Genomic DNA, 60,989 nt, shown 5'->3' on the forward strand with positions numbered 1-60,989 from the left:
TAAGAGGGCCCTTTCAAAGCCCACACAGATGTTCACTCAGGTAATTCTGTTCTGTCTCTCCAAATCATGCTCTGCAGATTTAACTAATCACATTTTGTCATGGCCAATTGCGTGGTGGTGCAATATATTACTAGGGAACGCCAGAGAGGAGCTTACTTAGCAGTAATAAAGCAACTTATTTCTGTGTCTTCAGAGCCTGTAGATCTCTTTCATGTGTTATAGCTACAAAGTACCCAATGCAACAGACAGATGACCTATTGAAAAGATTCTTTTCCTTCATATAAAGTAAGAATCTTACAGAAGTCTAATTCAGCCCTGAAACTTATAGGATAATGCCCTGTGATAGTGAGTTCTGTGCTATAATCAGCCCAGAGTAATAACCTCTTTGTTAAGAGGTAATTTGTTGCTTTTTCATTTCACAGAGTAAAATTTCTTTTCTCTTGATTTACGACAAAGCATACAAGGATCAGCTGACTCTCTTCCATTCATTTTAAATAATTCATGTATCTCCACCCTAGAGAAAGCTGGGCAATTGCCTTCATCTTGTGTTTTAGATACAGACCCCAGAAACGTGCTGATGAATGTATGCAGACCCTCAGATGAGGTTCATCAGACTTTAAAATGCCTCATTTCCATCTCCCCAGAACTGTTCACTCAGCCATATGTTAAAGCATAACTTCCTGAGTGAACTTCCAATTAAATTAATTTGGGTAGAACATTCATATCCATAACTGCTTTCATAGGAGGTACATACAGACAAGTTTGTGCAATTAAGATGTGTTCTGATAGGGTTTAGTATTAGAGTTGTTTTTAATCTAATTAAACAGAAAATTATAGCTCCATGGTTACCTTCTTGGTAGCAAGCAGTTTCTACACTTTCAGTTCTACTGACAAGCACCATGGAGTCTGAATGGCTGTCACACCCTGGAAGTCTACATAGTGCTTGCTGGAACATGTGCCTTGCAATCACAGTCCAATTATACAGCAACACCATGACAGCACCTGGAAATGGTATTGGCTGAGTTAACAGGAAAGTCACAGAAGCCATGGCTTTTGGAGCTATTAAAAGGCTTCTTAACAGCAAAGAAAGAGCTCATAACTTGTTGCATTGCTCTTAGCAAGGGGAATTATTAGCGACATGTTCATTTGCAGAGTCTCACTTGGGCTGAAACGACTGAGAACAAACTGCAGGCTGCCAAGCTTCCCTGAACATTTGTAAATAACACTAGTTTCTGCATGAAGTGAAAATAATCTAAAAGCAAGTGCCAGAATAAATATGTATGGCTTCCAGGTGAGCCAAGGAACACTCACTGTGTTTGCAAAGCAGTAAGGAGCATGTGAGAAAAATGCCTGATTATCCATACCGTACTGTGGAACAGAGCAAGAATTAGGTGAGTGAATAAACTTGGGGTTCATCAATCCACTCTAGATTTTAACCTTCCAATTTAAGTAATAGCTAGATGAGAACTGAGAGTTCTGAATTTGAGATTTCACACTGAATCTTCCAGCCTGTGAATCTCATTCACTCTTGAAATATCGAGAGTAGCACCCATAAGGAAGCCATTTCTGAGCTACAAATCTGGAATATCATTAAAAGCATAATAATCACGATGATGATACCTTGAGGTAATTCATCACATACAAGGCTTCTCAGACTGGCAATCAGTTTTTCTAAAGGATTCCGGCTAGCTCTTCCAGCCTAATTCAGCTGAAGTTCTTTAAAGGCTGCCAAGAGAAAAACCAAGAGCCATAAGCTATTCCCTCACATAAAGCTTGCAACCATGTATTTAGACAGAGAGTAGGTGTGGAAGGAAGTGGATAGAGGAGGACTGGGCCCTTCCAGTTCTTCCGTTGCAGGAAGAAATGGAAGCCATTGTACTTTTTTTAATTAAAAAAACAAACAAAAAAAAAACACTGCACACACACACACCCCTTTGCTTCAAGATGTGCCTGAGCAGCAGGAGAGAAAAAAGGTTTTTCTGCTTAGGTATCAAGATTCACACTGAAAGCCAATAAGACTGCAGTGATCTCTGTACGAACATATTTAGGGTTTTTCCAGATATATTTTTCTTTCTCCTTTTCAGGGAGGGATTTATTTATTAATAGACTTTCCAGAAAGCTATTCTGATTTTGTATCAATGGCTGCAGAAAGAGGACAATCCCAAAATTAAGTCACTGTAGGTTCCAGTTGTGGCCTAAACAGTTTACTACCTCTTTGAACTTGAGCAAGTGAGGTATTTGTTCTTTAGGCTAATTTTTAAGTCTGAAAAGAAATAACTATTTCTTTTGTTTACAGTTTATTTAGAGTGCTAGCACTTTATAATAATACATATTCTTACTCTGTAAGTTACAGATGACAGCAGGGATTGGCTAAATATCCTGGAAGGAAAAAAAACAAGAGCTGTTAGAAAGAACTTGTGTGAAGACTTTATTGATATTTATTTTTTTTAAACATCAATTTGTTACACCTTGTCAAAATTAAATGAAACATTCTGATAGCATCAAAACATATTTAGAAACTGAAAGAATAATTTCCATTTTTCATTGTGAAAACCTCTTGAAATAGAGGTCATAGTTTTGACATAAAACTCCCTCAGGTTTTTATGAAATCAAAACTGGAATGCATGTTTTGTTTTTATTGAAGCAAAACCTTTCAGTCAGGAAATGTGGGGGGGGGGGAGGGGTTGTGAAACCAAAAGGATCTTAAAAGCACGGCACGTCTTGAGAAGTGAAAAACGGTCCCTCTTGCTCAGCTTTAGACGTAGCTGTATTTGTAACAGCACGGCAGGGCAGAATTTGGAGACTTTTTACCCAAAATCTGCGCTGTCTTCATGCAGGATGAGCTATTCCCCACTGGACGTGGGATTGGGAGAAGCTCAAAGGACAATAAGGACTCCCCTTGCACGGTTATACAACTATTTTAATAAGATGTTGTGCTTATGTGAATTGGGCTGGTGCAAAAAGTGTGTATAAAAACATCTCTGCACGCATTTATAGACGCAATGTTAAACATTTAGGACAAAGTGAAGATTAAACGAAACAACAGATCTCTCCCTAATAAGAATGATTTCTTTTGTACTGAAAAAGGGAAGCAGAAAGGAAGGTTTCTGAGGTCGCATGATACTTGTTACCTATTTATTGTATACTCACAAAATATTGATGAAAGAAGGCCAAAGAATATGAAGTTCATCACACTGAGTAGATAAGCCAGGACACTGCAGTACTTTCACTTAAACGTAATTCAGCTCACAATTCACGTATTTTTAAAGTCAATGTTTCTGTTACGCTCTGGGTTTTTTTTTTGATTTTAAACAAATTTAGAGTCTGCAGATTGGACTAGTCACAATCCCTCTGCTCAGTCTTGTTCAATACATTTTCTTTAACTTTTGAAAAGCCAGCTCAAGTTTAACTCCAAATCATTCAGTCCACTCTCTCCCATCTATGCCAATAGTAGAGTTCTATAAAATCACTTACATGTAAGCAACAAATTTGGATTGACTAAAGTAACAAGAGGGAACACAGTAGCAGCATTTCTCCAGCAGCCTCTTCAGTATGTTATGTTCAACTTACCACCCGTCTATATTTTGCATTAAGCGGACAAGAAAGCTCTTTACTGATAGAGTAAACCTGTTTCCTGTGGCACAATTGCTATTTTGGACACGGCTATTCGCAGAAGGGATGCACACATACAGAGGTGCGACTGTGCTTTTTTGGGGTCCTGAGTTTTGTCGTCATCTTGTTTGTTTCTCAAAGGAAATCAGCTTGATTTAAAGCAAAAGGCTGTTCTTTGCTTACCTCTGGAACGTAAGCTTTCATTTAAAGAAAATAACCCTTAAATACAAAAAAATAAGGGTGTAGACTAATTAGAGTAATTTAGGATCAATAAAATCAGCTTGAATAAGGAAAGAACTAGCATTCAGAAGTAAAACTTAAATGCTTGACAAAGGAGCTGACTCAGATAAACAACCACCTCAATTTAATGTTACCATCCTAATGTTCATTCAATAATACTCTCAGTCAAACTCTGCCCAGTCATCACTTCGTTCGCATAGTCTTGTTCCAAGGAGGCCAGCATGCATTTTCATGGAGCACAGCCCCATGCGTCACACCAGTTTTACTGTACTTATTCCATCTTGTAGAATGGTCCCAGATGCTTCATTCTGTTTACACTGGCCTGGTTCATAGCAAGAGATTACAAGAAATTTATTTGAATCAAAGCTGTAAAAAACATGAGCTTCATTTAAACTCAGCAGAGTTTAGCTGTAGAGTAGCAGAAGGCTTTTTTTTTTTTTAATATGGGGAGTCCCTGCGTAACCTGCTGTTCATATCCAAGTGCATCCACTTCATAGTACTGACAGATAGATCACCCAAAAAACAGACAGTTTGGTGATTACACCAAGCCCTCACTTGGACCAAAAAAGACAGCAAGAGCAGACAGCATGAATCAAGAATCAGCAAGGAAATATCCTCTTTTGAATTAGGTGAAAAAAACCCCACACAACAAAGCACAACTCAGGTAGGCTTTAAAAGACACAGACTACAAAACAAAGACACACACAGGTATTTTCTTTCTGTCTGAACAGCTGCAGCAATGAATATTCACTTAGGCATCAAGTACTGTTTATATGCCAATAGAGTTTACAATACTTCCTGAAACAAAAGTTGTGTCAGTTAGCAAAAGACACAAACTTTGCCAAACCTTGTGCGCACACAGTTAGGTATAGAAACCTAGCTCTGCCCTCCAGGACCAAGCCCTTGGTGCTATACACTTCTGAAGGGGCTGAAAGCACTTTACAGACAACCTGAAGATCTTGAAAAGAGCTGCCAATACAACAGCACTGCAAGTGCAGCACCCTGCACAGCTCCTCCAGAGGCCTCTGCATCTGCTGTAACTGTTCAGGCTGGCAGGAGACCCCTCAGTGTCCTGTGACAATTCCTGTCCAGAGAGAGCCAGCCCCTTCCATTCACCAGATGTCTGCCAGGTCTGTGCCAGATCGGATCTCCCAGGGAAGATTACAGAACTTGGAAAACCTCAAAGGAGCAGCAGAAGAAAGGTATTTTCTGAGCCACTATCATTATTCTGGTGACTTAATTACAGCGCTAGAGGGAGCAATGATCTTGGTCAATAGTTTCCTCTATTGCCACTCACCAACCAACAATTCTTGTTGTAATCCTCCCTCGCCACTGAATTTCATCTCTTTCTAGTTCAGCTTTCTTGGTCAGTGGTGCTCTCATTTAATCCTAACACATTGTCATTCTAAAACTCCTCCTCCTCCTCTCAATCTGCATGGACAGGTAACTACTTCTCTTGAATTTGCCACTGAAGGGCAAGAGAAGAGCACTATCACAGCTTTAAGAATTAGAACAGCAACACAATATGACTACAGCACATCCAGGAAATGCAATTTCAAGAGCATATTTTGAAGCACATCCAGGAAATGCAATTTCAAGAGCATATTTTAAAGTCCTCTACTGATAAGTGGAAGTTTAACAGGGAATAAACTGAAGACCAGCTTTTAATTTTACTCACGTCCAACCTCTGATTGTGATCTTCAGATTGTCTTGTTTTGGCAGCTATTGTGCTTGAATTTCTTTCTCCAGGCAGTATGCATGCACACGGCTCAGCACTTACAACCTCTGCTGTAATTTGCTGTGCCAACAAAATTATAATCATTGTAAACAGTCCACATAGTGATTATGCTTCACAAAGCAAGCTGCATGTTAAGCCACCCATTATTCAATTCAGAACCAAAGAATCCATTACACCTGAAAGGCATTAGAATCTTTTCTCTGACAATTACCAGTGTTAAGTCTTTTTTTATGGTATGCCTCAGGTTAATTTGGCATTAACTGTTGTGTTTTGGTGGAGGGGGAACAAGATAGCATTTTGTGTTTCCATGTGCAAATCCAAAAGGCACCCTACTTGCCTATCTTTCACATTTGTACCGTTAGTAGGCATATAAAAGAATTTCTCAGCTGGTAACACTGGCACTGACGTGGAATAGGGATGCAATTGTCTGCCAATTGAAGTAATGTCATGTTGATTATGCCCATTACTAAGCAACTTGACAGCACTAATAGAGAGCTTTTCATTTCATCCTGCTGCAAACATCCAGCTGCTGCCATGTAATGAACAACTCAGTTTTGTAGTCGTTTAAGACATCCTGGAAAACTGTGGGTATCTTTAAATAGGCAAGTAGTCATCTAGGTAAACATCTGGAAAGTTTGTCAAGTCTAACGGGAGCCTAAGAAGGGTAATAATAAAACTGCAGAAAAAGAACGCTACCTTAAGTGAATATAAGAGGAAAAATTAGCTTCTTTTTATGATTATCCTATGCAAAACTTGAGACACCAGTTCTTTCATGAAGGTAAAACTGTTCTGAACTCATACTGGCAGCATGGACTAGACTTGATTATTTGATGCTATAGGAAACCTTTAAAAAAAAAAAAAAACACCCAGCACCAACAACAAGGATATGTGTATTTCTCCCCCTCTGCCCCCATGAGCTGAGCCACGCTAATAGATTATGTGAGCACTTTTAATCCTCTTCAGTGTGTATTATTTTGAACTACTTATCTTGAACCACTACAGAATACAGTTTGAGCTGAGCCAGTTTATTTTGCAACGGCAGAGTTGGTGGGAAAACTTACACGATCACCTGCTTCAGCTCAGCATGGGAGCACCTTAAACCTCTGCTACCATTCCCAGAAAGATCACCCCTGTAGGTCACAGTAGGTCCCTCTGTGGGTTTAACCACTGTTGCCACCTAGGACACTGTTGAGACACCAACACATGGTCCACATGATTAAGGAAGGCTAGAAAGACACAAACACATAGTGTACAGCATTTTTAAAAGAGCAGAGAAACCATTAGGTGCTAGATTTAGCCTAACCTGTGCAGGAGCAGAGAGAAAGTGGAATACCATCCCAACGTCTACTTGCGGAGCAGCAGTGCACAGGCTCTGATCATGCCCCTCTAGCTCCCTTCTTAAGAAGGTGACTACTTGGTGGCCATATGTACATCAGGGATAAACACTGGCAAGGCCCTGTAGGATAGCCCTCAGATAGCAGGCTTGCTGCCAAAACAAACATTTGCTCACAGGCTCCAGCTCACACTTATCAGAACTGTGAAATATCCTTCTTCCTCCACGTACTCCCACTGGCTGGTATAGCCAACTTCAGCTGTGAAGTTCTTCATAAACTGTCCTTTGTTATAGTCTGTTGCAACAAAGTTTCAGCAGAATGATCAGTTTTGTTCGAAGTATTTCCACAGAGTTTTCTCAGTATGGGGTGGAATTCCTCAGCAGAGGACACAGTCCTCTCCAACACAGCCATTCAGCTGAGGCCTCCTCTAGATTGTGGATTCAAGAGTACCCTAACTACCAAAGCTGGAGAGCAAGCCTCTCTGGTTCGTGTTCCTCTTAGCCCAAACAACGATGTTATACTGGAGGAACTCTGAGAGCCTCCTATTTAAAGGATTTGTACAAATTTAAGAGATCCAGTTCTAGTCCCTACGTCTTCCTGTTATTGAATCAGTACTGAAAACCAGGTTTGCAGTATTCCAGCTCAGCACCCTAGATGCCGACTGAGGAACTGAAGAAGGGGGGTTTCCCCTCTTTCTTCTCTCTTGAAGAATACATTTAAAATGACTCCCTTATCTTAATGTCACTTGAGAACGTTTTTTTGGTCTGTTTTTTTCCCCACAAACCAAGGCAGCGGGGGCAGGGGAAAGGGGAGGTTTCCTGTCCAGTTCTTAGTTGTGACGACATAGTGGCTTCTAATGTTCACCCAGAGTTGTAGAGCTTGATCTCTGGTTTGCAACAGCAGCTGAACCAGGGCTGACAATGAGCAAAGAGCACCCATGCTCAGAGCGTTCAGCAGCCCTCCAGCTCCTCACCAGGCTTAATGAAGTCTAATGAAAGGAAATTAACGAGCTTTCTCCCCCCTGTCAAAGGAAAGGGGAGCTGGGAATATGTAGGACCCCAATATGAATTGAACATGATTGAGTATGTTATAACTATTGTTCTGAATAAAACAGAGCTGATATATCTAAATAGCCTACAGCACTCCCCTGTCATTAGAGCCATTTAGCTGGCTCTGCTTTAATTGCCTTTGAAAGCCACCCAGAAAGGATTTATTTTCTGCCCTTTCCAATTTAAAACCAGAGACTGAAATATAAAAGCACTAACCTGCGTCCATTTAGATAATGGGATTCAGTGGGAGAGACAAGAAGGTCAGGAAACGCTTGGTGCCTAACGTACAGGGCAACGTGAACGTGATGTGTACGGACATAGCTGCATACGGAGGATCGTCACCTCAGTCTGAGGGAAGAGCTTCAGAGCTCCAAGTTTAGTCACAGGCTACACAAGGCACCCCCAAGACACTGGCTCTTGGCAGGCACCTGTAACAGAGACTGAAGGTGGCAGGAGAGTGCTCAATCCTGACCCAGAGGAACCCTAGGAGCTGGAAGGAGGCACCACTACACCTTCCCCCTCCTAGGGCTGAGGAGAACAGGAGTCTCCTGGCTCCAGGCACACTCCCTCCAGCACTCAGCTCCTCTCTTCCGTGGGGACTATGATTAGCAGCAGAAGGTTCAGCAGATCGCAATGCTCCCTGAGCATTTGTCTAAGACAGGCACCTCCATCTCTAACGCTTTTCATTCTACTCTGCCTAAAAGGCAAGGGACCCCCTTTACATTCCTTCTTTACTGCAAGAATTCCCTCATCTCAGTCCTGCACAACCACATGCTTCACTGACTAAGGGTAAATTTGCTCTTTGCTGTTAAATTCCATTGAATCTCTAGCTTTCTCTCTCTCCACAGTTGAGAAATTTGCCTGTAGAAAACTGCAGTTGTACCATGGGAGGAGGAAGAACTCCATGTCTTTTTCTACTCCAAGTGTAAACTCACCTCACATACAATTGAGTCTTTGGCTTGGCTCACAGCAATAACTTGGAAACAGCTGAACTGTGGAGGTAACTTCAATAAAGTGTATTGGAAAACACAGAGCAAACCACATCACAGAACATCACAGGATCCTTCCTCCTATGGCACAAGGAATTGTATAGATGCTGTGGTACAGTACTTCACACTTACAGAATGACAGGACCGATAACGCAGGGAAGCCATTAAGACACTGCAGCACATGCAAAAGCTTCATTTCCCAGTGCAAGGCACAGGACACCTGACACAAATACATTCCCTGGGGTATTTGAAAGCACAAGGATGTGTCAAGCAAGGGTAATGGTAAGGCACAGCTGTTATGGTTCTTGATGAAGCTCTCAGACACTGTGACATGTACTGCCCTGAATTTATATCTGTCCAATCACTTGCAAAAAGAACAAAAAAACCCACAAAAGTGATCTAGGTCTAAATAAACATTTTCTCTCCTGTATTCTCATTTGATTCACAAAAAAGCAAAGCTTATTTTCTCCCTTCACATTTAGTTTAAAGGCTCACAGTTCTACAGATCTGTTGGGAGAGAGTACCCAAATCAGCTCTGGCAGTGGAGCAAGACTGGAATCTGGTCTGAGAGTTCTTTTATTGAGAAAAGCCAAGTAGAGTTTTCTGGAGAGAAGAAAATAGGAGAAATGTCTCCACTCTTTCTTGGGGAAGAAGAACGTTTTAGGAGAACCTTTTTACTTCTGTTACTTTTCTTCAGTTGGCTGAAAGAGTCCTCAGATCTCTCCGGGAGGGACCTTTTCTATACAGAGTGCTTAGGAAGATATATGAAGAGGTCAGGGCTCCAGCTTTCTTCCTTAGTTTCCTAGAAGTCTAGTGTGTGACTGAAATGATGCTCCAACATCTTGGTGGGGACAGCGATCTAGCCTCTGCTCCACGCACAGAGCCAGAAGTTCTTAGAGGGCTTTTATATCCCTTGATTCTTTTTAGACATGAGTTTGAACCCGTCATCCAAGATAGACCTCCGATTGCGCCTTAACCTCCTTTGCTTCTCGAGATAGATGACCACTCCCAGGAGGAAGCTGGCAACCAGGAAGAGCACCATTCCTGCAACGGCTAGAATGATGACTGCAGCTTCTACCTGCCCTGGAGCCAACTTAGCTCCAAATAGCATGACTTTCTGGGACTCATCCTCAGGTAGCGTCTCTGAGAGAAAACAAAAAGTAACAATGAGAGCTAGAAGTACCATAACTGAAAGGAAATATGAAGAAAAGGGGTAAAAGAAAGACTTAAAGCAATCAAAGTAAGCCAAAGCAGACCCAACCGTTGTCCATTCAGCAGACCCTCATCCCTCAGGTCATACAAGAATTTGCAGATTAAATGGTTCTTTCCCTTTCTCTAGTCCACTCCATCCCACCACCTCACTGTGTCTCACAGCTATTCAGTCCTATCAGCTAACCACTGCTATCCCAATTCACACAGGAGGTGATCTGAGGTTATCTGGGGATTCAGTAGCTGAGCTAGGAACAGTACAGAAGAACTGAGATGAGAACATGTGTCAGGATTGGGGCTGCTGCAAGCTCCTCACTCTGCTTATAAGCTCATGCTGAATGTGGCTTCTCCTCTTGTCCCATACCATCGTTTTTCAGAAAGTACTTGCTCAGTCATGCCTGTGGTGAGATCTTGAGCTCCTTTATGCTTCCATGGCAAGGGAGCAGAATCCTTTTGATAAGGGTGACTATTTGCATGAATAACAACTGTCAATTAAGGCTTTTCACCTGGTGAACACACAGAGTGATGCTCGAGTCTAGTATAAAAAAGAATTACTTAATATTGTCACTGCTGCTCTGACGCATTTCCTACTCCTCTTTAGTCTCATTCTGAGTGAGGAAAACATTGTTGAGAATGCAATAAATATGCAAAGCCAGTAGAAAAAGACTGAAGAGTTGTAGATAGATGTCTATATTTTCAGCCAGTCTAAGCTGGCTCTGAAATCAGCTCAGCTGGGTCTATTCACACCAGCAAAAAAAAAAAAAAAAAAAAAAAAAAAAAAATCAGCGGAAGAAATCACCACCACACTCTACTCACTTTTACCTCGAGGAAATTTTAGAAGAATCTTATCTACTACTCCCCTTCTCCCTGGTCCTGCTGAATCAAATGTTGTCTCATATCTGTTCTTTAAATACTTTTAAGACCTGCAACACATGTTCAGGCTATTTTCTTGGGAGAAGAACAGATTAGAAAGCAGATGTGTTTGTTTCCATATTGATACTTCCCTTCAGATAGTAACGGTATGTCCGAAAATTCTCTAAACTATATAGCCACTGATAGTCCAAGAGCTGAGGATAACGGATCGAAGGGGCACCTTGGGTTTTGATTGAAAGGGATGAGAAAAAAAATCATCCCCTTTGCAAGATCATCCTGTAAACTCTGCAACTCTTTGAAACTCTACAAGTTTTTAAACTTACACTCTCCTCTGAAGAGGAATCCAAACATAGCGGGTAAAACAGGATGCAAGGCCACTAAACTTTCTGGCTTAACAAGGCACAAGCCTAACTTTCTTACTTTTACCATCGGAGCAGAGATATTTAGGGGATAGATGGACAAACTTACCTGGAACCCCCCGCTGTTATCCACCATTGGCCAAGCCTAAGACTAACAAGGCCTCTGCATTTATGCTCTGCCCAGCCTGACTGAAGAGAGGTTATTCGAAATAACAAAGGAAACAGGGTTCTTCATGCCCCTCCATTCTCCCTGTACAAATCTAAATCTCTGTACTGGTAAAGAATAGCCCATCTACCTTCCTCCTTTCCCTCACATACACCCACCTACACATTATTTAGCAGTGCAATGTACACCATACCTTCATTGTAGTTTATGACTTCAGGTGCTGGCTCTGAAAGGAAACAAGAAGGGGGTGACAAAGTGTTGGGCTGAATAGGTAAACAGTCTAGAACACAGTACTTTTAGCACGGATCAGATCTGGACACAGAGTGGTTTTCCAGTGCTTGCAGTTTTATTTTCTCCTGTGGATGCTTTCACTCTCCCACATTAAATCAAGAGGGCTTTTGCATTATCTACTTCAAGAGCAGACTTACTCCCCTTGCACAATCCTCTACAGCCTTTGAAAGAAGAGCATGAGCGTCACTCGCCTTCCAGCACCTTCCAGTATTTCCTGGTGAGATTAGAAGCCTTAGGATGCGCATTTAGATCATAGGTAATATTTTAGTAAGCACAATTACTAGCTGATGGCTGAACAGTGCTTCCCAAACACAAGCTAAAATAAACCTCATAATAATACCCTAGGCAATAGAAACTCCTGAAAACAAGTTGTTATTAACTCCAGCTGCAGCTATTACAACTTTCAAAGGGAACATGTTAAATTACTAGTACTTAAGTAATTATCTGCCCAATTAACTGGCTATTTATGGTACCTAAAGGACTTTAAGTGTCATGTAAACACTCAGAATTTAGCAGCAGTAGTAGAAAAAGCACTGACAGATGTTCATGGTAACAATTGGTGCTCACTCCCTACCTGGTTTGGGCAAGACTTTGAAGAGTATCTCCATGCCAGCATGAATATGATCAGATACGTGACAATGAAGCAGCCATGTCCCAGGGTTCCCAGCCAACATCTCCACCATTTCAAAGGTCCCAGGGAATACATCCACAACATCTGCTCTGTAGCCTCTGCCGTTCTGTCGAAGCAATGGGAGGCTGTTAGTATGCAGCACTCTATGCATCTTTTAAGAAATCTGTCTAGAGCAGTGAAGATCTCTATTAGTGTCACTAGAGATTTCTGCAGTATTACTACAGTTTATACAAGCTTTACAAAAGATTTCAAAGAGCAGCTCCAGGGCTGCAGCTGGGAAAGTAAATATAATCTGGTAATGCCTGATCCTACGAAGGGTTAGCTACATGCATCAGCACAATATTGTGTAAAATCACATCCTTTTCCTCATTTGGTGAATTAGACGATTGCTGTGTATTCATTCAAGGAGTTCAAGTCAACTACAGTCGAGCAAAAGCGATGATACCTGTGATCGGTCTCTGCTTTATAAGCAGCAGGATATTCTTACCCTGTATGTGAAGGTCTCAGCATGAAAATGGACTGTGTGCACATCAATCTCCTGACCCATTCCCAGCAGGTACCAGTTCACCCACTCTCCTTGGAACATGGTCAATCCGGGCAAGTTTGCATAGAGTCTCCCATTGATTGCTGTGCAATAAATAACATTGAGACAGAAATGGCTGTTATTGAAATGGCAAAGATGCTGCACTGTCTCAGTGGAAGAACAGGCATGGCGAGTTAGATGTCTCAAAGCTCAACTAGAAGCCAATGCATCAACTTTTAGCGTCCCCCATATGAGTCCCCAAAAGGGCTGGCAATCCCTCCAGCTCAACTACCTATCTAATTCTCAGTGGAGACAACAGATAGGTAAGTGACTTGCCTCCAGGGCCATACTATAGCTTAGCTCAGATAAATCTCAGACTCTGCTTCTTTCTGAAAATCTGAAGTCAGAGATGGTTGCTTCTAGAAGCCAGGATGTGTAAATATGCCTTCTTGGCCCAATGCTAGGTGCATATGTGTAAGTGTGTATACATATATGTGTGCATGTATATATGCATATATATACAGATACACACACGAACCTTTGATCCATTTACTTACTGAACAAGGAAAAAGTGTAAATCCTGCCAAGAGGCAACTCTGTCATTCTATATGTCTCATGCTGGCTGTATACATTACATGCTGATCCTTTGTAAAATCACTACATGGTGAGACTTTGTTGCATAATTAGCACAGCAAGGAGGAAAACTGCTTTGACGGCAAATGCAGGAAAGAAACAAAAACAGCGACCGAGCTGAGTGATATGGCACACATGGAAACCTCCATGCTCAGATGACAGAGAAGGGAATAAGATGGAAAGAGACATGATCTGAGGACAGGAACCATCTGTGTTTTAATCCTAGCTCTACCATAGGCGCATTCTGTAGACCAAAGCAAGAAACTCAACTTCTGTGTTGATTTTGCTAGCTATAATATTGGGTTGATGATTATAACTTAATGGATACGAATATTGAGAGATACTTTATATAACCTGCAAGGAAATAGTTGTAAAGATAGTACATATCACAGAATCACAGAGTGCTTGAGGTTGGAAGGGACCTCTGGAGATCATCTAGTCCAACCTCCCTGCTCAAGCAGGCTCCTCTAGAGCATATTTCCCAGGATCACGTCCAGACAGGTTTTGAACATCTCCAGCGAGGGAGACTCCACGACCTCTCTGGGCAACCTGTTCCAGTGCTCTGTCACCCTCACAGTCAAGAAGTTTTTTCTCAGGTTTAGGTGGAACTTCCTGTGCTTCAGTTTCTGCCCACTGCCTCTTGTCCTGTTGCTGGGCTCCACGGAGAAGAGATTGGCCTCACCCTCTTGACACCCCCCCTTCAGATACTTATACATGTTGATGAGATCACCTCTCAGTCTTCTCTTCTCCAGACTGAACAGGCCCACCTCTTGCAGCCTTTCTTCATAGGAGAGATGCTCCTATATATATAGGATATAACAACTCCCTGTTATCTCCACAGTTGCCAAGGGACTTGTTTTGCTGAGAATGCTTTAGATTCATCCAGATCTAATGTGTGAGAAAGTTATCATAAACTGCATATTAACTTAAAAAAAAAAAAAATCTATTTAACCTACTAAGGCAGAACTAGCTTTTTGGTAATCAGCTAAAACAACTGATCTGTGCATTGCAACCACACAGCTTGGTCAATTAATTCAAAAAGTAACATATTCTAATGATCCTGAGATGAACAGAATGGAAGTAGTCTGACATGTTAATTTCACATCTGATCGTATTTCCTGTCCTGCGTCACTCAGATACATTAGAGATTAACCTCCCTGGCCCATATCTTGCTGTTCCTCCTGATGGAGACAACCGTAATGATTAGCCTTCACTGTAGATTAAAAACTTGTGCCTTATATGTGCTATAAGGCTGAGAACAACAGAGAGTTGTTTGTGCCACTGATGAAAGAAAAGGGTGAGGGTATTCACTAGGAATCAGCTTCCTGGTTTTTGGGCTTAATCAGCTTCCTGGTTTTTGGGCTTCTGACTACTAACGGAGGTCACAAGACCAACATCAACTTTGCACAGATTGTAATGGGTGTCTAGGTGCCTAATAGACGTTACCATGCATTTTGTTGCTTTCCACAAATGTGTCATCCAGCAGGTTGGTATCTCTGTGATTCCCACGAGTGTAACGTTCCACGTTCTCCTCCAAGTACCAGGACTGATTTTCATCAAAAACGAGGAACAGGAGAGCAAACTCCCTCTTTACATCCTTCCTGATCCCATCAGATTGCAGCACCCCTTTCCGGCAGATCTTCAGGGGTCCAATCAGACCACTGTACATATCCTAGTAGGAATGAATGAGAAAAACCTCTGAGACAATGATCTTCCTACCTTCCCTTTTGTATAGTCCTTTGCCTTTCAGCAACCATGTTTGCTGTTCCCTGCATCACCCCCATTAAAACAAATGGTGTGCCACTGTGTAATCTCATTGGTGAAAAATCAGCTATTATACAGAGTCTATACATGCTCTTATGAATGCAAATCAAAAGGACATAAATATGAATGACATCAAAATATTCTCCACGCTCTAGCTGCAGAAACATCTGGATCTTAAGATAAAAAGTCAGTGATCTTTGGGCTGAATGAGAAGCAATAACGCATCCTCCAGGCAGTTTCCCATTGAAATCGGTGCTGTGACAGCTGATGCTAGCAATGTTCAAATCTTCCTGCTTTATTCACCTGGCCCAACTTTGGGCAATTTTTGCCTTTTCAGATTAGCCCTATGACTCCAACTAAGAGAAACCATGATTCACTAGGAGATGTGCTCATATCCTGCAAATAACTGAAGGAAGGTTATTATCAAGGGGACAGTGGAACTGTTTTACAAGGGTTTGTGCTGGAAAAAAAAGGATAAACATCAGGATGAATTTGGAGGATTCCCTCTTCAAAATGCTGGATATGTCATCAGATGGTTCTTCTGCCTCTCAACTGGGCTAATCTCTAAAATGCATCAAAAATATTGTTTTGTAGAGAGTTAGAAAAATCGATCTAACTGGGCTTTTCTGGTTCTAACTTCTATTCTAAGATTTCAAACAGATTTTACCTTTACTGGGTCCACCATGGAGTAGTAGATCCAAGGGACACATGCTGAATCATTTGGCCCTGGACCAGATCTCTCAGGAACTTCCCATCGGTACGTCACAATGTCACCTGAGCAATGGAAAAGCACCATTAGCACTTGTGCGATGAACCAAGTACCCAGTTCGCTGAGCAGTACTCAAAAGCAGACCAAAAAAAGGCGATCCTGTCTCCAAAGTACAAATACAATTCTGTTTTTTGTCAGACATTGCACCTTCTTTCCACAGATACTGAAAAGCAGAATGGAAGCTCCCCTCTCATAAGCAAATGCAGGGGGGGTGGGGGAAAGGCAGTCGGGGAGGGGGGGTGGTCACACGATGTACACGCTAACTGATATCAGCGCAACTGTTTTATCTGCCACTTCTGAGACTAGACCTGACCAAAGAAATTCCACTTGTCTTCACTACAGAAGGATGATCTTTGAACTCTTAAAAGTATATTATGACGCTCAATCAAATTCCTTTTTAAAATTACTATTTTGGGTATTTGCAAGACTTCTCAGAAGCACAAGGCCCAACTGAAAGGCTGGGTGTTTTGGAGACAGAGCCTGTTCTGAAGAATGCGCATCTTGAAGGGCATCAAAAGTTACATGGACTGGCATCTGGACAGCGAAACAAATTGGTGATCTCAGCCTGGGTCCTCACAAGCAGCTTTCCATATCACAAAAGCTATAGGTTACAAAGAACCAGGGTAAGCTTCCCCCATCATGGGCACTCAGGCCAGGATTACCAAGGAATGACTCAGCTGTGAACAATCATCACCCTTCTCCTTCCCAGGCAGACCAGGCACATTTTGGGGGGGGAGGCTGGACAGAGACGTTTGTGCTACACTTATCCCAGAGATCAGCAGAGAACATTAAGTCCTCCAGACCGCCATGAAGTGATAATTCATAAAAACGCAGTGAACTTGAAAGACATTCCTGTTCAGCTCCAAGTCTTTACCGCAAGAAAAGAAGTATGCCTAAGTCTATTTGAAGAAACAAGTCTAACTGTAGGCTAAAATAAGCTTCATATGCCTGTACAGAAATAAAGCTGGAAAACATGGTGACTTACCAGGGTTTGCCGCTTGTGGCTGTCCCGTCGCCCTTTCCAGCACCCCATGTGCATGAATGGAGTAGGGTCGCGTAGCATTGTTCTTAAACACAACGTTGAGAATATCTCCTACTTCCGCCCACATAAAAGGGCCTTGCGATAGGAAGAGCATACTTTAAGATTAGCAAGAATTATCAACATATCTCCTAAGGATGTTCCCACCTCTCTCACCATCTTGCCCTTCCCAGAAATATCTTTTCCCTGTAATACTTACGATGACCCTCTCATTCCTCATTACCATATCTCTATTCCCCCGAAAAGAGAATTGGAGGCTGGTCCCAATTCAAACAGGTCCTAGAAAACTGGACTGCAAGTTTCACAAGGGGAAAAGAAAGGTTGCTATGCATTTTTACTGTGTCCAGTGCAACTAAGGTTTGATATCTGAATACCGCTATATTAAATGTAACATCACCTGTATTATCCCCTGCTGCTGGCTTTACCAGGTGACCATTTACCTGGTAATACTCAATTTGACCTGAAAGTGTCAAGCTGCTATTTTAAATGGCTTATACTACCTCGCCTTGCTGGCCTGACACTACTTGTAGCCCTGGATTCATATCCTAGAGCTGTGTCTCCATGGACTTCCATTGGACATTGTGTGCTCCTCCATTTCTCAAGACCAGTCTACTTCCACATCAAAAGCATTTCTTTCACAGGTAGATATTCACCTAAATCTCTCAGACTGCTTTCCAGAAGTCAACGGTTATTTGTGTTTTACACTCAGAGAAATGCAGGTGTGGAAAAAGTTTTCCTGAGTTATCAAAGAAAGCCAGCAGCAAAGGTAGGCTTGAGAATCCAGTCTTTTCTACAGGCTGCATTCAGAATCCTCTTTATTGTTTTCTTCAGACCTGGTAGACCTGAATAGGAGACAGCCCTCCTCACTTGCATAAACAGTATACACCTGAATATCCGGGAGGCCATCAGATTACAGCCCACAGTCCAAGACCCAGCCCTGTACGAACGCAAGATGTACCCTCTGCAGATTTCCTTACCCAGTATCCCTAGATGTTCATCACCATTTATCCTGGCTTTAGGGGTCTGGAACGTCCCATCAGTGTATTCCCTATAAACTGCTTTCTTGTACTTGGAGCCGAGCAGTCCATTTTCGTTGCTCAAAAATACATTGGAATAGCTGAAAAATGCAGAGAGCGCGCTGTGTTACCCAAACGCTCACAGGGAATAAGCAGCTAACCTGTAGTAGGGGATTCATTCGCTGAACAGGTTTCACCTCCAAGTGACCTGTTTTGGCTGAAAGGAGTGGCAGGATGACTTAGGGTGCTGTGGCCCCCATCAGCACCACCAGCAGTGGCATATGCGCCATGTGAAAAGATAGCCAAAATACCTTAATCAACTTCACTAAGTTCTACTGAGAACCTTTGCCTGAGGCTTCCTCAAAATAGAGACACTACCTCTCCACAGAGTGGTTATGCCGTTCCCTCTCCCAGCGGCGATCGGGTGCATAGTCCCACTCCACCTCCTCCGCCATGATGTAATATGTCCGCACCCCTTTGTATCGAAGGGCAGGAGCAGGGTCCCTTTTGCTGCACTTGGAAACAGAGTAATGTCCCCTCATCCCAGCATGGTAATGATTGCTTGTTTGACAGTAGATCTCAAAAATCCCTAAGGGAGGCAGCACAAACAAGGAAATCAGCTAGTTTTAAAGATCCCAGGAAACAGCTGCTTCTCATACAAAGCTTGTGACATGGCTGTTACTGGTTTGTGCGTTGTATATGTCTATGTGTTTGTTTACGGAGGCTGGTTGCCATAGGCTGAGATTCAAAACGGCTGTTAGAGAAACCAAGCAAGAAAGGCACCAAGTCCTAGATAAGAATCATCTCAGGAGGTTTCCTTAAACACACAATAACCAGCTTGTTAGATGTGAAGAAACCAATTAGGAGACACAACTGTGTTACCACTGCTGAGATGCTGGTTAAGTAAAAGATCTAGCCTGCAAATACCAAGGGAAAGGAGACAGCTGGCAACATGCCACAACACCCTTTGCAAGAGACACGGTATTGCATGTCTAACCCTCAAACTGGGAAGACCGAGGTCTGATGCAAGCGTGAAGCTTCTCAAGCCATGGGCAGGAGAGCTGAGGTCTGACAACTCAGTGCTACTTTATTCTGAAATATGTGTTTGCACGTTTCTATGGGTCACAAGCAGCAGTGTCCTTTGGGGCTGTTAGTACAGATATACAACAGTATGTGGCAGCCCAGAGAATCACTCTGGGACAACATGGGATGAGATCTCCTATTTTCTGTTCCTCCCCAGAATCAGATGCAAGATGCAGGACCTCTGGCCTCCTAAATGGGCCAAACAGGGTCTAAAGCACAGCTCACCCTGTAACAGTTCACACAGTGCTAAACATATCAGCCATAGGAGCAAATACTACAACTTTAGACTTTTCCTGCTGGTAAATTAGATGTGCAGGTACTTACCTTTGTTATCAGGTTGCATAAAGGTGGTAGCAAACGTGTGGGGGAAGAGATTGGTAGAATCTTTCCGCATTCCATTCATCTGCAGGGTGTTTCCCCGAAACACAGCTCCATGTACGTCTGCTTCAGTGCCCAAACCCAGGAGGTGCCAAGACACATTGTCTCCTTCACACACATCCAGCCCAGGCAAATTACCGAAAACAAATCCATTGATGGCTGCAAAGGTGAAAACAATTAACTGTTCACAGTTACACATCAGCCAGAGGGTTCACTCTGTACATATACCTTGAAAGGACAGGCCTGCCTGTGAAAGTGCATCTTGCTTGTAATTCACCCCAAATACACTCAGGGCCTACTTCCTCAGCTCTGCTTTATGTCCCATGCCCCACTTTCTGCCTTTATACTCACTTAATCTCAGGCTAGTACAGCACGTAGCCACTCAGGTTTCCCAGCCCAGATATTAGGTGGACACCAACCCATGTCTTGCAGGTTTACTCCTGCAGCCTGCAGGACAGCATCACGCCATACCATGCATCCTGTTCGATTCCTTGAAGCCATTATCCTTTTTCACAGAAGTCTCTTCCATCCTCAAATAGTATTTTATGTTTGCATTTAAATACCAGCTGAGATTCTCATCAAACACACTGAAGAGAAGGTAAAATTCTTTGTCGATCCCTTTCTAAGATATAATCACAATGATGGCTGTTAATTTTTGAAATGCACCAATTAACCATCAGCCTTATAGTTCAAGCTGTTTTGTCTGGCTCTCGTTTTCCCCTTTTTCTTTCAACTAGGCCTGTTGAGGGCCAGGGATCTGTCCCTTTACTCATGTTGGATGGCCCTTTTTTATTCCACAAGAGGCACGACTATATGTTTGCCCTGATGTTCCACATGAGTAAATGAATTAAAATTCAACCAAGAATATGAAGTCTTATCTCGTTCCTTCACAATCCCTGGGTTTAAGGTACTGGGTTTCACTACCTGTCCAAAACAGAACTCAGATCAGAACTCTGCCTACAAGGCAGGTTAATGACCATGTTTCACCCCTCTTCTCTCCTACAACAGTCTTGAATTTGGGTGTTTTGGGTTTTTTGTTTTTTGGTTTTTTTTAATTATTACCATAAGAGAATTAACATTTTCAGGGATTTAAGAAATGCATTCCAAAGCATGGTGTATTTCCCCACTAAAAGAACTCTCCCGGTATTGCCTAGATTCTCATTTTCATACCAACTTCCTTTAGTTATATCCAGGAAGACAACCTGCAGAGGTGGCCGAGAAGTGTTTTCCAGTCTGTGGCATATGGGTGCGTGAGAAGTAGCTCTGTGCCTTTCCAAACTAAACTTTAAGCGTTCATTAAAGGATTGCTTAAAACTGGAGCCAGAATTGATGGCTCAGGTGATTTCTCCGTGTTCTTGCTTTCTAAACAAGTCTGTCTGTTTTGCTTACACCCTTTCAATACCTGTAAGTGTTTTATCATTTTTACAACTCCCTCACGTAGCAGGCTTTATATATTCATAACCCTCTCTACTCAGAAGATTCACATTTCTACCCTGTTGAACTTGCTGATCTCTTCTGAACTCCCAACTTAGGCACATAATTTCATCACTGAAAGTGGAGAAAAGGCTTTCGCTACTCCTCCAGGGAGGCTGTTTTCATCTTCCAGCCGCTCCCCAGAATAAACTGCAAGGTACATAGGATGACGCCTACTTTTTTTTTTTTCCCCCCACAAGGCTCTGTTAATCTGTCCTTCACTTCCACAGCACATAATTTTACTGCCTTCCTTAGATCAATGAAAAAGAGTATCCCATAATGAAATTCCAAGACGCAGTTCTGGTCACCTTCCAGATTTCAGTTTTCTTTCGTCAAAAGCATACAGACTGACATGGGTTTTCACGTGCTTTTTTGTAATCAGCTTTGCTTGAAAATGAGCTGATTTTGCAGAAGAAAAGAGGCTCACCCAAACCTCAAAGCAATCCATCACTCAAGCAAACTATGTAGATTTTCCTCTGTAAGTACATGAACATAACATTTCAGTGTTTCTGAGACAGGGCAGTCTGCTACACAAGTCTCAGGACAAAAGTCACGTCTGAAGTCACATCCAAGATACATTTGACTAATCAAATTTGCCTTAGAGTTTTAAAGTCAAGCCCAGAAAACAGCTTAATGGAAGCTCTTGGGAGCCCAAAGTATTAGCCTTTCTCACAAGGAACCTGGAGCACAGAGCTGTCCTGATGTAAGCAGCAGCTCTAACCTGCCTCACAACTTTGATTCAACTCTCTTGGCCTCATACCTCTGCATAGGTTTATTCACACTGTATTTCCTAAGGCTTTGCTGATGTTTCCTTTCTCTAGGAGAAAGCAAAGAGCCTCATAAGAGTGTGTAAAGAGTATCAGTTTTACCTGCTTGTTGCTGTCATCCAAAGTCCCAGGCTTGCAGATCACCAAAGGGCCCACTAAGCCTGAACTGGGGTCTTTGACAGGATTCACAGCAGAGCTATACATCCAGGTCAAGCAGGGAGGGTCACTGGATGTGGGCCCAACATGCTGGGGTACCGTCCAGTGGTACGTAAAGTTGTGCAGAGGCTGAACAGGAACCCCATTCTGTGACAGACCTTTAAAATAGAGATTGGCATATTATCCTCGAGGCTCCTTTACAAACTTTGCTACATCTTCTCATCATTTGCATTCATACTGGGCTTTACTTCATTTCACTAAATACCAGACATCTGAGGTACAACATAGTAGCTTTTATAAAAAGTGTTCAGATGCAACTGTTCCTGGTATTTTGTAGATTCATCCTTGCCATGGCAGAGAGAGATATGGTGACAGGAAATAAATTGGATCCAGCTACGTGCAGCAAGATGACTGTTGGAAGAATGTGGTTATCTAAGCTGGAGTACACTGCACATGTTCCTCTGTTCATAAGGTCTTAAATAACTAGAAACAGTTTGAGCTTTGGTTTATAATTTTCATTCAAAAAAAATAGCACCTCTGGCACTGTACTCCTTCTGGTACCCTTCCTTAGGCACCAGTTCAGTAGAAGATGTCCTTTACTGAAGCCTCAATCAGGCTCAGAGCACCAGGCAGGCTTCCACCCAATTTCTGAGCACGTTCAGTCCTTTCTGCATGCAGAAACCTCCCTGCAGAGGCAATACAGACTGTGGAGCTCCACCCCCTGGATTACCACTGAATTACTCAAGAAAAATGAGCCACAGACCATCATGGTACCACATCCCTTCCCATGCCTTCCCGTAAGACACTCCATGAGGCTGGATGCTGAAAGGCCAGGAGGCTTTGTTAACAAACATCACCAAGATGGTATCTCCAACTTCAGCTTTTATCACTGGACCTGTATAAACAGCAGAGAGATCATGTCAATCGAGGTGATTGGGGAAACCAAAGTCACAGCTATTTTTTGTCCAGGGCTCAGGAACAGAAGATTTAGAACAAAAGCAGATTCCTCACTCCACGCACGTGTTTGTGTTGCATAACACTATTGAATTTTAACCAAAGTTAGCAAGGGAGTTGACAAGAATTATTTGAAAGTGGTTTTAAATCTGCAGGAGAATTCAAAGAAGCTTCAGGCCTTCACAGTTGGAGTAACAAAATGAACGAGTGTGCTGAAATGCCCTCAGGAAATGCTTACGTCTCTCCCTCAACTTCATAAAGCCCCCTTAGCCTTCTAACACGGGTGCCTCAAGCAGGTGTGTAAAAACTGGCGTGAGGTGCTCTAAAACCACATTTCAGTTTAACTGCTGCCCAAGAGCATCTGTGAGCCATGACCTCAGCCTGCAAATAAAACAAAAAAAACAAAAAACAAAAAACCACAAACCAACAAAAACCCCAACCTGTCAGTCTTTAAAACAGCTAATGGTTTTCCTCTGGCCTGCAGATTTCTAAGAGTCCACAGATTACTCCTAACACCCTAACAGCCTGTGAGATGTCATTGTGAAAAGCCAGGCTGCTATCCAGAAATCCAGGCAGGCAAAATTTGTATAGATCTGTGCCATGACATGCTGGGGTCCCCAGACTGAAAATGCTTGAAAGCCACCAGTAATCTCAAGCTATCCGCTAATTGCTCTGTGCCCCAGAAGACTGCTGCCTTTAGTCTCAACACTTCCATTGTGGGTGGCACAACAATTACTCAGAAAAACCTCATGCTGTGTCTTTGCATGTCCTTGATTAATGCACCATTAGGTCTTCCTGATGTGTTTGAGGACACCACGCTCCGGTCTAGAGCTGTGTTCCTCTCCTCTCCAAATTAAGATTTCTGGTTTGGACTATCCCCTGCAGTTCAGTGGGATCGTGTTAGCATGTTGGTCTGTAAGTCAAAATCTGCTGCTGCCAAACAGGTCAGTCCCACTGTAGCTCTTCTACCTACGATGTTTCCTTTTCATCTTCTCCATCCTTTTCCTCCTGGATGTCCCAGTGCCTTCATGTGCACCACTCCTACTATTCATTAAACAGCTCAGGCAACTTATGTAAGTCATAAACCAGACAACTCCAAACAACTTACTGCTTGGTTAGTGAACTGAATATGCTTCCACAGGGTCTGATAAGCACAAGGGATTCAGGGCAGCAGCACAGCCAACAATACGGGAGTGAAAAACATGTGGAGGGGCAGCAGGAGCAGGCCTGCCCTGCTGTGGGGTGATGAATTGTTAAGACACGCACAGTCAATTTGTTTAATAGCCCAAGGAAAAATGACAGTGTCAATAAGCTATCATTCAGCCTTCCCATAGCACAGTTTCACGTTTTAGGATGAAAACATAATATAGAAATAACAGGGTGCCATGCAGGCAACCATAACGTGTGGAACGGAACATGGGTTTATGCTGCTTTTTCCTCAGTTCCCTGTTCTGGAGCTCAGTTCCTCATGGCCTTGCATCTCTTCTTGGACTGCCTGAGCATGACTCCTTCCAGTCACTTTACATAGTTCACAGGTCTCTCACGGCTTTAAGCGGCCAGTTCAAAACAGTTTAAATAACTCCCCCTGTGGGTATAGCTTGTTTATGTGACTGGGAATTTTTAAAATCACGGAAGGAGTAATTGATAGTCTACCAGTAGGAAACACCTGTCATGTCTTTCTTGGAAGTTATATTCAAGATTTCCTTCAAGTACCTGTCTTCCTAGGAAAATGTGGTTGTTTCTGGTAATGCCAACCCATCATATCTTTTCCTGCTTTAGAGCCTAGCAAGATCCTGCCAGCTCCTGACAGTTATGCTGCATCCCTCTATGCACAGCTCCACCATTTTACTTCTATTCAGATGCTTAAACTTCTTTTTGCCTCTCATTCCACTATTCTTTCCCCATCCCAAATCTGCATTTCCCTTGTGCTCTTTCCTTCTGTGGTCTTTGCTGAGATTGCTGTTGCTAATTTCTGGTGTCAGTCACTGCTGATACAGGAAACTGGACCACACCTTGTACGTGACAGCTTTCATGTGTGATTCATTTCCCTCTGCAGACTCCCTGTTTTCTTCTCTCATTACCTTCACTTACCTGGCTATAAGAGAGAGGGAGCCTTCTTGGGAGTGGAAGCTTTCTGTGAGAGAGCAGGGTTTGTACTATGTCTTGAAGATGCTCAGTTAAAAACACATAATCCGCTGCTAATACTATGATCTGTTTAGCTAGAGTTACAAATATAATAATGTGTCCTTCAGCCCTTACTACTAACCTCTGAGGATTGCCCTGTTAGAAAAACAATTCCTTCCGCTCTGTGATTCCACAGCCTAGTTCTGTACATCTTACTCTTAAATGCCATCAAACGCCACCTCTGTGGAAATTACTACGTCAAGAAATGGAAGGATAGTAACAGCCAATCAGGATTTCTGACACCAACATATCATTCTCACTGGCACTGAAAGAGGATTTGTGTTGCTGGATGATTCCTACCAAGTATTCCAAGGTGTTTCTCTTCTTCCGATTGCTTCTTTTCCTCCCGGAAGGTCTCATCAGTATATTCCACATACTTTGCCTTCCAGTAGATTCCCCCAATTCGGTAATGGCTACGCTTGAAAAATTGTTCAGCAGGGCTAAATGCAAAAAGCAAGTTTCAGGTGATTTTTATGAAAATTAGTCCTGTTCCTTCTCCCCTCCACATCCCTCTAGCAATGTCAGCAGATCTCCTAATTAAGCAGCTTTTCAGACAAGGGCAGCATCTCTGGTTTAGAAGAACCCAGCCGAGCCCAGCATGTTTGTCTCTGAATTATTTTCATCCTACAGACTCATCTACCGGCTGTGTTCAGGGAACACCTCTGGCATGCGGCTCTCTCCAGGCCAGAACAGCTGGGTTCAGTGGTGCAGATTTGAACAGCAACTCTACAAAAGATGTGCAGAAGCGGGCAAGGAACAAAACTTCAGTGCAGTTAAGAGGGTGCTACAACACTGAATTCTTTCAAGGTCAAGACAGAGCCCAGAGAACAACTGCAGTCATAACTAAAAAAAAAAAAAACACACACACGCAACAGCTGCAAAGAGATTTATTTCCTCTGCCACCACCCTCCCCAAACACACAGACAGATATAACCTGCTTTGCAGGAGAGGCAGCTTAGTTACAAGGACAAGTAACAAATGTAAAAAAAATTTCAGTTTTAAGGTCTGCAGAGTCGGTGCATGGCTTTGGGTAAATTATTAACCGCTCTGCATTTCTATTTTTCTATTTGAAAGACGAACATCCCACCTAATAGCTTCACAGGGAAGGGAGCAGGGGACGAGGAATGTCTTATTTCAGTTAGCCAAACTCTGAAAGGGATGCCACATACCAATTGCTACCACAACCATTAAACACATGGGATGGAAGACTCAAGGTCACTGGTTTTGATTTCCTAGAATTTGATTGTTGTAGCAAGTCTATACTGAAGCATATCTGCAGGCTAGCTCTGCCACCCTGTGTCTGCTGCAAGATGTGCTTTCTCACAAAGTTCAGACTTGCAGGTCTCTTTCTAGATCAGGCACAGTGAGCAGAAATGAAGCCCAGAGGTAACTGAGGCAGCTCACATCCTATATAAACTGGAACCCTTGGAGCCTGTGGGTAGGTCTACACACATACACTACACCTTCCGTGTAAAATCCCCTGAGGTACCTAGTACTGCTTCTAGTACAGTTTAGCTACAGCAGCCTATGTTTCTAGATGGGCTGGTCTGCTTTCTTCAGTAACATACTCCACATGAATTGCAGGCTCATGTATTTTGTTAAGAACGAACTTCCACGTTTTCCTTAGCGGCCTCTGTATCCTTCACGCAGACAGAGGCCCCCAAACACTGCTATAAACACATCAGCCTTTTACTTACCTGCCTGCCTCACTCAGCTGTTTCCCACTGCTTTGGTCCAGTCCGGAGGGTCCATAGTCCCACTGTACTTCCTTCGCAGCTATGTAGTATTTCCGAACTCTCCCTTGGAGGGTGGATCTTGGAGCTTGCCGAGAACAGGGTCGGACTTCATAGAGTGCCTCCATTCCAGCTGCCCAAGACATGGTGGACACACAGGCTTAAACCCCCATCCGCCAGTTTGATTAAATAACGAACACAGGCCCACCCTCCTATCATGAGCTAGCCATTCCTCCTTTGTTGCCCCAAAGGACACATGGCTGGGAGAGGGCAATTAGGTGGTGCCCCCAGAAAGGAGACTTTTCTCTGCTGGTGAGCAGAGCTTCTTACCTTAGATATCAGATGCTATGTGAGAAAGGATGGAAAGGAAATAGAGCCTTCTGCTATCCTCAGGTGTATTATGCAACTGTCTGTAACAGGGACTAGAATTCTTACGACGTTGCCTCATCTCAACATTCAGCTATATCAGACTTGAGGTGTTCAGTGCTGATCAATGTGGAACATTGTACAGTGGGATGTGTCATCCCTGTATGTTTGGCCTGCATATTAATAACCAATGCATTCCAATTTATAAAAGACAAAGATCCACCCTATTCACCTGGGGTCATTTTTGGCAGGGAATACTATCCAAGGCACTGCCCCCCACCACACTGTATGCCAGAGAACCATGTTGGGGAAAAAAAAAAAAAAAAAAAAAGGAAGGCCACAGAGTACAGGATGGATTCCAGCCTCTGCCTTACCTTCTATGTGATCATTGACCTGACAGCTCAGTAGCCATCTCCCAGGGTTACTGGGGATCATGTCTGCCGTGACAAAAGTAGCTGGGAATAGGCTGGCCACATCTGTCCTGTGGCCTCTGATAACGAGCATCTCTCCATGGAAGTAGGCTGTGTGAACATCAATTTCATTGCCCATCCCAAAGAGATGCCATGCAACATAATCCCCAGCACACATCGTCATCTCAGGGAGGTTCCCAAAGACGTAACCATTAATAGCTGCAAAACCAAGCAAATCAAAAGCATAATAAGAAAAGGGGCCTTCAGAGCTTCTGCCTACAGGTCACAGTAAAGAAATGTTTGGAGGGTGGATCTGACCAGAACCTGTCCTCCTCTTCTAGTTCTGTAGAGCACAGCTCCACAACTCATTTCCTAATACAAAGCATACTCAGCATCTCCAAATACTTAACACAGGCTCTCTCAAGCCAAAGATTAAATCAAGTTAATTTTTTTTTTCCTGGAGTTGCTGCACTGTCCCTGTGACACTGCTTAGCGCACAAACTCACAGCTTGCTATCACTCTTCTTCCTTCTACCCCCATCCTGGCATACAACAACAGAAAGTGCATTTCAAGATACCAGAACACTGACACCCCTGGAGCATGCGGGCAAAGCCAGTGGCTTCACAAAGGCAACACTGACCATGCATTTTGTTGCTCTCTTGGAATTCTTCATCTTCTTTGTCTACAGAGCCTGGATCTGTACAGAATGACGCTATGTTCTCATCCAGGTACCAGCTTAGGTTCTCATCCACCACACTGAACATCAGAAAGAAATCAATGTCCACATCCTGGCGTCTTTGAGAAGTGCCAGTCAGTATTCCTAAGGCCAAAGCAAAGATGAATGTGTGTGTGTACCCCCCACACACATCCAGAAAAGTAGACATCAGTCAAGGCATTAAAACATCAACAGAAGAGTAACTTCTTATCACACATATTAGGGACTGTTGCTTTTCCTCACAATTCTAGTCCAGCTCTTTGCAGAGTTCTACCAATCTCACTTATATACTGCATTCCCTGCTAATACACTTCTCAATTTCAAGCAGCTCTACCACTGCTTGACACTCCTGAGCTATATCACCTTAAGCGTTCTTATTCTTCCTGAAATCAAAATCCTTTTTGTTGTTGCTGCTGTTGGGGGGGGGGGGTTGTTGTTGTTTTCGTATACAAACCGGGTCTTAGACAAGACTCCCACTCCTAATACAAATTTAAATGGCTCTCTCAGAGGAAGAGGCCTACAAGCTCACCTGTCCAGCCACTAAGGGATAAAGACAATGTAATTATCAGAACCCAGCTAGAAAACAGGTCTCCAGCAGACAGCTCCCAGCTTCATAGGATACAGCATGACTGGATTATCTCCTCATTCTATCCTCATTCCAGTCACCACTGTCTTCACAGCATGAAGCTGCCTTCCCTTGGCAGTTTTACCTTCTTTGCATGTCAGCAATGGCCCAATTAATCCAGATGCAATGTCCTTTGGTGCATCAATATGAGAGTGGTAGATCCAGGTCAAGCAGTTTGGGTCATCAGCAGTTGGGCTGTGATCTTCAGGGACAGTCCAAGTATAGGTGTAACTCCCTCCTGGGAAAACAGCATCATCCTTCTTCTGATCCTGGGGGGACATATCAGGATACAGGGATCCTAGAAAAATTGAGCAACCACAACAACCATTCAAGAGCAGAGTCCATAGGTACAACCCTGTGCTGAGCTTCTTGCACTCAGTATAATAGAGACAGCTACACATATATACTTTGATAGCAGCTTTCAAAGCAAGACTCACCATCCCAAGTTGAAACAGAGTATTTAATCATCATTCTCTCAATGAATAACTGAGGCACTGAGCTATTGTAAGGCAACTTGCCAGTAAACAGGTCAGCACAGAGCTGGAAAGATGATTCCTGCTCTGCTTATTGTTCCTCTGCCCTCAGCTCTATAATACTTCATAGGCAGTCTCTCTAAAATCTCTAGGGTTGTTCCAAAAAGCAACTCTTTGGTCTCATACTTCATCCTTCTTGCAAACTCTCAGGCTCGTCATACTCATGGCTCTTCTACTACAGCACTTCAAATAATGACCATTAATTAATTCTTCTCCTTCCATGCCGCTCTCCCACTGGTGAGCTTTTGGTGATGCTACTAAATTCAAGAAATCTAGACTGTGTACTGTAATGCCCAGGTCGGGAAACTACTCCCAGACCCATCAACCTCCTAAATCAGCATCAGGTGACTTCACTAAACACCTAAGTTCAGTTGCTTTCCAGCAGTATAGCTTAGGTCTAACCAAGTTCTCAGCTTCTTCACAGACACCTTTCCTCAGTGCATACTCCTAAATTCCCAATGAGGAAACTGTCTCCATTATGGTAGTGGCTCATTTACCTTCAGAGTCCTTTTCGTAGAAAACACCATGAGGATGGATCGTGTATGGACGACTAGCAAAATTTTTTAGGTGTACTTCAATGGTATCCCCCACTTCTGCTCGGATGATGGGCCCAAGGAACCCCAGCCAGGCAGGTTTGGGAATCTCAGTGGTATATGTGGAGTCTGTGTACTGCTTATAGACAGATTTCTTGTACGTGCTTCCCACCCTGTCTCTGCCGGGCTGGAGGAATACTGAAGCCTTACTGTTAAATTCAGAAAAGGGAAAGGCACCGTAAGTCACATTTATATAAAACAGCTGATGTATAACACAGTAGAGTGATGATGACAAAGTTTTCTCAAGCAAGTCCTACAGCTTTTGGCATGATACAAGACCTTCCGTGCTGTGTGCTAACATGCTCTAAGCCAGCAGCGTACTTTTCCTCTTCCCACATCTGATTGCTGTGACATGGGTAATAGAGCCCAATTAGGAAATAAACAACGCTAGCTTTTAGATTTGTCTGCCTTCTGAGTGAGCAAAATAAAACACAGGACATTAACAAATTAACAGTTTGGGAAGTCTGGGACCAGAGTCACAAGTGAAGTGAATTCTTCATTAAAACACATGTAAGTGCACCCCTGAAAGTCTACAACCATACTGTGCAAACGAGGAATGAGGAAGATGTTGCTTCTCTACTTGACAGTCACGAGTGAAAGATGGAAGACTGAGGCCTTTCTCACTCCTGTGTTAGTTGTCACTGGGCTTTTAGGAACCTCATTTCAATGCCTTTGTGGAGTTTGTAGCTCAGTCACAAGAGGAAAAAATATCCTGAGCTCTCTGGCCAAAATTCACAGTCCAAAAGAAGGTGATTTTCTAGTCGACAGATTCCAAATTATTTGTAGCATGACAGACAGCTCAGGCAAATATGTCCCCGGCACATAACTAACTTCAGAGTTAAAACGTCCTACAAGTACTAAAGGTCAACACAAGAGAGCATTTACTTTTTATGATTATTTCTTAGCAGATAAAAGATGAATCATGGTCCAAGTATTAGTGGAACAGGCCTAAATGAGAGCTGAAAGTCCCCCCCACCTTAGTAACAGTCAACCCACAGCAATATACATGGTCCTGAAATACAGGCAAATTCTAGTGCTTATCTCTAGAAGATGAACAATGCAGACCAAAACACTGAAATACTGGCTTTGTCATTCAAAATTGTGAAGGGTAGGCTCTAGTTACATAATTTAAAGATCATACATTTATGAGGTCATCCATGCAGCCAGTATTATTAAAAAGATTATAGATGATTCTGCTTTATTGCACACTTGCTTTTTTCCATTTAGTCCATTTCTCCAAAAAAATTCCTAAAACATTTTACCACCTCTATCACTCATACCAATATCAAAACCTTTCCTTGTTGCTAGTTAATGGGTTTCTCTAATCACTGTACAAATAAGTCCCATTAGCTAATTGTTTGTAGGGACAGAATAGATTTTAAGTTGCTTTCAAGTTTAATGGCCTTTTATTTCATTTCATTTATTTCATTTCTGCTCATCTATTATGAGAAGGCAAACAAAAAAGCACTGTGTTTGTTACCGCTACAGGAGTCAATGCTAACTTATTTTCTACTTATCCTGAATTCTCTAGGTTTATTTTTCTGTGAACTAATTTATTTCAGTCTGTTCAGCACCTCCAGATAAGGAGACTTTTCCAGGCTAAACTGACAGAGCTTACTGGTTTTCTGTGAACCTCTCCTGCTGCGTTGCTTCTGAATGCAGATCTCCTAACATCTCAGTGTTATTTATTACGGGGTTGGAGGTAAATGACTGAGAGCAGGTCAAGATTCCATAGGTTTCCATGGAAAATGGAAACAAAAATGCCGAATGCCCTAAAAACAGCTGTGGAAAGCTAAACAAAAGCAAAAAAGGTTTGAGGTTTTAAAAAACAGCAATAAAAACTGTTTTTGTATGGCTCAAAGTAGTGATTAGAGTTCTCAGATTTATTTTTCTGCAAAACAATTTTAACCACCCCCTGAGATTTCAGGCAGAAATTTCCATTAAGTATAAGGCTTGAAATTCCATTTAAAAAAATAAAAAACAAAAATGCACAACCCAGCTCTACAAAGTCATTCACATTGAGGTGAAAAGTCATCATGCTTCAGGATATGTAAGCTGATCAGCAGCTGGAAGTAGGAAAAACTAAACCTCAGGGTAGCATATTGCACAATCTGCTCTATTATGGAGTGCTTGTACTTTCCTCTAATGTAACTGGCATTGGTCACTGCATGCTCGATTAAACTGACCATTCCCTTTCCCAGTGTTACAGTTTCTATGTTCCTATGATAAAACAAGTTAACCATTAAGCCCATAAAGATCAGATATGTGATCGTGTCTCTCGCTTGCTTAGATGCCCCAGAATACTTGCATAAAACTACTCAGACAACTACTATTTTAAGCCAGTACCAGACCAAATACTTATAGAACTAAACATACAGGTTACGTGCAATGCTTTGATTAGCAAGTACGTTCCTTCCTGTTGGAGCATAGTTCCAGTCCACCTCACGGATCCCCAGGTAATAGACTCGGGTGACACCTTCAGCAAACGTGGGTAATAGCAAAGGGATGTAAAATGACAACCACCAAAGCAATCCCATCATAGCCTGAGGTGAAGACCCTTTTGGGAGAAAAGAAAAAAATAATGTAATGAATCAGGAGTGGAATCTGACCACATAACCTTATCATAAATAAGTTGGTTTGAAGATACTGGATATTCTATAAGTTACTAAAAAAAAAAATACATCACCCACCATCAGGCAGAATACATATTAGGATCATTATTCAAATATCCATGGGTTCTGAGACAAAAACAAAATCACTCCCATAACAAAATCAATGCACAAATTGGAGATTATGCCTTGCCAGTCAGTCCCCTGCACCTAATCCTGCTTCTCTCAAAACAGTTTGATGAACTCAATTTTTTTTTTTTTATTGTCTGTAGTGCTCTTCCCCAATAAGGTTTCACTTGGTAGGAGAGGAAAGGAGCAGAGCCACAGCACTACATTGGCAGAAAAAGGCACCTGTAAATCTATATGCTATGTAACTGTCTTCTTAGGGTGCCAGTGTCCTAAGCAAAGGAATTCCATTGCAACTGGCACTCCAGTGATCTTTATTTATTTATTAATTCTGATGTCCTAAATCATCTTATAGGACAGGAGCTAATGAAAATAATCCTGAACAAGTAACTTTATTTTAAATTGTTGCCAAGGTCTCTCTACCCCACTAAGCCACCTGAGGAAGCGTGATTTAGTCACTACAAAGTGATTTTGAAGTTTCAGTTCTTTAAATTGTTGCTCTTAAAGAGTGGTTCTCTAATCCATGGAGTCTCAAACAGGTTGCACTAGGCTGTTCCCTTAGTCTAGTTCCAGTAAGCATTTTCCCCATGATTTGGATCATGAAGTAAGGAGCTTATTCATACAGCTTCCAACTGACATCAAGCCAGGTGTCAATAAGCACCAAAAATGCTCTGAAGACAGATCCAGAGTTTAAAGTGAATGTGGCTAGTTGCAAAAACTGTCTGAAATCAATAAAACAATTTAATGAACACGTGTAGAAACTGATGCAATATGGAGCACCAGAATAGCAGCTAAGGAAAAAGCTCGAGGTTAAAATGCATGACAAACTAAACATAACTGCACATGAAGATGCTTAAACCAGATCTCATTCAATGATATAATTAACAAAGCTGGAAGCAACTACTCTATTGCCCTTGACGATCAAACTATTATCTAAAATAGGTGCTCAACTCTTGGCACCACAGAGACAGACATAAGCAACTTAGAAAAAACTCAGCAGAAAGAAACAGGAAATGAGAGAATCAGAAAAATGTGATCTATCAAGAAAGGTTGAAGGTTTATCAGTTCCGTTTAATTTCGGAAAGCAAGGGATGATGACATAACACTGTCAAACACAGAAAAGGTTTTTATGAAGAAGATTGAGATTTTGTTCTCCCTTGTCCTTGGTAATAAGGACATGAATAAATCAGGTTCACTTGCAGCAAAGCTAGGTATTCTGTAAGCTTTCTGTTAACATGACACCACACTGGAACAGGTTTCTCAGAGGAGCTACGAAATCTGACTCAACTCCAGTACAAGGGAATGAACCAGATACCTACTCGGTTTACTTCCAGATCTGGATTCCTATGATTTCTAGACATGCTATCCCAAATCTCAGAAGCCAATGATAATCAACTATTATTGATTCCTGACAATCATTAAACTTAAAAAAAATCAAGAGAATTTAGAGAGAAATTTAGAAGTCAAGAGAAAGCAACTCTCAACTTGGAAAAACCCTTTCCCATTCAGTTTGGGAAAGCAGGTTGTAGGGAAGTTCTCTAAATCTGAGAGAGATTTCTTATCTACAGTCCACATGATATAGCCCTTATCCATCGATTCCATCGGTAAGCACTTAAGAAGGTCAGTATAACGTTCCCTGTTTTCTGCACAAAGAAACTCAGGTAGAGAACAGTCCTTTCCTCATGACACAAGCAGGGTAGAGATCATGGCAGAACACAGGCCTCCTAAATCCTGCTGTTACACACTGTCAAATAACTGCACCAACCTCATTCCCCTGCTACCGCTGCTGGAATAGCTGGTGCTTTTCACAGGAAGGTGAAATAATTGAGTTTACATGTTTATTCCGTTCTTATGAGGTTTCAAACCAACGAGCTGAGAAAGCTGTACTTACACTATTTCACACACACACGTGCCATAATGAATAGCAAAGAACAGCGGTGACAACCATGAGAAAAGAATAAAGGGACAAGGCTGGCAGTGTCAGCCTTCAGCCCAAAACTTCCAGTCGAATTTGCACAGACCCTGCTGAGAAAGGGAAGTGGATGCTTTTGACTCAGCTTGAAGAGCGACCCACTTGTCAACATGGGTCAAAGTAAGTAGGAGTAGCTTTCCAGGTAAAATATACCTAGCATGTGAGTTGGTAGTCCTGGAGACTAGGAGCCGCTGAGCCTGGGGAGTTGATATGGCCTAACTATGTCCTCTTCAGTTAGGATTTGATATTCCTTGCAAAACACACTACGAAAGGGCGAAGCGTAGACTTTATGAGAAGCTCAAGCAAAAATTCTTAGAGTTGGTTGGGAAAATTGCCTATTAAGACAAATCCCTGATTTGTCAGTCCACTATTTCTATGTGGCCAAGTCCCTACTTTAATATATTAAATTTCAGCACTGCAACATCAATATATTTAATCCAGCAAGCCAGATCATACCAGAAGTCATGGTAATCTAAACATCTTGTGAATTTGCTCTGGCCCTGGGCAAAAACCCAAGAGAAAGTCTTTGGGATGACCTCACTGAGGTTTTATAAAGGTCCAGTCTGGACCTCTCACCAGAGTTTGACCATGACAATGTGGCTATTTTGGGAAATAGTTAAGACAACTTCTTACAATTCAGGTTCATAGGACAATTCTGTTCTCACGTTCTCTTTACAGTGATTCTTCACCACTGAGTCATTCAACTAGTGCAAGCCGAAGGAAGTTAATAATTCTTAAAAATAAATAAATAATTTTTTTCTCCTTGAAGCATATTCCTTAAATTAAAAGACGCCAACTTTCTAATTCTGTTCATCCTGAACCTTGGTATTTTATAGTAAATTCTTTACTTGCAAGACTTTACTGATTCACTAATAACACAGGAATTACAAATGAAAAGAAAACTAGATTTCAGTGTCATTTGCTAGCTAATTATCCTCTACTTTATCAAGACAGATGGACCAAATGCAGGGCTGCTTGTGGTTATTCACAAAAAACAGACCATTGCTCAGGAAGGAAAAGAAGGGGAACAGATAAATAAATAAATAAATAGATGAAAGGTATTAAATGAATCAAACCTTTCCATCCCTTACTTTGTTGAGCAGGGTTAGCCACAGGTCCTGTTGAGAGGGTCAAAGAGTCAGCTGGAAGACATTTTCTTTCATATACCTGGAGTGCAGATGCCTGGAAAACTGAAGATTCAGAAATGCCAGAGGGGACAAAGTCTAGGTTGTAAAGAAGGGAGATGCCTGGCCTCCAGTGGGCAGGTCAGAGCCACAGGCTGTGGCAGTTACGAACCAGGCACTAAATAGTCATGACGCAAACAACACGATTGGGTAACACACACCTAATTTTACTAAAATGCCCCAGGAAAGCATCACTCCTAATTAAACATAACATCTGGACACTTGTTTCAGCTGTCAGGAACAACAGCAATTTCACTGCCTGGCACCACGTCCAAGGATTAATTAAGAAGTATAACTACATCCGCATTAATTTTACAGGGAGGAAGAGATTACTCATAGCAATACCCTCACCAACCACCTGACAAGAACAATTACTCGATAAGCACAAAGCTAGGCAGATAACAGGTCCGACGCTGCCCCGCTCCCCCCCCCCTCCTCCTCCCGCCGGCTCCCCCGCGCGGCGCCGTCGCCACTGACCTGCTGGGCCGCGGAGGGGCCCGGCGGCGCCCGCCCGCCCGGCGGCTCCCAGGGCATCGCGCGGGCCGGGCCGGGCCGGTCGCGGGCGGCGCAGCCGGGCTTCGCGCCGCCTCCGCCTGTCGAGAGGGGCACGAGGTTAGCGGGGAGCCGCCTCCAGCCGCGCAGGGAGGGAGGGAGGCGCACGGCGGCCCGGCCCGGCCCCCGCCCACCGGGTGCCCCGCGGCGCGCTCCCGCTCCCGCTCCCGCCCCGCCGCAGGCCGCGCCGTTGCCAGGCAGCGCCGGGCCAACAGCACCTGCGCGCGCGCGCGCGCCCGGCGGGCGCCGCCCCGTCCGCCCCCGTCCACCTACCTGCGGGGCGCCTGGCGGCCGCTCACCGCGCGCCCCGCTCCGCGCCTGCGCCCCTTGCCCAGGGCCGCGCGCGGGCCCTTTAAAGGCATTCCGGTGACGTCACCAGCGCTCCTCGCGAGGCCCGCGCTCCCCCCCCCGCCGCGCGGCCGGGGCACAACAAGAGTCACGCGCGGAGCGGCCGGGGGCGGGGCCTCGCGGCACCAGCCAATGGGAGCGCTCTCCGCGGCGGAGGCACCGCCCCTCCGCTGCGTCACGGCCGCCGCCGGCCGCCCCTGGTCGCTGCGCGTCGCGGGAGCGCGACCCTGCCCGGCCCGGCCGCGCCCCGGGATGAGGGAAGGGTCGGCGCTGCCCGGCGCCCCCGGCGCCGCCCCGGTGCCCGGCTTCTTGGCCAAGCTCTGGACCCTCGTGGAGGATCCGCAGAGCGACGCCGTGATCTGCTGGAGCAGGGTGAGGGCGCCGCGGCCTGGGCCTGGGCCTGGGGCAGGGCGGGAGGGGAGGGAGGGGGGCTGTGCTGGGTGGAGGGGCTGGGGCAGGGCGAGGGGAGTGGGGTTTGGGGCAGGGCGGGAGGGGAGGGGAGGGGGGCTGTGCTGGGTGGGGGGCCTGGGGGAGGGCGAGGGGAGTGGGGAGGGGGGCTGTGCTGGGTGGGGGGGCTGGGGCAGGGCGAGGGGAGTGGGGCTTGGGGCAGGGCGGGAGGGGAGGGGAGGGGAGGGGGGCTGTGCTGGGTGGGGGGGTAGGGGCAGGGCGAGGGGAGTGGGGAGGGGGGCTGTGCTGGGTGGGGGGGCTGGGGCAGGGCGAGGGGAGTGGGGTTTGGGGCAGGGCGGGAGGGGAGGGGGGCTGTGCTGCGTGGGGGGCCTGGGGGAGGGGGGCCGTGCCGGGTGGGGGGCCTGGGGCCTGGGGGAGGGGGGGCTCTGCCGTGGGGGCCCTGGGGCAGGGCGGGGGGGGAGGGCCGGGAGGGCCCTGGCTGGGCCGGAGGCGGTGGCGTGGGGGTGCTGGAAGAGGCAGAAGGGCGAGGGGGTTGTGCTGGGCGCGCTGGGGGGGGCGGCCCGGGGGGCTCATGGGGGTGAGGGCTCGGCTGGGGGGCTGGAGGGGTGCTGAGGGCAGGGCGCAGGGGGTCGTGCAGGGGCGCCTGGAGGGGGCGGTGGGGGAGCTGAGGGAAGGGGGGGTCTGCAGTGTTTGGCGCTTCGGTGTGCCGGGGGCTGAGGGGAGGGGAGGGGAGGTGGTTCTGCCACGAGGCTAGCGAGGAAGGGGGAGAAAGCTGTAGAGCGATGTTCACTGGGGAGCGCAGTGGGGGGCTGCGGTAGAGCTGCAGGTGGTAATGGGGCCCGAGGTGAGTGTGGTGTGGGCAGGGCCCTGGGGGACGCACGGGTGCGCGTGGAGCGGTCAGGGAGCGGGCTTGTTGCGCTTGCTGTGGAGCAGACAGATCTGGGCGCGTAGAGAGCGGGTGCGTGTGTAGGCCTGATCTGGGCAGTGGGTCATCCCCAACATGCCTGTCTGTCTTTAGCAAACGTAGCAGTGTGCTGCATAGTGTTTCAATAGAGATAGCATGTTGATATACTGATATACATAAAGGAGCATGTGAGGGCATGTCTACTTAAAATGGACTGGCGTTGGATAGTATGCATGTTGGCTTTTCTGCTGATACTTCACTCTTAAGCTGCGTTGCTACAGGAGAGCCCTTGCTGCAACTGTTTGTACGATTAAAAGTAAACAAGCAGAACAGCTTAAAGTGATCCTACATTGCGGAGTAACACATTAGAATACTCTCAAATTATATATAATTATCTAAAAGTGGTGACACCCAGGAGAAAAGACTCTTTAAAAAGTAATTAACTTTCCTCTTCTTCCTGAGATTGGGAAAATAAGCCTTGCTGGTCTTGTGTGCCTTCAGGCGTATAATATTATGAACACAGGCAGACTAGCAAGACATCAGAGACAAACACAGATGGTGTTTATTTTAGTCTAATTTTTAAATGCTCAGTTTTCATCCGCTTTTTTCCAGATGTTTGGCCTTTACAAAGACAAAGATGAAGAGAGACTTAATATTTTTCTTCTTTGTGAATAGTGTAGAAATCTCAGAAATACCTACCTAGTTCCAGGAAATTTGAGCTTGAGAGTGTGGTGAATCTGGAACTATATCGTAGTTAACCTTTTCCACTGCTGAGTTCTGTTGTCTGAACTTTTAGTAACTCTCCAATGATACTTGGTTATTTTTAGTGGTGACATAGTGCACACAATGGAAGAACCTTGTCAGGAGGTAGTCAAACTCTGATCAAGGGAGATATAAGCCCTCTAGTGGCATGAATTCCAGTGTGTTTGAGCAATATTTATGTTTCCTGGGAACCAAGAGAGAAGCAGATACGTGTGGGGTTTTTTTTCATTTTTCTTTGGCTTAAGCTCAAAACTTAAGTGTGGTTTTGTTCTTTTTTTTTTTTAAAAAAAGAAGGCCCCTATTCAATAAGAATGTTCCACGTAACTATCTCTTTGGGTTCAAACTTTTTACTACAGTCCTTAGTACTCAGAAATGCCCATGCAGGCAATTCTTTCACTAAATGTTTTGCACTTTCCTGTTGTAGGAACTGTCTCTGTCAATTTATATCTTGACATATTATTAGCTTTAGAAATACTGTGCTTGTTCTCTAAATGTGACTTTGGTTTATTTTCTAGAATGGTGAGAACTTCTGCATTCTGGATGAGCAGAGGTTTGCTAAGGAGCTACTTCCCAAATACTTCAAACACAACAATATCTCCAGCTTCATACGCCAGCTTAATATGTGTAAGCATCAATTGTTTTCATGTATTCTTTTTGCCAAGTTCGTTGCTGCTTAGCATCAATTTGTATTTCTTTAATCAAAGCAATTTGCTTGGCAGATCTTTCATCCCTGAAAACCTGAATTCTGGTCCTGACCTTACTTTGCAAAAGAAAATAACAGCAGAACTTGGCTTAGTCTTTGTTTTCAGTATTTCAGCTCTGAGTCTTTTTGAGCAATCACAATAAAATATTGTTTCATGTGTTGGTACGTAAAGCTTAGGTAGTTCAGTGGGCTCCAGTGGTGGTGTTAACGGTAATGAGAAATTAATAGCAAATTTGTGCATGTTTGGAAGAACAAAGGCCATATCTACACCCATGCATCTAGTATATGGAAAAAAAGTACCTAGATCATGCTGTTGCACGCGTTGCTGTGTTGAAACAAGCTTAGTCATACTGATGGATAGAGCTGGACCAAGTTTTTCATTTGTTTTCTGTGCTCTACTTCTGAGCATGATGTAGTATTTGTTATATAATACTGAAAATGTACAACTTGCACAGGCAAATAAACTGGAGTGAGATGGTAATTCAAAGACACAGTACAACATGCAGGACTGCAACACACAGCAGAAATAATTGCTTTGCCGTAGATATTTTGTGGGCCAAGTGAAGGTGAAAACTGCATAGAAAATGGTTATCTTATTTAGAACGTCCATTTGAGGTGAGAGGGATTAAGTGACTAAGCAAGTCCTTTTCAGGAAAGGAAAGGATCTGAAAGATGCTCTAGGTCTGAACTATAACTCTTAGGGAGCTAAGTTGGATATTTCACCAACCAACTAGCTGTATATATTCTGTATGTCTTTACTCTATTCAGTACAAATAAAATCTCTTACCTTTTTTCAAAATTCCTCCTGTTTCATTAGGCTAGAAATGTGTTTCAATTATGTTTATGCTCCTCCTTGAAAGGAAAGAAGGGTACAATTTGTCATAAAGCTTTGCTAAAGTAAGTTAATTTACAGCAGTGGATACTATGGCTTAGTTGCAGGGAATTGTTGAGAAGAGGTGGAGATCCTTGGCCAAGTGAATTTGTCTAGTCTCTCTAGCTCATGCCTGTTTAGATTCCATCTCAGACACAAAGAAGTGATTGTTTAGACTCTTAGCCTAGGGGGGATGCTATTGTTTGTGTCAAGTGTTGAGATTCCAGTGCCTGAATGTCAATGGATAATATAAAAAAGCAATTGTCTTATAGCAAGATTAAAAGCTAAAATCCAAATATTCCTGTAAAGATGTGCAGTACCATGGAAGACTTCTTTTCCTGCTTGGTCTATCCTAGGTTTGAATAAAGTTGTCTAATGATAGTGATGCCAAGATGCAGTGAAACTGGAATACATTAACTATGTTAAAAACTTCAATGAGGAGAGATATGGCTTGCTTTGTCAACTGTATTTTGCATCTACCCTGTGGTATTTAGAGCAGTGGTGGAAACAGAGCTTGCAATGTCTTATTTCATGCAGGCAGTCTGAGTGGTATGGAAAGAGGATTGTGTGTGTATATGTTTGCATAGGCTGAGATATAATTCTCTTCCTTAAATTGTTCTGTAGACCCTGGTGGTACATAACGTTCATTTTGTTGTATAGCTGCTTGGGATTATAGGCATGAAAAGGAAGATGCAAAGTTCCACTCCTTCCATCGGGACAAGGTTTTGTTCCAGATGTCCTAATAAATCTCCCTTCTGACTAACTTCTGTGATTGTTTGGACATTGCTCTCTTGCCTTAGAATAGTAGTAATAAGCCTTTGCCGTGCATGCTGTTCGTACAGCCTTTGCTTTCATTCTCTGCAAGATCATTTGGCAAAACTGTAGATATATTTCCCGGCTGTGAAAATCAGAGCAGCTGAAATGTTTGAGCACCAAAGAAAAACTATGTAGCCACTTTTTCATAGTTCCTATTCCCAGTAACTATTACTGCAGGTATTTCAGTACCTTCTGGGTTTTCTTTAGCTGTGTGTTGTAACAGTCAGCTTTATATTGAAAGAAGTGACTTTTTTAAATCCCTCTCCACAGATGGGTTCAGGAAAGTGATTGCTCTGGAAAATGGTATGATTACAGTAGAGAAAAGTTCGGTCATTGAGTTCCAGCACCCTTTCTTCAAGCAAGGGAAGGCACACTTACTGGAAAACATCAAGCGCAAGGTATAATCTTAAGAATGTATTTAATTGGATTTTTTTTTTCTCACAAAAGTAGCTTATGTGGAACAAGTCGGGGGGGGGGGGGATCTCAAACACTTTAAAGCCAATAATTCACGTGAACCAAAGTACCATCAAAAGCTTGCTGACACACAGCCTTGTAGCTCTTTTCTGAATGCCAGGCTTAAGGCTTGGCTTGGCCTCCTCACATCAGCTCTTAGACAGAACACACCCTGCCATTGTTTGGCAATGCATAGGAGGAAGACCACAGTCTTTACAGCTATCAAAGTAGATGCTCTTGCATGCAGAGTTCTCGCACACAATTACAGCTTAATGTAGTCTTCAATTTTGCTGGCAAAGCAGAATTGGAAAGGATCATAGAGTGAAAGAAGGAAAAGAAATACACTCCCATTTGATGCTCATTGACAAAAGAGCAAAGGTGGCAGAAATCAGTTCATTTGGGCAAGTTTGTGTAAACTATGTTGTTCCCCCACAACTGTGTTGCCACTAAGCTGCACGTTTATTAGGGCTTTCCAGTTTTCTCTTGTAAGTTCAGGCCTTGTCTGACCTGTTTTGGCACAGGTATTTATCCTTTATTTGCTTGTTACAAGTCATGATATCCCAGCTGCCAGAGGAGACGATCATGTTATATCATGCTGACATTTGAACTGCAGGGTCTTTTCTGCAGAATATCATAATGTGGTGGCTACGTTGCCCAAGTTAATAAAAGCACAGTGTAGGCTTGAGGATTAGCTGGAGAGTCACAATTGTGTTTTGATTGATCCTTCACTGAGCCCTCTGTGCTCAGAATCACAGTTGATCAAATATAGTTATACAGTTGCTGCTCTGACTCGGGCCTGTTCTCTTCCCAGATGCTGTAATTGCTAACTTGTCTTGGCTTGCACACCTTGCTATGTTGGGACAGTCAGCTGATGACATTATGTATGGCAGCATGTATCCCAGGAGTGTTAAATTGGGTGGAGTAGTCTAAATGGAAGATAAAACCTTTGTTTTAGTGCCAAGGACTTTCTCGTGGAACTGTTGAGTAGGCTGGTAAACATATTTTTTGTTGCACAGGAATTGTTGGTGATTTTTGCAATGCCTAAAACCTCCATCGGTTTTCTCTGCTCTTTTAAAGTCTACAATGGAGTCAAATTTCAGCACTTGCTGTAAACTGGCTTTCAAACCCCCAACAGGAATTAAAATTTGCAGGCAGGATTTCCTTAAGTTAAACTCCCTTTTACTGTTAGCTCTAGGATCCCTGCTGCTGTGCATCGGTCTTGACACCCTCCTTAGCTATAGACTCTAAAGAGAGCAGTTCCTGATACTCTGGTGGAATGTTTTACTGGATTGGCTGTTTTTTTAGATGCAGGCTGACTGCATTTGAAACTTCTGTGTGCTGTCTGCATCTTTTTGGTGGCTTCCTTGTAGAGGTGGTACCTTGAAGAGGAAAGACAGTCATGAATTCATTTGGGGTACAGAGTATGTACCTGACCATCTGCAACAAATAGCAAGACATCAAAGAGCATGGACACAGAGAAGAACAATCAGGGCATTCAAGCCATCCTTTGTAACATTGAAATATATTAGGAAAGCTGTTATGTAATTGCTCCACAGAAATAACTAATAATTCTGTTCTGCTTCATTGTGAAGTGATGGGATGTTATTTTATAACAAGGTAGGTTGATTTCTGTCCAGCCTATTTTTCTTGAAAAGGGGATCTGTGAGTCAGCCTGCCTGCAAGCTATCTGACACTTCAGAGGGCTAATCCCAGATGCTTCTGCTTCCCTCTTGGGACCTAATAAAAAATAAGTAGAATTGGAGAATAACATAGGTTGAAAGGGACCTCTGGCAGTTGCCTAGTCCAGCCCCAGCTGGTTCAATTATGGTTAGTGTCTGGCTACAAGATTTTTGAAGTTATGTCCACAAAACATGAACATATAGCTCAGATAGGTGATGCACCAGACTTATCTTTTTAAAAATCTTGAATTGTGTATTAGCTATCGGTGCCAGCATCTCAGAAAAAGTTATTGAAGGAAATAGAAAGTTCTGAATGTAGAAGTGTTGCAGGGAGGAGAAAGTGAGCTTTTTGCTTTCTAATGAATCTTTCACCAACGTTTGCAGGACCAGCAATGATAGATTCTGCTGTGGGCAGAAAAGCAATTTGGGCTCTGACTGTCTGGAGACAAGCCTTCATAATTTTGGAATGTCACTCGGTGGAGTGATAATAACGGAAATGACAATATAGGAATCTGCAGTTCAGGTGGCGTGGGACAAATTTTCAGTCAAGTAGGATGCATCTAATTAGACCCATATGTTTGTTTTCTGTTAATTTAATGGAAACTTGTGAGCCCTGTGCTGAGAATTTTACCCATGCTTAAGAGGGATGTGACTATCATGTTATTACTGCACAAGCAGCTTCTGCATTTTATGACTGGTGACTTACCCTTTGACACAAGGGGGCAAGCTTTCACCAGACCTATCAGACAGAACCACTTAGGGAAGGCCATTTTGGATTAGTAATGCATTTTTAGCATGAAATACAATGGTGCATATACTGTCTGTACGCTCCAAGTGCTATTGTCATATGCTCACTGACATGCTGTTTTTCTTCATACAGCTGAGACTCTACTGAGGACTGCATCTGTAACAATTGTGATGTTTTGTGATACGTAAAAATCATATAATCTTACCTAATCTTTTAATGAAGTCTGGTCCTGTTTGTCTGCAAGCTAACTACAGCTCCTTTAGAAGGGAGTATACAAGGCACAGTCCTTAGTAAAGCATATGTAACCTGATCCTGTTTTAGGTATCTGCAGTAAGAACTGAAGATCTCAAGGTCTGTACAGAGGATTTACACAAAGTTCTCTCTGAGGTCCAGGAAATGAGAGAGCAGCAGAACAACATGGATGTCAGACTGGCTAATATGAAGAGGTAGACTGTCTGTTTATGTATTGAAAGCGGTTGCTATCTAATGGAGCCTGGCTCTAAATGTGGGTTTCATTTGAAATGAAAACAGATAAAGTTGTATTTTTTCCAGGAATACCTGTTCCACTCCACACAGCATTCTGAATCTTGTTTTCATAATTCAGTAACAGACCAGCAATTAAGACTGAGCGCTTGTTGACTATCTTGAGATTTCATTTTGGTTTCCAACATCTGTAGTTGTTCTTTAGGGGGACCAAAGCATTTTCTGTTCTAAGCACAAAACAGGGTTAGATGCAGTGAGGGGGAGTTAGTGATTGGTTTTCTTTTTAATTGGAAGTGGACTTTGTATGTCCTCATCTGTGTTCCTTCAGATCCTTTTTGTATGAGCGCTGGGAATTGACTGTGATCGTTGGCATGCGAGCAGCTATCAACCAAAGCTCAGGAGATACCTTCACTCCCTCTTTTTTTTTTTTCCTTAATACTTTTGAAACTTCTGCAGTGATCTGTGTTATGCTTAGCCTGCTTCTAAACACCAAGTCCTTATTCTAAGGCTTTGGAGTTTTGAATGAATACCTCATGTCAGGATTGTTGGTGGAGCAGCAGAGGATGAGAAAGTCCTTATTAGTGAGTGTTTGGTCCTACCTGGTAGAACATGGAGTTATTTTAACCCAGAGCTGGTGAATTTGATTAACTGATTGTTAGTCACCCACAGAAGGAATGTTGCTGTTGGTCCTGCAAGGTACTGTGAAAGTTTGAAAGCTGTGGAACTAGAGCATATAAAGTAAATTCTGTTCATCCTCTGTCTTCTGATTTATTCTGCATTGCAGAGAAAATAAGGCCCTGTGGAAAGAAGTGGCAGTTCTAAGGCAGAAGCACAGTCAACAACAGAAGCTGCTGTCTAAGGTACCATTGCAGCATCTTCAGTGCTACCATCCTTATTCCTGCCTCTGTGATACTTGATGGCATTCTTTGCTTATGTAGAATGACTAATGACACAGAGCTGAACAGGCTATATTAATGCGGCATAGGAAAAAATGTTGACAGTTCCTAAGTGTCCAAGAAGTAGAGAAACAAAGAATCACAAGCCAAATGCTAAGGAAAAGTCTTAGGGAGAAGGATTTCAGTGTGACTGAAAGCTCAGTGAGGCTAGATTATTTGGAGAGAAATCAGTAAACCAAGTTTTTGAAAGACTGCAGCACTGGGCCTGGGGTAAGCGTGGGACTGGAGGCAGTGAGTGGTAGTAGGAACGTGAAAAGAGAGATGGCAGGCACATGGAATGGAGTCTGTGAAAGATCTCTGACCATGACAGACTTTGACCGCTCAAGAAGTCAACTTGGAACCCAGAAACTATAGGTGGTGTTGCACTGGATCAAATTTTCTCTGGTTTCTCTCTCAGCTGTTTCTGGTCTGGCATCTTCTGTAGTGACTTGTGGTGTTAGATTAAAAAAAAAAAATCTGTCCAAGTGGGATAACTTTTCAATGCCATTTGTAACTATCCTTTTGTTTTTAAGACATGAACACAAATGGAGATTTAATTTACTTATTAATTTCAATCACATAACTACATAACTTTGCACGAAAGCCTGAATTCAGTCTGAATTAATAATTTAATATTAGGATTGCTGTGTTGATCGCTTTTTTGTTGTTTTCTTTTTAGATTCTTCAATTTATACTAAGTTTGATGCATGGAAACTATATTGTTGGGGTCAAAAGAAAAAGGTAATTACTGGCTAGCTCACAAAGTGTTGGAGTTAGTGTTGGATGTGCATTATGCGGACAAATCAACTTCTAGAAGCAGCATACTTAAAGTACAGAAAGAATATTTTTATCATTTATGTTCTTTCATTTAAATTTGAGAACGCTGAGGGAAGTGGAAAAAAGCATGAAATGAAGATTTCCTCTTGTTTATAACTAAAAAATAGCATCGGAAGAGAAGATATACTAAACTTTAAATTTTGAAGGGCCGGAAAGAGTAATTCTTTTAAAAAGTGCAAGCGTAACTGATTTTTTTTATAAAACAAAAAGCATGTTTAGAATGTAATACATCTGCACTACCTATAATGAGAACAATTTCAAAAAGCAAGGTTTCTTAGAAGTGGAAATATAGTAGTTCTTGCTGTTACTGCACTTACTTGGCATTGTTACAGCTTTTTATTACTGAAGTATGGACTAAAGCCATTTTTCATCTCAGGTCTCTAACAGATGCTGCAGGTGCTTCACCTTCCAAATACAGTCGTCAGTATGTTCGCATACCTGTGGAGAGTGGCCAAGCAGTAAGTCTTCCCAGGAGATGAAACACTGGGGTGGACAGGTTGCTATGCATTGGTGTTCTTCCCTCCCGCCCCCTAGTCTTCCTTACAACTGTTATTATCCTGGTCTTGTAATCGAATGCGCTCCATTTTGAATTGGACACGTTTCAAGCATTACCCTATCTGCATAATCATGCAATCCATACAACTTGGCATAGATGAAATTTTAATGGGGAAGAAAAGCTGCCAGAGGAGTGCAGATTCTACGCCAAAGCAGTCAGAATTTTGGTGTATTCATTTGGTTTGCTGTATCCTGCAGATGACTTTTTCTGAACATAATTTGGATGGTGAAGATGGAAACAGTACAGGTCTCATCATTCGAGATATCACTGACACTCTGGATAATGCCACTGATGGACTCCTTGCTCTGGCCCACACGAGTGGCAGAGCCAGGTATGCATAAGGATGATGAAGTATTTGTGCTTAAGTCATTAACTAAGTAGTCATGTTTAGTGTAAGTGACCAGTATGAATAATGGGAAACAGCTGCTCTGCATTTTTTTACTGTGTCTGCACGACGGGCCTCTTTGTAGGCTGCCTTTTTGCAGCATGCATGCAGCATTGGCCATGGTCAGCAAAGCTTTTTAAGAGTTCATGTCTCTCTGAGAGTGTCTGTAGTCTTAGCAAGCTGATTGACACTTGGAGTTTAATTTGGTCAGGCTTTTCTTCCTGCTTAACAAATAAGCATGTTTAACTTTTTGACTGAACAGGGACCTGAATGCATGTGTAGTTTACTAATAAGCAAATCCAGACTAATAGTCTCCAGTTCAAGTACTACTCTTGATGTCATTATGCTAAGTGCAACTGAAGGGGAAACATTCTTTTGTGTGGCCTCAGATCCTTGTAAAAACTTATTTGGTTATCAATACGCAGAGTCGAATACGGACCAACTTGGAATCTTTTATTTTGAGGGATATGGTGTGATGAATTTCCCTCCCACCACATGCCCATGCACCTCTGATGCACTCTTTAGTCTGGCAAAATGCGATGTTCTGCCCTGATATGTCTCTCCATGTAAGCTGTAATAAGTGATTCTTCATCTGCTATTAGGAGGGTCTTTTCCTTCTCTTTCAAAAGACCAGTTGATTATTTGAACCCTTGATGGACTTGACCTTATTAGGTATTAAGAGTTGAGATACTAAACTTGGAATGAGGAGCAGTACAGTTGGTGAATTCTCCTGCATCTTGTTTCCAGGGGTGTCTTACTATATGAAACGTCTGTCATATTTTATAGAGAGACACAGACAGCTCCGGATCCTGGCTTACCTATCTGTCAAGTATCACAGCCGGTTGAGTTAAATTGTGCGGAACCTATCCCTGCAGTTCCGATAAACGATGCTAACAAATCCAGTGAAACAGGAAATGATGCTGTGGAGCTCCATACTGCACAAGCTAATGCTCCAGAAGACCCTGTGTCAATGATTGACTCCATCTTGAATGAAAACAACTCTGGAAACCAAAATGATCCTTTACTGGACAGGTTTGTAGATCATTATACTCTTTTTCTGGAAACTGTTTTATAAAGTCATCATCCTGTGGTATCTCTGTTATAAATGCTTCTGTGTCAAAATTTTAGAGGATGTGTTTAGGAGAACATAGTAAATTAGCTTTTTTAAACTTCAAGTAGGAATAGCTGAGATAACGTTATCACTGTACTCAGTGCAATCTGAAGGCCTGATGCTATTCTGCCTCACTGACATTGCAAAATATGGGGGAATAGCTTGGAATTGTATATTGTTTGTAGGTAAGTATTGAAGTATAGGAGATAGCTTGCAGCACAGTGAGAAACTTGATATCGGGGCTACATATGTAGCTTCTCTCCACTTATCTCTTATGTCCTGCCTGCTGTCCTGAGAAACAGTTAAAACACGCAATGATCCGGTTACTCACGTTACCGAAGAAGATAGCGTTCCTTTAGATACAGATTGCTTCCAGCCCTTTGCTTATCATGTGTTGTCCCAAGGTGAAAGCCATTGGACCATAGCTTAAACAGAGAGTAATATACAGGCTGGGATCTGAGACCGTTCAGAAGATATTAAAATGAGGGAGGAAATATCAAAAAAGCAGTTGTTCCTTCCATACATATGATAGTTACTAGTATGCTTGTTGTTCAGATGGCCTTCCTTCATTGTACCTGTTCTGCAAATAGTCAGACCATGAAAAGTAGTATGGGAATGCAGTTTCTTGTACTTAGCAATAACCTGTTCTGCGTTGTGAGCACTCCTTGCTGTATCAGTTTGGCTCTCCTTTTACCCCAACAGCTGTAATAATCAAGAAGTTAGCAGATCATTTCCAGGAGTTTGTCTACATTGTGGTGCAAAAAAAAGGCCCTGACTGCTGACTGTTTCTCATCATATAGTATCATGTTGTCTTTTTAGAGAAGAAATTCAGGATTTTCTAAATTGCATTGACGCCAGCCTTGAAGAGCTCCAGGCAATGCTATCTGGGAAGCAGTATAACCTTGGTTCTGAAGCTTTCAGTGATGTGAGTGTCTTTTAATGTATTCTGATTCCTGAAAGATACTAATTAGATTGTATTATAAATTTTCTTTACTGATTTATTCCATGCTGTAATGGGCAAGAGGGAGGAAAATATTGAAAAGTAGATAATTTTGGATAGAATGGTACATAGTCGTCCTAGGAGTCTGACAAAGTACAAGTTAGTATGAGAACCTTTTCCAGTTCTTATAGTATTTCTGTTGTGTATGACTCAAAACACTTTTTGAACTGTTTTCTCTTAAGCCTTTTCGCATACTGTCATATCCCTATTGCAGCCATATCCCTGGAATTACTGACAAATGTGGTGCCCTTCTCTTCTGTGAGCATCGATTTTTCCGTCTCAGGTTTAAAGTACCTTGCTGTAGGCCTGTGGAGGAGAGCTACTTTCTCTGTGCTTTAGTGGATGGTTGGAGTGATCTGCCAGATCCTGCTGTCCTGTCAGGATCTCTCTGAGGCTCTGTTTTAAGAGCTTTATAATAAGACACATGCTGCTATATATGATCTGCTTTTTACTTTCAGACATATAATCCTGAGCTGCCAGCCCTGGATATGAATTTGATGGAAACTTCCTCTGGTATGGAAAATGTAAGAATGAGATTCTTTTCTGTAATGGGGAGGATTAATATGATATCAAGAGCTAAATTTCAGGGACTGATTGATAGCACAGGATGAAACTGCTCTTTTCTCTAATCCAGCTGTCCTAATGTTTTCAGTTGTCACTGCTGGCATATATATTTTAAGAGAATTCTCAAAACTTTTAAGTCTTATGTCCCTAGGCACAGTAATATACTCAGTATGCTGAACATTCATTCAAAGCAAAGTGACAGTTTAAATAGCATGTTCTTTGCTTTCTAAATACTATGTCTGAACACATAAGGAAAAGGGAAACAAACTGGTGTCTGTTCATTTAGCTGTCTGTATTGAGGAGCCTTTTTATTCTTAACTGTTACTTCTGTACCCTCTACTGAGAATGAGGAGGCTAGGAAAATCTTGTCATTTTTTTGTTCCAAGTGTGTGAGTACAGTTTCTTAGCTTGTTTCTCCAAGCATCAGAGAGTCCCAGGATGTCTTTCTGCAAAGTGATAACTAGGTTTGAGACTATATTTTAAAGGAGATTGTATGTATTCAGTCTATTTGAAGACTGAAGGGAAAGTATTAAAGGAAAAAGTATAATGCAGTACGTTGTATTTATTCTGAGCATAGCTATATGGCGTTTCCTCAGGGGGCACACAAAAGTTCTCTGCAAGTTCCCTTTCTTGTTCTAGTACCTAAAATTGTCTCATGTTACAGAAAACCCTTGCAAGTGTTATTGGTTTGTTTTATAGTCCTGAAATAATACTAGGACTGAACCTCCCTGTCAGAAGAGCTTAGATCGCAACTGAGGTAGAATGCTGCTGTGTTCAAGCAGTGCTTGCAAAATTTAATTATATTGATGAAATCATGTTTAACTGTGCTGTTCCAACAGGACAGACTATAATAAGGGTTCTAGTTTGAAAGGTGTTTAAAAAAAAAAAAAAAAAAAAGACTTGCTAGTCAGAAGCTTGTTTGGCTTTAGTAAGTTTGTTTGTGTTTCAGCATGCCTTCTTCTAAGAATTCCTATTTGCTGGTCCTTGTGGATGATAATGGGCTTGTGGAGTCAGAAGTTTGCGTTGGCCAACCGTTTTCTTCGTTTTCTCTCCTCCTTTCACGTTTAATTTTGTTAGCCAGTCAGTAGACTTGTGGGGGGGGGGGGGGGGGCGGGCTTGTTAAGCATTTGCCTTATTCTGTGTACATTTTGCTTCAGATTGCAAACTTGGCAGACAGCACTGAAGATCTGGGAGCACGTGAGAGAGAAACAGCAGGAAACAAAGGTGGGCAGGAAGGAATCTGAGAGCTGTAGCAGTTCCAAACTCTTCCAAAATTGTTATGTTCTTAAATGAGTTTTTCTGGCCCGTAATACGGCTTACTTCCTTCTGTTTATGTGAAGACTGGGAGATACCATTGATTTTCATGGAGCTGTGCCTCAGTCTTACCCGTTCCATTCCATACTCCATAGATGCATTAATTGTTCCCCTGTTCTTACATGTGGCAGAGTGCCACAATAGGGAACAACAGCAGATCTCATGGCAGAAGTGTCTCCTATGTGGGCTACAAAACCCCACAAATGCAGTGCTCCTCATTTTGCTACTTGAATGCTGTCATTGCATGCCATGTGTATTGGTGGCTTGAAGCGTGCTTCAGAAATTGAGCCTTAGCTGCAGTCTTTAGACTCTTGCCGCTGTGAATGTAGTCTGTCAGAGCACAGTTGTACAGTTTTCTTCAGTGAATGAATTTTTGAAGCAGCCTCTACAGTTTTCCTTGCCTTGAACAAGCGCCTTCATGTATGTGTCATAGGAGTCTGGAGTTTAAGATGTTTGTTTTCCCTCAGATATGCAGCTGATACAGTACAAGGCCAATCCTCTGCTTTCATTATTTGAAGAACTACCCTCAGGCGAAGCTGCAGGGAAGACAGAGGATCCTAAAGACCTTCTACTGGCCCCCCTAGAGGAGAAACCTGAAGGAGGATGGAGAGCAGGTAGTGAAACCGTCTTGCCACTAGCAGCTCCAGCAAACCAGGCTGAGCCTCTTGATGCTCTGGGAACGGGCGATCCACCTCTCCTCTCAGAGGATGGGAATGGAGAGTATAAACTGTTTCCCCTCTTGCTGCTCAGTCCTGTTGCTAACTTTATAGAAGAGGCCTCTGAGATAGAACCTTCTTGAACTCGCATAATATCTATAACTGGCTTAGTGATGTAAAATAGGTAACAAAGATAAATGTATCAGTGAGAAGTTTCATCTTCTCTCTCCTCTCCTGCCTCCTGGGTTTCATATTTGGTATAGAAAAAAGAAGGTACTCTTTCTGCAAGCAGAGAGCAAGCCTGGAAAAGCTGAAAACGAGGTCAAAACAAGAACTAATAGGACTGAAGGCATTGGGAGGAGGAAAGAACAAGCTCATTGTAAACATATTGCAATGTATTCTGTAACTGTTTTTATCTGATATTCTTACTGCAAGAGGAAATCTGTTTGTATCCTGTTTGTAAAGTTTGGCTGTTTTTTTTATTAGCTGGATAGTAACATGGTATGTAATATTTTAAACATGGGTTTTACTCTTTCTGAGAGCCTGTTTCAAGAGGTGGCTTGTCTACTGTTTCAAATTGTGTGACTTCTGTTGTTTTTAGGGTTTTTTTAAGTTTGAGATTTCTTTTTTTTAGTAGTTTGTGGCTACAAATGTTTGCATCCGCTTAGATCACTTTCCTACTCCTAGACTTGCTCCTAGGTACTGGCAACGTTTTTCCTATGGAAAATGACATTTTAACTGTGGAATATTACTTTTTAACATGCTGACACATGTCCATTGCCACGAATTTTAGGTGTTATGGTAGGAAGTGCTTTCCACCTTGCATACAGCTGATTTCTCATGCACATTGCATGGCAGTTCTTCTAGGATAACTTGCACTTAGCACACAGGTCACTTGTTCTTGGTAACTTTGAAATGAACCAATTCAGGAGATGCTTAGCAAAGTCCAGCAGCTGGCATTGAAACAAGAGCAAAGAAAAAGGAGTAATGGAGCGATTTGCATTGACATAGGACAACACATTGAGATGTCTCTTCTGCGTGCAATTGCTACTTGTTTACCTAACCCTGTATGAGCATGGGACTTTCCTGCGTTTTCTGCTGGTGGGATCATAATGATAAATTTATGAACTGTGAGATTAAATCCCTTGAAAGTAAATTGCAAAAAATAGTGTTTGCTTAGAAAGAAAGTCTTTCCCCAAAATTTCCTCCTATGCTGTTCTCCTGATTTTTTATTAGCAGCTGTAATACAGACATCAGCCCTTAGCCCCTGCTTTTCAGTGGAACAGGAAGTGTTCCTTAACAAATACCAAATGTGTAGCTGTCTATCACTAGCACACACAAGCCTGAAATTTGTCCTAGTGATGCAAAACTGTTGGGGCTAGGAGGAGTCTGGAGACAGGTAGAAAACCAGCTGTGTAATACCATGTGATATTCCTACCCGTGAAATTACTTGAACATTTTTTTAGTTTTAGGAATTCAGGCTATTTACAGGCTAAATTCTATAAAATTTCTGAAACAAGAGATTTTAATTCCTTTTATGTTCAAGAATCCAAGCTATTTTGTTACACTGAAGCATTTTGGATAATGCGTGTTATCTATGCTGGACTGGCTGAATCAGATTTGCACTTCATTTCATTGTCATATCTTTGAGTTGTGGAGGAGGATGTTGCTGCTGAGTGTTTGTATACACACAACACCTTCACAGTGCTGTTTTATTCTCATACTTCTGTACTGTAGCTGTTCTTCATCTGTGTGGCCCTTCATGTTTGTATGTTTTCCATTGCCTTTTGTTAAGTATATCCTATCCTAGCTATTTATAGTCTTTGTTTTGCTTGCTTTTTCTTCTTGAAAGAAAGGGCTGAATGGTCTAGGTTTTTCCTGAGCTAAGGGGAGAGAGGGAGATGAATAAATTGTGCATCTGTCTTGGGTTCTGTGGATTTGGGGGTGGGGAGAGGGCGTCTTTTTCCCAAAGACCTCAATTTTTCCAAGAGTAAAAGAGTGAAAAATAGACCTTTTCCTGTGCTGTTTTGAACAAATTGCACACAGCAAAGTTCTGTGACAGGCTGATCTTCTGCAACTTCCGTTTCCTGAACAGGTTAGATTGAAGCGTATGGATTCCCGTCATGTTCTCTGCTGATGGAGTCATCTTATTGCACTGCATCTCACCATCAGATATTTGATCTAATTACCTAATAGTTTTTTAAACTCACTTTCTCTCTTAAGAAGTTAGGAAACAAGACTTAAGAAAACTGCAAATAGAAACTTTTGCTGCTGTGCCTGGTTTACGTATTGGACTAGGAAAAGTATATATTTACGCAAGCTTACTAACAAAGATTGCAATAGAAAGGGGAAGGCTAAATAGGAAGAGATTTTAAAAAACAAAAAACAAAACCCACAAGTTAAAGAAATTAAACTCATGGATTGCAAAACCAGTACTGTTTCTTGTATGTTCTATTTTGTGTGTTCCTGTGTGTGCTAATACATTTCCCAAACCAGGTTACTAGGAGAGCTTCAATGCTTTTCAAGGGGTCTCCTTATGCAGCTGCTGCTGACTTGAAAATAACTGAAGTGCCAGGTTAGCCTGGCACCTGGTTTTGGAGCTGTCAGCCTGAGGAATATGGAAGATTAGATTTATTTTTAACCCATATTCAACATGCCACAGAATCAAAGCTTATGGGAATGACTGCCACAGAGCATAGGGCTTGGCTGAATTTGGGAGTTTGTGCATTTGCCTATATGTGGGTAGCTTGCTGGGTGCCAGCCTTCAGATCTAAGCAGTGAGGGGACTTTAATATTAAGTGGTTTTCCTAAGTGGTGTTGTAAAACCCTAAAATACTGTGGTGTGACACTACTGAGAAAAGGACTTGTAGTAGAAGGCTCCATAGTTGACAACTGAAAGTCCTGATGGATTGTATGCTGTAAAATGGCAATTCTATCTTTTTAGATGCTTTAGGAACCTGCTTTATTTTTAATTTCAAACAGGTGCTGGAGTAAAGATGATCACTCTGCCCTAAGTTCAGCAAAATAAATGTTACTGCTGTTACAAAGGAGCAAGTATTTTTGATACTAGAGTAGATATAGCATAGCCATCCCCTGAACAATATAGGAGGGCCACGTAGACACGAATCAGCTGAAGTGAATACATGGAAAGTGAAAGGGAGAGCAAGATGAAAGATAGGACTGAAAGAATTCGAACAAAAGTTAGTGGAAAACTCTGGATGCCATCAGCTGCGCTGCCGAGGTGTAGGAGACATCTGGTCCCTTAATAATTGAGAGTGGATGATGGAGATCTGTGAGGAAATCGTGGAGGATGAAACAGCATTAAATTGGTAAGCGTGCAGAAGTTCTTTGGGTGCTACAAGCCCCTTGGAGCTTAATTTGCTGTTGATCTTGAAGAGCCCTGTATTCAAGCAGATATCTCATGTTTCAGTCCCTTTGTGCGTGTGTTTGGATGATAGGAAGGTGAACTGAGAAGTTGTAAAGTTGCATGCTTTTAAGCAGATTTTGTAGAACTACCCAGCTGTTTTTTTTTTTTTTTTTAATCCAGACAAAATCAAGTTCTGCCTTGAGGTACCGTTTCCAAAAAGCAGAGATGAAAGAGGCTAGTAAGACTTACGTAAGCATTTCCTACTTTTTTTTTCAGGACCTATTTTGTGAAAACCATAGTTCCTCCTTGCAAGTAGCAGGAGTAACATAATCCCATCCTGTGTCCGCAGTGTGATGGACTAAATTACTAGCAGATCATTCTGCATGCTGTTTGTTGAAGCTGGGCCAAGTGAAAATGTCAATTTCTAGGAAAAATCAATAAGAAATTTTAAATATAAGGAAGTATTTGAATTGGTGGGGTAGAGGGAGGAAGTTCTTGGAATGAAAAATGCCAATTTTATTTTGTTTAGAAAGAAATTAAATAGTTTCAGATCACTGTAACAGTATATTTTGATTTTCTTAACACTTTTTCTTAAAATGTGCACCCCCTTAACTGAAAGGCTTTATTGTTTGTTTTTGACTTGATGCTTTTCAGTAGAAAAGGTGTTCTGAATCCATTTGTGTTGTGGGTCCAAATCTGGATGATTTACCTGATGCCTAAAGTCAACAGATATCCAGGAATTCAGCAAATCTGTTCTCTTTCAGCACATGGAGACCATGTTTTTTGGCTTCTCCCCACTGCCCCTCAAAAGTCACTGGCACCCTGAATAACAGAGACTCGTACTGTTTATTAAATTGTTCTTCTTTATGTCTCAGTGAATTCTATGGTATTTCTTCTTCTCCCAGGCACTTAAGTGCTAGGCCTTCTAAGGAGGGATTTTGGTCTGTCTGAAACTCAGAAATATTAGATCCTTTTCTATTGATCCATACAAATGTTTTCATTTATGGTAATACCGCAAGAGTTCACCTGATTTCTAGAAGACTGAATAGTGATGGAATGGACTTTGTGGACTTCTGTCGGAGAACAACGGGAGACAAGCACATCCGATGATGATCAACAAGTCTCAGTTTATTCAGAATTATCTTATTACTTATATAACAGAGTTAATTAGCTCATACATATTGCAAAAGCCAAGCTCCTTATAGGTGGCTACAGTAGAAGGCATTGTTATCTATTAGATGGATACAGTAGAAGGCTATGCACTTTTCTCAAGACACTAGTGGATACAGTAGCAAGTCATGCACTTTTCTCAAGACACTGGTATCTACATTATTTTCTAGTTTCTAAACCAAGGTCCTGCATTCCGTGTCTAGCTACATTTAAGCAGGTCTTGTAATCTTGCTGTCATGCCCCTTGTCACGTAGCCGGTATTCAATAATATCTTCCACAGACTTCATTTAACAAAAAATCTCTTATTGTATTCCAAGGTTTGCCCTAGATGTTGGGTGTTTGATTATGTCCCTTCATTGCGTAGCCTTTCTCGAGAGAGAGAAACTCTCCAGGCTCAGCTGCTGCTAGTCTTCCAGGGCTCCCAACTCACATGCTAGGTATACTTTACCTGGAAAGCCACCTGCTTACTTTGACCCATGTTGACAAGTGGGTCACTCTTCAGGCTGAGTCAAAAGCATCCACTTCCCTTTCCCAGCAGAGGTAATGAGGAACTTGAGATCAGCCATTGGGATATCTGGGCAGAAGGGAAGTTAATGTCTTCAACTGATCCAGTACTTTTTCATTCCTGTGTCAATTATCTCAAAGACCTTGTGATAAAATCAAACTGGAGCGTTTTAAGTGTGGTTTGTTTGTTTGTTTTTTTCTTTCCCTCTCAAGCTGATGTGAAGGCCTTTCTTTTTTTTTTTTTAAATTTCTGCACTAATGCTTATTAAATAAGGAAGAACTATGCTTCTCCCATAGAAGTCTATGGGACTTTTGTAATGGCTGATACCATTAACTTTAGCCGCAGAACATCCAGAAATATTAATTACAAAGGACTATGTTTGTTCTGTGAAAACCGTGCTAGAATTTGGCTGTGAATAGAGCCAGTACACAAGTCACTTGGAAATTATAGTTGGTGTAGAAAGTGGACTTTTTCCTGGATATGGTTCTTCATCAACAGCAACCTGTCCCAAATCTCTTGCTTCCTGTCCGCTACTTTTAATAAGGTATGAGATACCAGACCTGCTGCAGGTCAGAGGAGGTTCTGCACACCGAGCAAAATTGCTCTTGAGGCTGTTGTGAGGACAAAGACAGTCTAGCTGTGGTTACTGAACAGGCCTCCGTTTCTGCAAAAGGTCCCTTGACGTGCGAAGACTGAGATATGATGTTGGACCTCTTTTTGCTTATTCTGAGAGTCCTGAGAGATTGTCAGGATGGAGGACAGTTGCCACATTGAATGGAATAGCTCCTGAGTTTTTTTGGACTTTTTTTTGGAAACAGAATAATTCTGGATGCAATGGACATGTTTCCTTACTTTTTTGTGTTTGTGCAAATAAATAATGTCATAGCAGAGAGAGATTTCCATATATCTGACAAGGAAAGTTACTCATTAGAAAACTGTATCTTACTATTTGCTATCAAACCACTTGTAATGTATCAGTGTATTTGTTACAGATCCCAGTAAAAAGGGTGCCGAGTCCATAAGGTATTAATTAAAATACCATTTACCGCAGATAACACGAGAAGGAAAAAGGGGGTAGCACAGACAATCTTAAATCCCTTCAGATACTGGAAACCCCAAGTTGTAAAGCATTGGATGGACCTCTAGTCAGGCCATGGCATGCAGTGTAGAGCCCATCCATGCTGAGGTTAACTGGCACTGTTGTCTTTAGAGTTTTTTATAGTATTTTCTTAGAAGTAAACAACCTCATTCGTTATTTCTTCTGTTGAGTAAAAGAATGTTTATATGAAAACATGCTGCTTCACTTGAAGATAAAGACAAGGACACCCTGATGGTGTCATTGCCAGGTGCCAAGTGGGAGCTGCCTACAGGCTCCTGCCTTAAAATTAACCAGCTGAGTTTTTCCTGTGGCCAAGTGATACATGTAGCACAGCATAGGTCAACTGAATCACTAACTGCAATGTACAGTAGTCTTCTGGTTAGAACCACTTCACCACTGCAATCTGATGCATAACAAGTTAGTGTTACCAACACCCACAATTGCTTCATTATAATGCAAGTTTCCTTCCTTCTCTGGCGTCAATGCCCAGGGCCAGTGCTGATTGCTTCTAGTTTTAGTGTTGTGTATCACAGTAGCTGGAAAAGGAAGAATCACTTTTCCTTGACTTCAGCATAGTAAGAATTTACAGAACACACCCAGGCATGACAAGCACAGCGTGAACAAAGAAAAAGTGCCCATCACACGCTCCTTTCATCATCAGTTTTCATACTCTTTCAGACTAGCGCTCTACCCCCAGCCTGTTGCGCCCTAGCCATCTGTATGCTATCTCATATTGCTTTGTACTTGGTCACAGAGAGTTTTCCAGAATAGGAGTTAGCCTTGTGACTTGCAAAGGCAAGGATAAGAAGCCACGCAATGCCTATGGGATGTCCCAGCTGCTTGAGGAGAAACCCTGCAGTTGAATAAAAGTTAGATAAATCCTCTTCTGCAAGTTCATCCAGAGAGAGAGAGAGCTCAGCTCATGATGGTCTTGCCTGTTTTCAGTAACTTACTTTGATACCAGTCTTTCCTAGACTGTATGATGCCACCTCATCCAGTTCCTGCTAAAAATGCTTTGCTCTCTCCTAAAAAAGGATTGCCATTTTGAAAAACAGCATCTATGTGGTTACAGTTCCCCCAAGCAGAAGCAAGAGATATGACTACAATCAAGTTTCATTTCTGTATACAGGTGCCTGTTCTTAAGTTGCATCATATAAAGGACCTGGGAGATTTCTCTTGCCACTGTCCTCCCTAACCAAAAATGTATATATGTCTGTATATGTATGCACACACACCTTTTTTTAAAATCAAGTGGTATTAGTTTTCAGTCTATCAGTTTCAAGGATGGCACATACTCTGCTAGCCGTAGGTTCCCTTATAACTTAGCCTGAGTCCAGCTAAGCTTCTGTTCTCCTGCCCAGCCAGCCATGGAAGCAGTTCCATTAATTTGAACTTAAGGTGTTCTTTTCTCTTCTTTTTTTGAACCAAGAACACTGCAACCAGCACAAACAATTTCTTCCTCTCAGTCTCAGTGACTGCAAATTGGAATTGCATCTCATGGAAAATTTCTGATGCAAGAATACAGGGCTGCAAGGGAGAAGTATGTGAAAGCAGATCCGAAAAATCTCTTCGTAACTAACAAACATTTTCTGAGTTTTATCAAGTAGGAAATTTGCAGAAGTATTTAGGCTTTAGGTTGTCTAGGTGTCCTCTTCAATTATAGGTATAACTGCAAGTGCAGTAGACTATAAGAAATGAGTTGAACTGATGTTTCTCCAGGCTGTGACTACAAGATTTAAAGATTTTTTATCCAAATAAAGGCAAGGAGATTACAGAGTTAAAAAGTGACACTTGTATCACAGGGGAACATAGATCAAAATATTATAACCTAAAAAGAACTAAATTCAAATTCATACCAATAATATTGCCACAATAGATCGATGTTAATAACATAGTCAAAACATATAAATGCATATAAATACATATATGCATGTATGCTTTTAAGCACCATTATTACACAGAGTGAACTATCAATGACTCTATGTCCTGGATGTGTGATGCACTTCACTTGTAAAAGAGAAGCAGCAACATGTTTTATTGATATAAGACAGCGATTTAACTAAGTTCAATGGTAAATAAGACAGGAGTTTAACAAGATTCGATGGCAAGGTACACTCAGTTATTTACTGCATAGAGGACAGGGTCAGATGAAATCATCAACAAGACCCTCCTGTTGAGTCGTGAGGTTCAGAGTGGACCCCCTTGCTTTCCAAACTCCTCCTCAGAGGAGTCTGGGGGCAGCTGGATCTAATCTTGGTCCCAGACTTGGTCAATGGTTTATGTCTAAAGGATTCTATGCACAATCAATCTGAGATACAACTTAGCAAGGTTTGCAAAGTTTCAGCATGCTATTAGTCTCTTACCGAGGATCTGTCACGGGTAAGGAATCTCTCGACCTTGAGGAGTAACCTCGAGAGGCGTCCCAACTCAAGCAGAGATTCACAACTGTGCAGCCAGCTGCCATGCAGGAGAGGGCTCTGGGCTGCAGCGCTACTTATGGGCACAAGTTTGACTCATGGTCATACAGTATTTGGTGTAGAGATGTGGTTTTTTTGCTGATCTCATGCCATGTTGGGGAAAGGATACCTTTTTTGCTGATCTCATGCCTGTTTCTGGCCTCACAAGTTGCAACAAGTATCTCCTAACTCCTCCTAGTCAGCCCTAGGT

At 42.5% G+C, this 60,989-nt stretch overlaps 2 protein-coding genes across 7 annotated transcripts; one reads left to right on the top strand and one right to left on the bottom strand.

Moving 5' to 3' along the window:
* Positions 1-8,966: 8,966 nt before the first annotated feature.
* Positions 8,967-36,691, bottom strand: HEPH (hephaestin). Of its 6 annotated transcripts, none has more exons than XM_068956584.1 (22): positions 36,574-36,691; positions 36,004-36,102; positions 32,582-32,762; positions 30,110-30,354; positions 29,165-29,377; positions 28,380-28,559; positions 27,704-27,958; positions 26,928-27,096; positions 25,531-25,670; positions 22,856-22,987; positions 22,039-22,250; positions 20,168-20,318; positions 19,643-19,855; positions 18,614-18,824; positions 18,197-18,336; positions 17,166-17,297; positions 16,079-16,185; positions 15,094-15,319; positions 12,979-13,118; positions 12,435-12,597; positions 11,763-11,795; positions 8,967-10,105 (listed from the first exon to the last, which is right to left on the bottom strand). In XM_068956584.1, the coding sequence occupies exons 3-22, from the start codon at positions 32,743-32,745 to the stop codon at positions 9,867-9,869; spliced, it is 3,465 nt and encodes a 1,154-aa protein (XP_068812685.1). In that variant the 5' UTR covers positions 32,746-32,762; positions 36,004-36,102; positions 36,574-36,691; the 3' UTR covers positions 8,967-9,866. The 6 variants fall into 6 exon arrangements, with proteins under 6 accessions (XP_068812685.1, XP_068812683.1, XP_068812682.1 ...); XM_068956582.1 differs by having other exon boundaries at positions 36,004-36,094; positions 36,574-36,659; XM_068956581.1 differs by having other exon boundaries at positions 35,989-36,094; positions 36,574-36,659.
* Positions 36,692-37,163: 472 nt separating this feature from the next.
* Positions 37,164-54,613, top strand: LOC104145675 (heat shock factor protein 3). Its single transcript, XM_068956687.1, has 13 exons — positions 37,164-37,368; positions 39,586-39,694; positions 41,731-41,858; positions 44,662-44,786; positions 45,608-45,683; positions 46,438-46,499; positions 46,972-47,053; positions 47,349-47,482; positions 48,323-48,568; positions 49,467-49,572; positions 50,106-50,171; positions 51,369-51,435; positions 51,993-54,613. The coding sequence occupies exons 1-13, from the start codon at positions 37,249-37,251 to the stop codon at positions 52,322-52,324; spliced, it is 1,653 nt and encodes a 550-aa protein (XP_068812788.1). The 5' UTR covers positions 37,164-37,248; the 3' UTR covers positions 52,325-54,613.
* Positions 54,614-60,989: the final 6,376 nt, after the last annotated feature.

Source organism: Struthio camelus, chromosome 11 (genome assembly GCF_040807025.1).
Source record: "Struthio camelus isolate bStrCam1 chromosome 11, bStrCam1.hap1, whole genome shotgun sequence".
Lineage (NCBI taxonomy): Eukaryota > Metazoa > Chordata > Aves > Struthioniformes > Struthionidae > Struthio > Struthio camelus.

Coding starts and splice junctions, on each gene's coding strand:
- HEPH (XM_068956581.1), bottom strand. CDS start 36,630: ATGCCCTGGGAGCCGCCGGGCGGGCGGGCGCCGCCGGGCCCCTCCGCG. Junction 27,959..28,379: donor AGAGAGCAACAAAATGCATG/GTCAGTGTTGCC, acceptor TTGGTTTTGCAG/CTATTAATGGTTACGTCTTT. Junction 22,251..22,855: donor AGGGATGTGGTACCATGATG/GTCTGTGGCTCA, acceptor TCTATTTTAAAG/GTCTGTCACAGAATGGGGTT.
- LOC104145675 (XM_068956687.1), top strand. CDS start 37,249: ATGAGGGAAGGGTCGGCGCTGCCCGGCGCCCCCGGCGCCGCCCCGGTG. Junction 37,369..39,585: donor CCGTGATCTGCTGGAGCAGG/GTGAGGGCGCCG, acceptor TTTATTTTCTAG/AATGGTGAGAACTTCTGCAT. Junction 45,684..46,437: donor AACAGAAGCTGCTGTCTAAG/GTACCATTGCAG, acceptor TTTTCTTTTTAG/ATTCTTCAATTTATACTAAG.